Source organism: Vigna angularis, chromosome 2 (assembly GCF_016808095.1).
Source record: "Vigna angularis cultivar LongXiaoDou No.4 chromosome 2, ASM1680809v1, whole genome shotgun sequence".
Classification (NCBI taxonomy): domain Eukaryota; kingdom Viridiplantae; phylum Streptophyta; class Magnoliopsida; order Fabales; family Fabaceae; genus Vigna; species Vigna angularis.
In genome coordinates, this window is record NC_068971.1 from 20,672,544 (window position 1) to 20,744,632 (window position 72,089).

Below are 72,089 nucleotides of genomic sequence, written 5' to 3' on the forward strand. Positions count from 1 at the left end.
TTTAAGGTAAATTAGAAAGTGGCATTAACATTAATGAAGAAGATGAATTAATAAATACATGAGTGGATAGGATAAGTCAGAAACTCCAACAACATAATCATTCCATATTTTATATCAATCACCTTTGCATCTTTCAATCCAATTGATCAACACTTGCATTCATATTTATTTTCCGCAATATAAACACAATGATTTCGTTTACAAGTCCTAATTAATCAAGAAACCATATGAATGTTTAGGCCATGAGTCTCTAGGAAAACGATACTTGGTCTTACAAATTAGTATTACTTGATACGATTTGGTACACTTGTCGAAGTGTTAACAATGATCTTGTGCTCCTAGTACAGATTTTGAGATTTTATCCTGTAGACTCTAAAGAACATTGCACTAGAGTACCCAATTATCCCAAAAAAAAAAAATCAAATCAAAAATAAAAATTAAAAACAAAAAAATTAAAGATAAAGTCTAACTAGTTAAGAATCACACAAAAGTATAGTTTATACCATGAGTCCCCAGCAACGGCGCCAAAAACTTGTTAACACATTGGCAAGTGTACCAAATCGTATTAAGTAATATAAAATGGTAAGACCAAGTATCGTATCCTAGAAGACTCACGGCACTAGACAGTCATGTAATACCTTAACTAATTAAGTTTTAAGAACAATTTCATTGGTTTAGAATGCAAAATGCAGAAAAAGTAAATATGAATGCAATTTGATCAATTGGGGAAAACACAAAAAGTGAATGGATGATTTTGATAATATGAGATGAGTATGTTGTTGGGGTTTAGATTTCACCATCCTTACTCTCATGCATATAAGAATTCATCTTCTTCATTCAATTGTTAACGTCACTATCTAAATTACTTAAAACCCGATCCATCGGCGAAGAAAGTTTATCCTTAATTATTATACCACAATCCCTTGCATCCCTAATAATTAATTTTGCATTACGAACAAAAGCTTAAGACAACCAAACCTCCTATCCCCATTGTTGGGCAATATTTCTTTTGGGAGAAATTATTCAGATCATGGTTTCTAGGTATTTCCCAATTACAAAGAAGACCATAAAATCATGCCATGAATGATTAAAACATAACAAACATAGAGCAAAGGAGAAAATCCCTAACAATTAATGAAAGAAGCATATAATAATTCAGAACAAATTTAAATACATGAGAGTTTAAAGGTTACATCTTCCCTAACAACAAATAAGATTAGTTCTCCATCGTCATGATGAAACTAGGTGTACAATGGAATGAAAGAGATAGAACAACCCTAGAAACTGAAGAGGAGAACTCCCGCATCCCCAAATAAGCCTCCAAAGGGGCAAAACGTGTGTTTCTGTGCTCAAGCCATCAAGAGACACCAACCCTAGGGCGTGCAAGTTCTTAAATAGAGCAAAAGTAAAGTCCAAGCCCAATAACGCTGGTGCTCAGTGCCCCTACTTAGGGCAACCGGGTGAGCTTGCGAGAGAACTGACGCTCAGGGCCCCTCAGAGGGTGCCTAGGCAATGTGCGGCACAAAGAAGCTAGCGCTCAGCGCCCTTAATGGGGCGCCCAGGCGGTGATGCGTGACATCCTGCGCTGAGGGCCCTTTAAAGGGGCAATCAGGCGCCCTACGACCTTCTTCAAACTTCTTCTCTAGTACTTTAGTTGTCCCTCTTGAGTCCAACTCCTTGATACTTTTGTTCTTCTTCCAAATCATACCAATAACTTACAAAATTCAGAGAATTTAGTGATAAAATCATTAATTATACCCTCTACTCACTTATTCCCAAAACTAAACTAAAAACATGAGTTCAAGCAACCTTCTAAGTCAAAAAGGGTTGATTTAATATCAAAATTGCATCACAAATAACGGTATTTTTAACCGTTATCACTCTCCAAGCCAACCAAGGTGACTCTTTTAGGTTAAATTTTTTGCCCATTTTGAGACACCTTAGCCTATAAATAGAGGTGTTCTCCATCATGTAATCACCTTTGATTTAGAGCAAAGTTATGCTACCATTTTTGTGCCATACTTCTCTTTTAAGGTCACCCTAGGCTAGAGCAACCCAAGTGGCCTCCTCTAGCCACCTTCCTCCAAGAGTTGGCCCAAACTCTCTTAGAGAACCCTTAAACACATCTTCCCTCACCATACAACTCACCAAAACCATGATCTATCAACACCTTTCACCACCACCAAATTCTGCAACCTTCATCCATGAACTTATGGCTTGATTTGCTTATAGATTTGGCTTGTCCTAGCTAGAGCATTGCCATCATCATTCTATAGGAAGTGACCCAATCCTAAATATGGACACCTCTTTTCTAGATAATATAGTGTTTTACGATCATTACCAATTGACTCAATCTTCTCCACAGGTTCAACTTGACTCTTTAGAGGTACCTTTTGATCCTATCTCTAATAATACTAATTTAGATGAAATTGATCATGGAATTGATTCTTGTCTGTGTGAGACCACTATCACACCAAACACTGAGTCTACTACTATTCAATATAATCTTCCACCTCGTTTTAACCACGGTCAACCTCCAACTAAATATGAACTAGACCTCCAAGCCAAAGTTAAACATCCCATTAGTAAATATGTGTCATCTCACATGTTATCCCAGTCATATGCATCATTTATATCTCAATTATCTTCAATTTCTATTCCTAGTAATATATAGGAAGCTTTGGCAGATTCTAGATGGACCAAAGCAATCGTTGACGAGATGACATCTTTAGAAAAAAACAACAATTGGGATTTTGTGTCCTTACCAAGAGGAAAGAAAAATGTGGGCTACAAATCGGTATTTACAATTAAGCATAAAGATGATGAAACTATTGAGAGGTATAAAGCATGACTTGTGGCTAAAGGTTACACTCAATCTTATGGTGTAGATTACCAAGAGACATTCGCACTGGTAGTCAAGCTTAACACTGTGAGTATACTTTTATCGCTAACAGCAAACCAAGATTGGCCTCTTCTATAATTTGATGTGAAAAATGTTTTCCTACATGGAGAAATTTTAGAATAAATTTATATGGATTCTCCATCAGGCATGATAGATTCAATTGGAATGAAGGTTTGCAAATTAAAGAAGGCTCTATATGGATTAAAACAATCCCCAAGAGCATGGTTTAGAAGGTTTACCAAGTCTATGAAGGCTTTTGGCTATAGAGCAAGTAACTTTGATCACACCTTATTTTTGAAGAGAGGAAAAGGAAAAATTACAGCTTTGATTATATATGTAGATGACATGATTGTTATAGGAAATGATCAAGATGAGATTTCTAGTTTACAAGAATACCTTGCATCTGAATTTAAGATGAAACAACTTGGAAACCTTAAATATTTTTTGGGTATTGAAGTAGCTAGATCAAAACATGGTATTTTTCTATGTCAAAGAAAATATATTATTGACTTACTATCGGAAACTAGGCTGCTTGGGAGTAAACCAGTTCATACACTAATTGAATAAAATCATAAACTCTTTCATTACTCAAATTCACCAAGCATAGCCAAAGGGAGATACCAAAGACTGGTAGGAAATTTAATTTATTTGTGTCATACATGTCCACATATCACCTATGTAGTGAATGTTGTTAGTCAATTCATGCATGACCCACGAAAGCTTCATATGGATGCTTGATAACAGTTGAAAAACTGTTATTTTCATGCTTAAAATTGATACCAAAAGCAACCTTTAACACTTAGAAACTAGCTTGAAATCATGCTTTTGATCATATTTTTAGAAATAAGAGAGCTGGACAGGTTTATGCTTGATTTCAGTGTTTTATGCAGGTTTTAAGGTGAATTTGGTGAAAGAAGTGAAGAAGGATAGAAATGGAATCAGAAAAGACATCAAAAAGTGCAAAAAGGAGAAGCCGCAACCACCGCTGAGCGGCACTCAGAAACTCACATTGGCTCCGCTGAGGGGTGAAAAGGCCGCTGAGGGGAGGAAACCAACTCACGCACTTACCGCTGAGCGGCATTATTTTGGGCTTGGGCCTAATTTTCTGTATTATTACAAACAGTATATAAGCTTTAGGTGTTCCTAGGGTTTGTATCATTGGTTGGGACGAAGCAAACACTCTCTTTTCCACCCCTTTGAAGGAAGATCTTGGATGCTCAGGCTACCTTTTCACCTTTCTAGGGTTTTATCTTCCATTCTTTCATTATTGTTCACCTAGTTTCACCATGAATATGGTGAACTAAACCTTGTATTGTTGTTGGGGAATCAATGTAGTCTTGTGAAACTCTCATATATGGAATTTGTTTTAACATCTTACTTTAAGACTTATGCTTTCTTTCATCACTAGTTAGGGTTTTTCCTCTTTGCTTAATGATTGCTTTGTTTAACTCATTCATTGCCATGATCATTGATTTTGTCAATATGGGAACGTACGGGGAAATCTAGATCCGGGGAATTTCTCCCAATAGCATATTGGTTGCCTTTAAGCTTCTACACTTAAGAATTAATTACTAGGAATGCTAGGAATTGTATGAACTCGTAATTAAGGATAGGCCTTCTTGACAAGGTAATTTAGAGAGTGGCATTAACATTGATGAAAAGATTGATGAATTCCTAAGGTATATGAGAGTGGATAAGATGAAATTGATAACCCCAACAACATACTCATCCATATAATTCATTACGTGTTTGTTTTACTCTTTTTGCCATTGATCACATTCATGCATACATGTTTAATTATTGTCTTTTGCATTAAAAACCTACAATCAATCGTTCACAAGTCTTAAATAATCAACAAATCAAATAACTAACTAGGTCGTGAGTCCTTTGGGAAAATGATACTTGGTCTTACCTAGTTTTATTACTTGATACGATTCGGTCACACTTGCCGAGGGTTAAACAAGTTTGTGGCGCCGTTTTTCGGTGTTCATAAATTTGTCATCAATGTTGTTGAAAGGATTTTGAGATATTTGAAGTTTGCTCTTGGAAAAAGAATTTTGTTCTCAAATCATGGAAACTTAAAGGTAGAAGGATACACTGATGCAGATTGGGCAAATTCAAAAGATGATAGAAGATCTATCTCTGGATACTGTACAATTGTAGGAGGGAATCTTGTAACTTGGAGGAGTAAAAAACAACCTATAGTAGCAAGATCTAGTGCTAAAGCAGAATTTAGAGGCATGACACTAGGTGTATGTGAACTTCTTGTGGATTAAAAATGTGCTATCAGATTTGGGCTTTAAACCAAATGAAGCTATGAGTTTGTATTGTGACAATACTTAAGCTATAGCAATTACTCACAATCATGTGCAACACGATAGAACAAAACATGTGGAGATTGATAGACATTTCATCAAAGAGAAGCTTGAAGCTGGAATAATTTCTTTTTCTTTTATAAGATCAGAATTGCAGTTGGCTGATGTTCTCACCAATGGAGTGTCAAGAAGATTGTTTAATGAGTCTTTATTCAAGTTGGGAATGTGTGATATCCATGCACCAACTTGAGTGGGGGTGTTAAGATATGTCAAATATTCTATTAACGGATATTAGGCAATCAAATATTGTGTTAGTTATAATTTAGATGTTATTATAATTTGTGCAGATTTGTGCACCTATCATCCATTTAATAGATGAAGAATTATAAGATCCGTGTGTGTATATATATATATATGGTACTCTATTCTTTAAAATAATACATCATAATTATTCTTTAAACCTTTTAATATGGTATCAGAGTCAAGTTACAGCCTATCCTAGCGATATGTTGTTTGTTGGGCATGTTGTTTCATCCGCTATCGGGTCGTTATCGGATCACACATTAATGTCTAGTCTCATGCTCGAGATGATGTCAACACCTCAGAGTGAGGGGGTGTGTTGGAAGTCTCACATCGACTAAAGATAAGACCAATTTATAATAGATAAGTGAGTATAACCCTCACCTTACAAGTCGGTTTTATCGGATTGAGTTAGGCTTAAAGTCTACTTCTTAGCATGTGAATTAAAACTAAAGAAAATAACGATATCAATAATTATGTCACCAAATGACACCCTCATCAAACTTTAGTTTTTCTTTTAGATTAACAATATTTGCAAGCGCAATAATAATAATAATAATCATTCAAAAAAATATCATTAACCAGGATTAAGCCTTTTCTTTCTTCATAAATTAAATAAAACTAGCCAGTCAGTACATCAAAATCGATTTTGAAAGCATAAGCCAATTACTATACTATCAACATCCTTCCAATCCTCCACCTAGCCAAACTTCAAATAAAAACCTGCTACGATTTTATATAATGGAATTTGACAAACAGAAGAAAAGAAAATTCTTTCCACAAAAATGCAGTCTCTGCAAAAAGAAATAATCCTTTTATTTCCACTAATAAACTAATACTTTTTCTTTAAATATGAAATAATTTCGAATGAATATATAGTAGGAAAGTGAAATGTATTTTTTTTATCAGGTATTAAAAAGGCATATGAAATTTGAGAGATGTACATAAATATTTTTTCAGGCAACTTATATCAACATCAGCATTATATGCAATATAAAATCAAGTTGGAAGGATTTCAAATTTATTAGAATAAATATTATTGATCTATCTTAAAACAAAATTTAGAAGAAAAATAATAAATATTTCAGATTTAAAGAAATTAAAATAAAAAATATATTTTATAAGTGTTAAATTTATAAATACTAATGACTAAAAGTAATCAATAACCAACTATAAATACTTTCTTTTTTGTCTTTGGTTTGTGAATGGTGATGTCATTTGTAAGTAATCAATAACCAATTATAAATATTTATTTTAATTATCTTTCCAAGTGTCCAAGAGTCTATAAATAGAAAATTATAAATATTTATTTTAATTATTTTTCCAGCTTTTCTTAAAGTGTTCCAAAGTCTATAAATACAAAATCATTCCAGATGGAATACTCATTTAATTTTCATACTCACTCTTATACTCATAAGTTTATTATGCTTTTACTTTTAAGAATCTTTTCCATATGGGTTTTTCCCAGTGATTGGATTTCAGTATCCTTGGAGACGTTCCCTCGCTCCACCTCTAGAGATCTACGTTTTTATTTCGATAAGAACAAAGACATATCTCTCTTTAGAAAATTCAACAAGAATACTTATTACTTTAGATTTTGTTAATTTTGACACTTATAATAATTGAATTAAGAGTAAACAAACTGAAAATTCTAAAAAGAGGTTAAAAGCAATTCATTCTCTTAGAGTGAACCTTTGACTAATCAATAAAACGAATTGTTGTTTAGAGATTCACTTTAGAGAATAAATTGACTACAAGGAGATTTTATTGTGTCTAAAAGGATTCTCTTAAAGTAATTACGACCCTAGTTTTTTTTTTATTTTGAGTTACATCAAATGGATGGAAAAACAATTCTTAGTAATGGTGATTTAGAAGAAGAGTTTACATAAATAAATTTGAATGATTCTTTTCTAATAATGACGAGAGCTTAAAATTGGTACATGAATTAAAACAAGCCTTCAAACAATGATTTTTAAAACATATGTTGATTAAAACTAACATTGTGATATATACAATAATTCATTATGCTCTCTTTATTTGGTGTTGAAGATGACATCATGAATTAATATATATGTATATATATAAATATATATATATATATATATATGTATATATATATATATAATTGTGAAAGGTAATAAAAAATATGTGTAGAAGGTTGTTAAGAAGTGAACTTTAAGTCAGCGGTCCGATAGTGGGTGGAATAATATGCACAACAAAACCTGACTCTGATACCATGTTAAGAAGTAGACTTTAAACCTAACTCATCCCCACAAAATCAGCTTGTAAGGTGTTGCACCCACTTATATACTATGAATTGGCCTTATCTCTAGTCGATGTGGGACTTCTAACAAAGATAACTCTCATTGTGAAAGGTAATAAAAATATGTGAAGAAGGTAAGGACACAACTTCAAGGAATAAATAATTTCATCTCTTTATACAAAGAGATTGTTAATTTGGAAGTAATATGCTTTTCTCATAATTCATTGTACGGATACGAGAAAATCTATATTTAGTTATGTTTTTATATTAATCTAAATTTAGTTATGTTTTTATGTTAATCTACATTTAGTTATGTTTTTATGTTAGCTTGTGTAATTGTATTTTAAAAGGAAAATGATACTTTAACAACAACATTTGACAACATTTTAACATAGGACACGTGTCAAAATGTGAGTGGTGCACGTGGAAAATAATTTTTAAAGATGAGAATGACGTGGCAACAAAATTGAGGGCATGGTTTCAAGTTTTGGGTTCATTTTCTATTTTCAGATTTCGAATCTGAGGAAGCTTTGAGAGAGAACCGAGAGTGCGAAACCTAGAGATAGTCTCATCTTCCCTCCACCCAGCCACCTATTGTCGCCGGAGTGTCGCTGTAGTGTCGCCGTTCGTAGAGAGAGTGGCGCTTCCTCCCACCCACCCATTGTCGTCGGAGTGTCGTCAGAGTGCGTTGTTCCTAGAGAGAGTGTCGCTTCCTCCCACCCACCTATTTTCATTGTCATCATTTTTTCCACTTATAAGTAATGTGGAACCAATTTTTATACAATTTATGAAGAAATACGTGGCAAAGGAACCATATTTAATAAAAGTCATGGTGCAGGAACAGAACTGGTACCAAAGGCAAAATAAGTGGATACTTCAGGTGAAGGTTTTGCACAGGTAGGTCAACTATGAACATGAAACTTATTTAGGAGTGCTTAATTTCTTTGTCATCATTTTTTCTACTTATAAGTAATGTGGAACCATACAATTTATGAAAAAATGCTTGGTAAAGAAACCATATTTAGTAAAAGTCATGGTGCAGGAACAGAACTGGTACCAAAGACAAAATAAGTGGGCACTTCAGGTGAAAGTTTTGCACACGAAGGTACTGCAGTACTTTGAAACGGAGACTGGTGGGAATAATATGAATTTTGTAAAAGTACTACAGGTAAAAGTACTGTAGGTGAAAGTATTGTAGGTGAAAGTACTGCAGGTGAAAGTACTGCAACATGACTTTTACTAAATATGGTTTCAAAGTACTACAGTACCTTTTTGTGCAAAACTTTCACTTGAAGTACCCACTTATTTTGCCTTTGATACCAGCTTTGTTCCTGCACCATGACTTTTACTAAATATGGTTTCTTTGCCAAGTATTTCTTCATAGATTGTATAAATATTGGTTCCACATTACTTATAAGTGGAAAAAATGATGACAAAGAAATTAGACACTCCTAAATGAGTTTCATGTTCATAGTTGACCTGCGTGTGCAAAACCTTCACCTGAAGTACTCACTTATTTTGCCTTTGGTACCAGTTCTATTCCTACACCATGACTTTTATTAAACATGGTTCCTTTGCCACGTATTTCTTCATAAATAGTATAAAAATTGGTTCCACATTACTTATAAGTGAAAAAAAATGATGATAGAAATTAAGCACTCCAAAATGAGTTTCATGTTCATAGTTGACCTTCGTGTGCAAAACTTTCACCTGAAGTACTCACTTATTTTGCCTTTGGTACCAGTTTTGTTCCTACAGCATGACTTTTACTAAACATAGTTTCTTTGCCAAGTATTTCTTCATAAATTGTATACAAATTGGTTTCACATTACTTATAAGTGGAAAAAATGATGACAACAAAAATGGGTGGGTGGGAGGAAGTGACACTCTCTAGAAACGATGGCACTCCAACGGCACTCCGACGACAATGAGTGGGTGAGAGGAAGCGCCACTCTCTCTACGAACAGCGACATTACGGCGACACTCCGATGACAATAGGTGGCTGGGTGGAGGGAAGAGGAGACTATCTCTAATTTTCGCACTCTTTGTTCTCTCTCGAAGCTTCCTCAAATTCAAAATCTGAAAAGAGAAAAGGAACTCAACTTGAAACCCCCCAATTTTGTTGTCACGTCATTCTCATATTTACAAATTATTTTTAACGTGCACCACTCACCTCCGTGTCAAAATATTGTTAAAGTATCATTTTCCATTTTAAAATAACAAAATGTAGACCTTGACTACTTTATTCACCATGGAAGATGAAATTTAAAGTTATGGATTCATTATCCATCCACCAGCTTATCCTGCCCTACATGGTTATTCAAATGCTATGCCTCTCTGATCATGAATTTGTTCTATGTAAGGAACCAAACAAAATATTATATACAACATTAACACCAAGAAAAAATAATTTACAGGTTCTACAAACTTTAAACTAATAATAGGGGCTGCGCGAACGCAAGCCCCTCTACCATAAATTATGATGTAGGCTCCACCACTAGGGTAGACCTTAGAACAAGACTCCCTTCTTGGTGCAATGAAGGTCACTGGTCTAGGCTATGAGTCTTCATGATCACTCATTAACCCCATCCAGGTAAGTATGTTATTCAAGGTCAGAAGTATTTATTTTATAGCTCATATTCTTTAATACTCTGTTGGATGTATCCATGTGGGACTTAATTCAAAACAAATCAGCATATAAGGTCAATTTGTGGAATTATAAAAAGTTAAATATTTTGAGAAAAAGACATTATTTTATTGTGAAACTAATTTAGATGTATAGTAAGATGTTTGGATTGCCGAATAAAACTACATGTATTGTAAAATCTGCATCAAACAGTCCTATAATGACCTGTTTGGTCCAAAATATGACCAAAACAAACATGCAGCTTAACACATTGTACACTGACTTGTTTATTAACCCTTAGAGTTCTTCTAAAATATTTGAAATGAACGAATTAAATTGAATGGTACAAAAAGATTACAAATTATTTAAAAAGAAAATATATACTAAATTATTTTATTACTTTGAATTTTAGGAAGTAGGGTACTTGTCTGGATAAAACATTTTAAGATAATTATTATTTGTTTAAGAATTTGAAATGTTTTATAATAAAATATGTTATTTTGGTAAAAGAAATTGAAATAAATTGAAATTATAGAATTTCTTTACATTTTTTATTCTTAATTTTTTTTGTACTTAACTCTTCCAAAACAGACACAATTTATGTTTGTTTTACTTGAATCTAACTCAACTTGAACACGAACAAAACTATACTTAACTAAATTTGACTCGACATAGACATAGTCTCTTGGATAAACATAATCTTATTGTCTTTGCTTGATTTGAGTCCAAGTAAACTTGGCTCAATCTTGACTCAGATTAATTTGGCTTGACATGGATCTGGGTCGATTGGGGTTAATCTAACTTTGCTCAATCGAGTTCAAGCCAAATTGGCTTGACCTAGATCAAGATAGACTCGGCTTGACCTAGGTTGGAGTTGACTCGGATCAATCCAAGAGTTGATGTTGACTCGGCTCGACCCAAGCTTAATCGAACTAGACTTGATCTTGTTTTAATTGGACTATAACTCATATGAGTCTAGTCCAACTTGGTTGAACGTCGCAAATCTCAACTTTAATGAAAGTTCACATGCTCTAAATCAGCTTAACTTAGATCTTGATTAACTTGGACCCAAACTAACTTGACTTGACTTAATTCACTTGAACCGGCTCAACTCAAATATGTTCAAACTGACTCAACTCGATTAATTCTGAGTTGATTATACTCGGAGCTGACTCAACTCCATCCAACGAACCCTTTGTGCTGTAAGGAAAATAGAAAATTAAGACTATATTATTCATAAAACCATGTATTACATAGATGTGTCTATAGAAATATAAAGGAAAAGAAAAAAAATCAAAAAAGAACCTAGAGAAAACAGATCCCTATATAATACTGACATTCCCTCTTAAACTTATTTATGAACTATCATAAGTTTACGTCTAATATTAAGAAAGAGGATCTAGAGAAAGGCTTTGAAAGCTAGGTTACATTGTTTCATTTTATCACGAATTTGGATTTGGAATGCACGACAGGATAAGCGGCAAAGAAGAACATCAACAAGATTATAAAAGTAAATCTTTGGAACAGCAAGATTATCACACTCTTTTCTACAACAACACATCAAAATGGTTGTTCATACAAAACTCATCAGCTGAAAAGATTAATTTACATATGGTTGTCCATACAAAACTCATCAGCTGAAAAGATTAATTTACAGGTTCATAAACAGTTAATAGATGTCACTAATAATAGGGGCTGCGCGGACGCAAACCCCTCTAGCACAAATTATGATGTAGGCTCCACCTCTAGGGTAGACCTTAGAACAGCACCCCTTCTTGGTGCAATGAAGGTCACTGATCTAGGCCATGAGTCTTTATGATCACTCATTGACCCCATCCAGGTAAGTAAGTTGTTCAGCGCTACTAGTATTTATTTTATAGCTCATACTCTTTCATATGGTATTGTATATAACAATGTGGGACTACATGTTTAGATTAGTTTAACTGTGGACTGCAAATTCTTTTAAGGAAACAGAATAAGACACAAAAAAGTAAATTTTTTAATCCAAAAGATTTCGACTTGAATTGCCATAGAAACATTATTGCTCATTTAAAACAAATCAGCACACAAGTTGAATTTGTGATTCTAAATTCAGTTAAATATTTTGAGGAAAAAAGAAGATATCAGTTCACTGTGAAACTAATTCAAATGTCTGACAAAAGATGTTTGGATTGGCGAACAAAAACTGCATCTTTCATAAAATCCGAATCAAGTTCAAAAATATGTGAAGCTATAATGACTAGTTTGCCTTAATATATAATCAAAATAAATATGCAGCTAATACAGCCTTAAGAGAGAATTATGTAAGAAAATATAAGGTGGAGATCTTTATGTTAATAAAATTCTTGAGCAGAATATCAACCTACTTCTAGAATATTGATTCTCAGCAACATATAAAAGTAGCTTTTGACTGTCATAATTTCCTGTTTGGACATACTTGTTAACCATTTATTCACAATTGACCGATTTTGCAACTTAGAAAACATATTAGTTTTTTTCTTCAACTGTATAAAATTCTCAACAATTAAGTTAAACATCTTTTGAGAGAAAGTAAACTACCAAAAGTCCTTTCGAGTTTTTTGTAATAAATGTGAAAATCAAAATTCTATCAATTGGAAAATTTATCAATTAACAATAATCGAACAAATTTTATCAATTGAAAAGTTTATCAATTAGCTATATTTGATCCCAAAATACATTCTTTAACCTTTATGTAACAAAGTTAGGAATTATCTTTAACTGTTCATACCATTTACTCTTTCAGCTAAATTTGTCAAGGAAGTAAGCTAGGTGACTAATGACATGGCTAGGTAAGAACTCCAATATGTAACTGTTTTTTATTACTTTTCTAGCAAACAACATCTTTGTTTCATACGTTTAATCACCATTTCAATTTTTTGTTTTTTCAATACTTTTTTCCTTCATTTCTAAAGTCTCTTACCTTTTTTTTTTGGCAAACATATTTTTTGTTTGAGGTTCAATCACCTATTTCTAAAGTTTTTACTTTTTTGACCAACACCATTTTTACTTTTTATGACCTTATGTGGGATAATGGAGGGAAGAAATTGCAAAAATGTGGTAGGAACATAAGTTTCCAGTCGAGATCTAAGAGTAATAGTTTTGTTATGGTTTTATCCTTAAAAAACGTATTGGAGGATGAAAGAAGGAAAGAGTATTTAAATTGTTTTACGCCTCGAATCTTAAATGATGTTAGACTATTGGGCATTTAGGAACTAAGGGTAGTAAAATGGGCCAACCAAGTCCATTTAGGCTTGCCCTAACACTAGTCCACCAAAAAAGGGTTCTACCAACTGGCCTGCCAATAGAAAATAGGTTGAACTTTACAATATGGCGCATCTCATTGTCAGGCTGACCCTCTTGTTTTTTTCTTTATGTCATTGGAAATATTAATATCACATGGAAACTAGTTGAAATGTTTTCTTTTTTACATGAAAACTTGATGATTTCGGGTTAAAAAGTTTCAGTTCAAACTATTTCAAATTTTGGTCGAGCTATATCAAACCTCGACCAAATTATTGAATTGTTAATGTGAAGTGTTGCGATGCGGGTTCCATTTTTTTTTTAATGAAGCCAGACTAGTGGGTTGACTCGATTGACGGTTGACTTGTTAGATTACCGAGCTTGGTGGGCCAAGTTGGTTAAGACTCTCGGATTAAAAATGTTGTTTCGGCCATCTTTTTGGCTTAGTTGGTGGGCTATCTCGTCGATTGACTCTTTTTGTCGTCCTAATAGGAACAATATATTTTTATGCTTTACTTATATTCTATGACTTAATGGTACTATTTCTATGTTTTATTTATTTTATATGCTTTTTTTATTTGAAGTTTTAACAAATAATTTACATAAGAATTTGCAAATACAATGATTACTTATTTTTAAATTTAAAAAAATGTATTTGAAAATTAGAGTTTAATTTTTAAGTAAACTATGTAACGTCCAAATTTCAAGGTGTCATGTGTTATTCAAAAATTGATAAAATTCAAAACTTTATCATAGCGCGGAAACTTATTTTCAAAACTCTTAACCTTTAAACGACATAATATATTCAAAACATAATAGTTCCAAAAACATTTGTTCAATAGAAATAACGAAGGAAATTAAACAACTTCAATTACATTGTCTTAAAATTCAAATGTAATAACTTTGAGTAAAACCCCAAGTTTGTCCCCCGTCATCTCTCAAATTTATCATGCCTCAGCATCATTTGCAACATCATTTTCTCATGTATAACGCATTATACGATCATCGCTAATAATTTCATTCACAAACACAACACAAACACGTATGGGGTAAGCTACCGATAAAACAATCATAATAATAAGATATAACATATTGATTATATTAACAATAATCCAAAACCCCATACATAGTAGTAATAACAAAGGATCTCCTAATCCTCTAACATAGCAGTTCAATCACCGCGAATTACTCAATCGTCGATCCTCGATCCTTAATCCTTGATCTTTAACCATTAATGTCATCAGTAACATCAAACACATATAGCTTGGTTTATCCACTCCTTAGCACTTATGCTAACTACTTACTATAACTATTATAGTAACACCGATATCACATAGCATCATATGGAGTATCTCAAATGTCATAATTACCATCATAGATACACCACCATCATGATTATCCCAACCATGAATCACACCATGAGCATTACCAAACCATGAACTCCATCATGAAAAGACTTAGTCACATTCCTGTACCCTATCTCAACCAACTGTAGTCACTCCTACATCCTCATCTGTAGCTTCCCTATACAGATACACTCAAGTCATCCTTCTTTTGGCTGCAGACCTGTTCTCCTATCACACAAGGTAGAAGATTTATCCCCCTCACCAAGGAAGATTCAACACTCGAACATCATTATCTTTTCTACAACTATTTGTCAAAGAGAACAACACTCTCTTTTCAACAACCAATGCCGAACAGAGTCACCCCCTTTTCAACAACAAATGTTATTGGAAATCTCTCCCTTTTCAATAATCAATGCCAAAGGGAGTACCTATCGGCAAATAGAACCAAGAATTACTAGGTACAACAAGTAGACTAATCTCTCATGCCTCATGCTCATTAACCATACACACTCTTGTGCATTCCATCTTCCACTCATGCTCATTAACCATACACACTCTTGTGCATTCCATCTTCCACTCATGCTCCAATCTCATCCATAAGTCAAAACTGACCCTAAACATAACCAATAACCTCAATTTATGATTATCATGACCATAACCCCCAATTCAACAGATAAAACTCATCACACAACTCATTCAACCAAGCAAATCATAGTACCATCATACAATTAGTCATTTCAACATTTCTAAAATTTAGGAATAGTGTAATTAGTTTCCCTTTTGTGTGACCTAGCTTAAATAGTTGTAAAAACACCAAAATTCCTTTAACTTTACCATATGCTCTGTCTATACATAAAAACATCATTAAAATGATTAGGACATATTCTTGTGATCATTAATCAGTAAAGACTTATAGATGACTTAAACAACACATGTAAACAAAAGAACGACTGCATGTAACAATAAAACGTATTGGACCGAGAAAAAAAGGGAAAAAAACACTAACTTACGCGAATGGAGAAATTGATCAGTCTAACCTGAAGAGCTCGATGTGAGGATCATTATAGCATTCTCAAATATTCAAACATATAAATAGGGAGAAAGAACTCTTACGGATAAGTCAACTCTAAAAGAGTGGATTTTAGGGAGATTACGTATTTTAAAATGATAAAATTAATAAAACTATTTATACTAAATTTTTTTAATATTAAAATAATTGAGTCTCATTATTTTTAAATCATTATTTTCCATACTTTTATATTGTATTTAGGATGGAAACTGTAACATCCCAATATATAGTGTAAACTATAATAAAGAGAAGCAACATGCATGATAAAGTAGTACAGTTATCCATCTAAAACATAAAGTGATATCTTTACAGTCATCCAAAAACAACTATAAATTTAAAACTTTATATACATACTGAAAACTATTCCAAAACTATATACAAGGCTCTAACTAACAAAACCAACTACTCAGCAGCAACATCACCTCCATCCAATGCTTGCTCCAGGGAAACATCTTCTTCCGCTGCTCACATCCAAAGGATGGTCATCGCAGAAGAAAACAGCCGAATCATACAAAACACAAGCATACAACAGGGTAAGCTAGTTTAAACAAAGACTAATCATACAACAATCAATAGAATTCATACAAGCATATTATTCATCTTCATCACTTAAACCCTTCACACATAACACACACTGACTTTGACTGTCCGGACTTAGAATGATTGTCGAGCTATGGCGGGTCGTGCACTCGTGGTGGCTTCTACTGCTTTGCAAAGCCATTGCCAATGGGTTTCACCCTACCACACTCACGAGGTTAGTCCGTTATCACTCACCTTGGGCCATACTGGAAGCACCCAAGACTAGGACCTCCTGCTACTCCTCACGACATGGATCAATCCTCTCTACTTGAGAATGAAAGACCATTAGAGTTTCAGGATAACCCCCAAGACTAAGCTCCTGCATCCATTCTAAACTTACTTGAATCTCAACTAGAGATTCCACTTGAATCACAACATAGGGCACCACCATGTCTCCTCTCCTTGAGGATCATGGAATTACGTCCATAAACCACACTTGAACTTTACACTTTTGATTACAACATACCACAATCACCACAGATATTACATGATACAACTTCAACTTACTTCATACAACACTTATTGATGCATATCCAACAACTTAAGAACACACAAGACTTGAACTAGAACGTACCTCTCGCACAGCGCACACCTTCGCATAGCGAGACCATAAGTTTCTCGCTCAGCGACCTAACTCGCCTTGTGAAAGCCCTAGACAGAGACCAACTATTCTAGATCTCCCGCATAGCGACTAAACTTGCTATGCGAATAAAATTGTAAAATACAACAGACCCCAACCCCTCGCATAGCGACCCAATTCGCTACGCAAGAGCCTCATCCAGAGACTTGACCCCTAAACACTCGCAGAGCGAGACCCACTCGCTGATCGAATAAAATGAATAATGGTTCCAGACCCCAACCAGTCGCATAGCGATTAAACTCGCTATGCGGATTGACAAACAGAGAGCAACCCTCTCAATTCACTCGCATAGCGCACCCATTCGCTATGCGGGTACATTGGCAGAGAGCACCTCGCCAAGGTAACTCGCTATGCGAATCCATTCGCACAACGAGTCTGCATAATCTGCAGAACGAAATTCTGCAGAATTACACAACTCAACCACTCCTTACCAATTCTACTCAACTTGGCCAACTTCTAACACTCCTAATTCGATGTATATACTAAATTAGACTTGACTAAAGGATTCTAAACATTCCTAACACCAACCTAAAGTGTTTATGCACCAAACTCTACTCTAAAACCTCCACTTCATCAACTTAGAGACTCCAAAACCAATTCTACCACTTGGAACCTGTTTTTGACCATTTTGATGACTCAAACCAGTCACATATGACCTATCTACACTATCCCAGCAGTCACCAACAGCCCTTGACCACTAATCCTCAATTTCACTACCTCACTTCCTCTATAATACACTAAACCAGCCCAAATCACTTTACACTTTTACTTCCTCATCACAACAACAGATCTCACACAACAACAATCTCAAATTTACACAATCACAGCACATAGACTCATTCAAACCAGTTCATCAACAACATTTCATAGTTTCCACCATTTTAAAGTTAAGAACATACATTCACAAGTTGAAATTCTAACTACACATCACTTAATCACAGAATTCATTACATACAGCACCAATTGATAATTAAAACACAACCTAGCTTCCCTTACCTCAGAGATACACAGCCCCAAACACAGAAACGTTCTAGTCGTACCTTGCACAACAAGGAAACTCAACAGAAACCAGCTGAAGAACGAGAAATTGATCGGTCAAGATTGAAGCTCTCAACGCCAGGATTGCCTAGGCACTTCCTGATCGTCGAACAGAAATCTCAGCAGAGAGAATTTGTAGAGAGAAGTCAAAGAACTCTGAGGAATAGAGTTCTAGAGAGGTGAAGTGTTCTTAGAATAATGAGAAGTGTTTATAAAATTTCATTTTATATTATCAGATTATTTTAAAGTAAAATAATCTATCTCATTATTCTAATACACCAATTTGCTCTATAACACTATTTTTCAGGTCTTTACAGAAACAAAATCTAAAAGATGAAGAATTAAAAAAATTTAATGGAAATATGTGAGTAATGAAAAATAATAATAGTAAAAATTAAAATATGATATAAAATAATGAATAAATAATTGAATACGGACATCATTAACAAACTAAAAATAAACTAAATAATAAAATATTAAAAAGAATACTTGATTTAAAATTGTAATACACTTATGTTAAATTTAAGGTTTAATCATTCACTAAGTCCCTATTTTCGCATGGAATCTCAATTTCGTCCCTTTCTTTCTGAAAATATCAATTGGGTCCCAATTTTATGAAAATTGCAACAAATGGATCCTTTCCGTTAATTTGGCTGGACGACGTTAAAAAAATTGAAGAGTGAATGCTGAGATGACGAACGAGCGCTCGTCCACCAGCGAACGAGCGCTCGTCCACCAGCGAACGAGCGCTCGACACCAGAGAACGGACGCTCGACCACCGAACGAACGGTCGTCCAGTGTGGACAACCGTTCGTTCCACACTGGACGACCGTTCGTTCGGTGGTCGAGCGCTCGTTCGCTGCTGGACGAGCGCTCGTTCGTCATCTCAGCATTCACTCATCAATTTTTTTAACGCCGTTTGACACTATTTAACGGAAAGGATCGATTTGTTGCAATTTTCATAAAATTGGGACCCAATTGATATTTTCAGAAAGAAAGGGACGAAATTGAGATTCCATGCGAAAATAGGGACTTAGTGAATGATTAAACCTAAATTTAAACAATAATTTAAAAAATATTTTCAATAGCTATATTTTTTAAAAGTACAAATTATAAATTCTTTAAACTTATAAAGATATAAAAAGAACTAACATTTTAATTTCAATATTTTTTTTAAAAAAATGATATTCATATTGTCAAATTTGAAATTTTAAATATATAGAAACAAAGATTGAGTTTAAAATTTGAAAATGAAAAAAAAATACATAGCAAAGGTTTGAATTTAAAATTTAAAATCTAAAAATATTATAAAAAGTTAATGTTTTTTAATAGACTTTTTTAAAATTTAATATAACATTTCAAACCTATCAAAAGAGTTCATAATATTTAAGATAGAAACAAAATCAAGAAAATGATGAATTCAAAAAATTTAATGAAAATGTGTAAATAATGACAAATAATAATAATAATAATAATAATAATAATTAAAATATGATATAAAATAATAAATAAATAGTTAATAATGAATCAATAATAAACTAAATGATAAAATATTGAAAACAACGATTCATTAAAATTTGTAAAACGTTAAATTTAAATAATAATCGAAAGAAGTTTACAATACAAAAGAATTTAAGAGATTTGTCTGCTCTTAAAAATATGATAATATATTATAATAAATAATGTTAGAGCCCAGAAATTACGTGTTATGGGGACCGATGTCTCAAAATAAAGACACCAAGTGTTTCATGAGCATATAAATAGAAAATTTATAACAAAGATGGTCTCATTATTTTCAGACTCTGTATCTCTCTAAAACAGAATTTTCTACCCTTCCTCTCCCTTCTCTCTCTCAAATTTCTCACTTGTGTTTCATCTGATCGAAGATCAAGAGCTCCCTAGGTGATTCTGACTTCAAGAGTTTCCTTTTGCACCAATCAAACTTGTGTTTTGAACGAGTAAGTTTCGTTTCTTGAGTTTTTGTGAAAATCTGGAAAATTCTGTCACATGCAAGGTAGCCCTGCTGGTTGCATGTGTTCTTCAACCTTCTCTTCTCCTTTCTAACTTCATTTTGGTCCGTTGGGTGGTCTTTTCTCACCAACCGGTGAACTATAGGTGTTCCTAGGATTTTCTGGTGCGAAAGCAATTTCTGGTAAAGATAAACGTTGTTCTGTTCGGTCAAAGAGGTAAGGGAAGCTAGTTAATTTAATTATGATTTACTATGTATGAAAATATTGTTTGATGATTATGCATGTATGTAAAATTGAATGATTTGGTATTTAGCATTGTTGGTGTGTGTTGTGTTCATGTTAAATGCTTTTCTGCATAATTATGGTTCATGGTCGAGTGAATTGTGAGGAAGTGTGGCAGTAAAAATGGGAAATTGGTGTTAGGTGTGAGTGTGGTATGTATTGAGACTCCAGTTAAGTTGTTTAAGACTTGTTAGAACCCTTAAGTCACTTTAAAATGTATAAAAAGTAAGAAATCTGATTTTCGGCCCTCGAGTTGTTGATTATGCAGATTTTGGAGTGAAATCTAGTATGAGACTCTTTGGAATGATGTTAGAAAGATTTAGGTAACCTTGGATAGGTGTAGAGGTGTATATGATTCATGTTTTGAGGATTAGAAGTTGGGGAATTGTTTAGTTTTGGTAAAATCTAGCTTGTTCATAATTCTGCAGAACTTTTGTAGAATTATGTAGAAAATTGAGCGTTCGCTGTTGACCGCTCGGTCATGTTCAGGTACTTGGTCATGAATTGGGTTTGGTCTCTTTAGTCTTACCCGTTCACGACCGTTCGGTCTTAGGTGGTAGTGCTCGGTCTTGTATTAGCACTCGTTCTTGATAGTGCTCGGTTTTGTACTAGCGCTCGTTCTTGGTAGTGCTCGGTATTGTACTAGTGCTCGTTCTGGATAGTGCTCGGTCTCGTACTAGCGCTTGTTCTTGGTAGTGCTCGGTCTTATACTAGCAGTTATGCTAGTGTTAGCGTTCGGTCTTATATTAGCATTTAGTTTAGTCTTGGGATTCAACCTAGTTTTAGTACTCAACTTTAATATAGTGTTAGACTTTCCCTAGTAGTCGGCCTTCGCCAGTATTTGGTCAATTGTTAGGTCTTGTCTGTTATAGACCGTTCGGTTCTGTCCTGGGGTGGTGAGAAATTGTTCGGTCTCCAACATTCACAGGGTGTTCAGTATTGTTTATATGTGTTTGGTGATTTTTGTTCGGCCTATAATTATATTTATTTAAGTTGCTTTGATGGCTTAAGTATGCATTATCATAATGGTGTCAAACTGAGAGTATGATATGATATTTGTAATATGAATGTGAAAGAGTATTCCAAGGAGGAATGTCTCGTGGATGGCTATTGAATTTTTCAGTATGAATGTGGGTATCGTGCTAAGTTGGCATTCATCCTGACATTCTAATGGTCACCGAGTCTCAAGTAGAGAATGGTGAGGCATGTGGTAAGAATAGCAGGAGGCCTGGTCTCGTGATAGCTTGGGTTTCCAGCTAACGGACTACACGCATGTGGTAGCTTGGGTTTCCAGCTACAATGAGGGATGAAGGGCTAACCTCGTGTGGCAGCTTGGGTTTCCAGTTATGGTAATCGTGAGGTTTCCAGGTTACCTCCCACGAGTACATGAACGACCATAGCTACATATTCATACTTGTCCGGACGGTCAGAGTAAAGTGGTCGGTCATAACATGCTTATAAGATATTTGTATGTGTATAATTGTATTATATGTTTGTCTGAATTGCATGTTAACATGATTAATTAAATTACACTAGCTTACCCTTCTTTTCTGTCTTGTCTTGTTTGTCTGTTCGGTTTTCCTTTGCAATGATCACCCTATGGGTGTGAGCAGAATGTGAAGAGTGTTCTCTGGCGCCGGTCCTGAGCGAGGAGCCTCCAACCTCCTAGTTTATGACCGTTCAGTTTATACATCGCTTGTATGACCGTTCGGTTTGTTCATATGTTTTGTATCAGAATTAATTATATTTTGTAGAGTTTTAAATTTATAGATATTTTAGGATAACTATAAGTAACTTTTATTTTTCCAATAACTTTTTTATATATTATGTGATGTCTCATTAATGTAGTTTCATACTATAATTTTTGATAATATATTATAATAATAGTTGACATATAATAATAATAATATAATATTACTAATACAGTAATAAAAATATTTAAAGTATTATATAAAATAATAAATAAATAATAATTAAATATTGACATCGTTAATAAACTAAAAGTAAAGTAAATAGTTAAATATTTAACTTAATACTTCATTCAATATAGTTTGTCAAATTTAAATAATATTTTAAAAATCAATTTCTATATAAGTGTATTATTAAAAAATAAAAATTATCAATTTTTTATATTTTTAAAAATATAAAAATAAGTAATGATTTCAACATCAATTTTAGAATACATGGTAACAAAAATTGAATTTAAAATTCAAAATTCAGAAAAATCATAATTATTTTTAGTGAACAATTTGAATGTCTTGCAATAATTTTCACATACTTTTAACATTTGAGAATAATTTGCATTTGAGATGAAAACAAAATCTGATATTAATACACTGAAAGTAAACTAAATAATAATAAATGGATATAACAAGAAAGAGAAAAAGAAGAAAACTGGAAAAGGATATTATAGTTAAAACTATGGTAGAACGAATATATGGTATATAAAGAGACGAAGCCAGCAACTTAAAAGTATTGGTTTGCCAGTTTTGATAGTTATATTATATTATAGAATAGACAAATAGAACTGAATTACACTGTACTATTAAATTTTGTACTAAATTACTATTAAAATCTGTATTGAACTAAAAACTAATTTGTCTAAACTGAACTGAGCCTGTAAAACAGTTCAGACAAACTGAACTGAAGTGTTTTTTGTTTTATCAAACTGATTTTAACTGAATTATACTAAATTGTACTAAACTACAATATAAACTAAACTGAGCTACTAACTATACTAATTTTAAATTGAATTGTACTAATTTTAAACTGAATAGTATAACAATACATGTTCTTTTTAATTGAAATTTATTTTAATATTTATTTTATTTTATTCATAACTGTCTTACAAATTAACTTTTTAATTATTTGATATTATTATTTTTTATTTTATTTATATTTCTTATATTATTATATGTGTATGGAAATTATTTCATTATTTATTTATTTTATTTATTTATATTTATTTTGTCATGAATATTATTTTACTTTTATATTTATTTTTTTAATTTTTTATTTATATTTTTTTGTTTTATATGTGTATATAATTTATTTTATCTTTTTATCTACTTATTTTATTTTAAAATAATATTTTATTTATATTTATTTTGTTGCCTCATAAAATTGTTTTATTAATCAATTATTTATTATTTATATTTTATTATGTAAAAATTAAACTAATATTTATTAATTCTTATAATATAATAAAAGATGATACTAGAAAAGTTACTCTTAATAAACGTTTGTTAATTTTTTTGTCATTTGATATTTCTATAATATTAATTATTTTTGCTATATTACTATTTTTTTTATGATATTTCATTATATAGTCATTTAATAAAATTTAACGTTAAAAAATATATTTTAGTTTTAGTCTGTAAAATACTATCATTTAAAAATAATAATATTGATATTTATTTTAAAGTAAGTTAATTTTTAAAATAAATAGTTATTTTAGTGTGTGCTTACACACATTTTAATATCATTAAAATTTTTTTTAACATATTTTTACATATTTAATAATATGTTAAAGAATATAATATATTTAAAATATTATTTTTTTTATATAGTCTTTTTTTCTTTATGATTTCTATTACTTAATCTTTTAATAAAATTAAATTTAAAAAAAATATTTTACTTTTATTACTTAAAATAATATTATTTAAAAAGTAATGTATGTTTATTGATAAAAAAATAAAAAAAATTGTGATAAAAAAATTTTGTTTTAAAACATTCATTATTAATTTTTATGTGAACGGTTTCTTTTATTAATATTTTATTATTAGATAACATTTTCTTGACAAGACGAAGCAGAGAAGAGAAAAGAGTAGATACAATTTTCACAGTTAATTGAACTGAAACTGTTATAAGTTCAGTTTTTAAAAACTAAACCATAAAATAGTAGACTGAATTTTTAGTAAAAGTGGATTAATTTTTTTAAGTATAATATAGTATAGTTAAATATAGTACAATACAAATAAGTTATTTTTCCCAACCCTACTACACCACCTAATATTGTTTACATCATCAGCGCCCTTTAAACTTATAATGTTTTGTTTTGGAAACACCATAAGTTTATCAAAGAAAAGATTTGTAGAGTCACCAGACTTAGGCTAGTTAGAACATCTGTAATTTGAAGCTTTCGAGGTTGATGCAAAAGTTGAATGAAGTTTTTCTAAACATTATCAGAACAAAATGGATGTCAAGCTCAGAGTGTTTAGATCTAAAATGAAGAATAGGATTTGCAGCCAAATAGATGAGGATGTGAACTTGGTAAAAAGAGAATGATCACTTGTGATAGCAGAGAAACCAAGAAGAATAAGAGTTTGACTTAGCTTGTGAAACCAGAGCTTGTTTAAGTCTGCAAATGGCCTTGTCAGTTTGCAAACCTATTGAGGATTTGAAGAGATAAAACCTGGAGGTTGTTGTATATACACGGTTTCTTGCATGAGTGATGTCTATTTGTCTTATGGATCACCTGCAAGAAATAGCATGAGTGAGTATTATTCGAATGGTACCAGGGCTAAAGGTTTTATTGTAGTCTAGATTAGGAGTTTGATGAAACCCTTTAGCAAGAAAATGCTGGAAAGTTCCATTAGCATTTTATTTGTTTCTATAAACCCACTTGCAACAATAAAATTGGCACCATTAGGTAAATTAGTGACAGTCGAAGTGTTATTTGCAATTAAAGCATTATATTCATTTTTCATTTCATTAACCCAAGCAAGATCAGCGAGAGCTTCTTTAAGCTTGGTTGGTTCAATATTATTTTTAAGGATAATGATATTTTGACAACATCTTTTTGACAATATTTTAACATCATTTACGTGTCATTATGTGATTGGTCCAAAATTACTCCACGATCAATAATAATAATCATAAACACTGACATGGACCAATCACAGATAAACATGGTAGATGATATTAAAATATTGTAAAAAAAATGTTGTCAAAGTATCATTATCTTATTTTTAATGAGGACAATACCATAGGCCTCTGGAGATTCGAGATACCTGATTTTGCATGAGTAACAATGGAACGAGTATTGACAGGATTAGGGCTGGGCATGATTAACTAAATTATACTAAACTATGGATTATCTATACTATTTTGTACTATAAAAACTAAACTACTTTTTATAAAAACTGAATTATACTTATTTGTAGTTCAGTTCAAAAACTCTGAACTTCTTTTATTAACAGTTTAGTTAACTATTTCAAACTATGTACTTTATTTTACTTTTACTTGTTTAATTGTTTTGCTCTTCTTTTATTTCCAGCAACACAAACATAAAAAATAAAGGCACGGGTATATATATATATATATATATATATATATAATTTAGATTTTATTAATTTTGTTTTATGTGACGACATGAGACAATTTTTTTTACGTCACTTTTATATATATATATATATATATATATATATATATATATAGATAAATAAATAAATATTTTGTTTCAAGTCTCTTAAAAAGTTAACTATTATTATAATAATTATTAAAATAAAATGATATTATTAAATTTATACTAAAATAATTATATATTTTAAAAAAAACTAAATTTTATTATATTGTAATTATATTTCAAAAATTGGTAATTATTTTTATAACTTAATAAAATTAACTATAATTGTAAAAATAAAAAGATAAAAGTACTTATGTAAATAATTATAAAATATAATATTATATATATATATATATATATGAGAATTCAGAAAAAGGTGAGAAGAGAAGAAAGATGAGAGTTTTTATATTAAACTAGATAATTGTCAAAATAAAAATATTTCGAATAACGCAAAACAGAGATAAACAGAAATATTTTTTTAGAGATTAAGTTTTTAATCTATATAAAATAATATATAAACAAATTTATATTATTAAATTAAACTATATTTAATATGAGAATCAAATTTTAGACATTTTATATTTTTAAATTAATAATAAATAGTAATGATAAATAATTATAGTTATTAATTTAATTTTAATAATATGATAAAATAGTACCAATAATATTTCATTAATTTTTTAAAATTTTTTATTATAATTATTTACTAATTCTAATTATATAGATTTATAATTTAATTTTTTTAAATGCTGTGATGTTATTGAATATTAATTTATTTGTTTGTAATTATTAAAAAAAATCAAATTGAATTAATTCTTTTAACTCTATCGATGATTAGCCATTGACAGTTGTACTAGTGTAAAACCACATTTATTTATTAGAAAAAGGTGCATTGTAGTTAACTGAATTGTTTTGTAGTTAACTGAACTAAAAAATAGTTTAGTTCAGTTTTTTTGAACTATTTTCTAGTACAGTTCAGTTTTTTTAAACTATTTTATAGTTAATTGTAATAGATTTATAGTACAGTACAAATAGTGCAGTTTGCCCACTCCTAGACAGGATGAAGAACAGGATTGATTTGAGTAATAGTATTGTCAGCATCATGAGATACGGGTAAATCACTTGTCGAGTCATTATTAGAAATATCACGCATAATAGGAGAGTATTATTACTACCAGTAGTAGTGTTATGTTCAGCAGATAAATGCAGGGTTTATACAAAGGAAAATATATTTTTAACAATTTTTTTTTAACTTTTATTACCATCCGTCGATGGATCTATTTCAAATATACAAACCAATAAAATAATAACACATAATTTATTTATTGAAAAAAAATTATTAAAAGAAATTTGTTAACTTAACATGATCCCGTATAAAAACCATTATTGCAGTAGTACGAGAGATGTTGTCAATAGGGTTAAGGGGAGAATTACCATTTGTAGTACCTGTGACACGAACAGTGGAAAAGACAGATTGGAAGGTATATAACAGTTAAGGAAATAGGAGAAAGTAAGAAAGTATCATTTTTTTTTAAGTAGAGGGCATGAAAAGATGTGCAAGTTTTTCAAAAGGAAAAAAACAATTCATGGAAAATCACATGTCCTAATAGTTGTCCTTGTACTTCTTGGAAAATCACATTTACGATTTATCCTGTTACCGGAACACTTATATCAGTTTTCTTTGATGGTTAGTGATGACATTATAGACATAACTATCAATTTGATCCATGATATATGAGTTAATTTTAATCTTCTCTTTAAATAATTTTCTTTTTAAGGAGAAACTAAATGAGGAAGTAAAAAAAAGTCCTAATTCTCAAAATCTCTTTCAAGTAGGTTAGGATCAATGTCAAGTTCTAATACAAAAACTTTTAAAAACAATATTTTTAACCTAAGTCAAAGATTGTGTAAGTTGTCTCGCACCGAAAGGTCGAAATAAGCCAACTCAAACAAAATGTCGAGTCGATACATTTTAGACTTAAATTTGATGAGTCATTCTGAGCCGAAGTCAATATGACCTGGTTTGGACTACGAGTCGAGATGGTCGCGCTAAGTCCAAGATCAAAACGGACAGACCCTAGTCGAGGATTAAGATGTCAATACAGGCTAGGTTGAGCCGAAAGTTAAGACAAGCAAGTACCAGTCGAAGGTCGAGACTAGCCGGTCTTGACAGTTGAGATTGACCCAAGAGAAAGGTTGAAACTAGTCAGGTTAGATCAAGGTTAAGACAAGTTGACTTGGATTGAAGGTTGAAACAAACTAGTTCGAGTCAAAGGTCGAGACAAGTGAGCCTAGTTCAAAATTTGAAACAGGCGTGCCGAGTCAAAGGCCAACTTGGGTAGGCCCAACCCAAGATGAGTCGGCTCAGACTAAAGATTGAGACGGATCAACCTGGATTGAAGATTGATACGGGTCGGTTTAGGCCGCTAGTTGAGACATGCCAATCAAGGCCGAAGGTCAATCTGAGTCTGCCTCGGTCGAGCTGAGTCAACCAAGACTTACATCAATTCAAGTCAGCCTAAGCTTAAGAATCAGACTGATTCAACTTAAGTTGAAGAGTCGAGCCGAGTAAACACAACTCATATCTAATTAACCTAATAACCAAGTATACTAGACTGATCTTATTAACTTTAATTTCATTAACAAAATGGATTAAATCTATTTTTAATCCAATTTAATTTGGACTATAAAAAACCAAATCTAGTTGATCTAGTTAAAAATTTTAAATCAGGTCCATTTTAATTATATAAACTAAATTTGGATTTTATATCTATCCATTTTATTTGATCTAGATTGGATATTGAAAAATTCAATACATGTTGAGTGTTGCATATATATATATATATCCAATTCTATATTTAAAAATAATATTTGTCATGTTTAAATATTTGACTGTGGAAACTTTTCTAACGCGTAATCATTTGGTTTTGTAGATTTATAGTCCCATCCCGTATAGGTCAGGATTAAGACATGTTGAATGAGCCAAATTTACATTTCTAATCATATATAAGAAGTTACTCAGTTTTGCGATGGTGTTAGAATAAAAAGTTTATATTTGTATGTAATATTTTGTTTTGGACATTACAATTGCTTTCTATTTACTATTTGTTTGTACTGGATCTTGTATATGGACTCTAATTTTAACATACTTATTGGATGATTTTTATAGTGTTTGATAACATGAATTCAAAATCCATAATATATATGTCTTTGTTATATACCTTTGAATTCAAAATTTGAATCAGTTTTTTTAAAATGAAAATTTTATCCATTTGTAGTTGAAGGTTTCGATAAAATATCAAAGTAATTTTGGTGTTAGACAGTTGAAAGTCCTGAAAAGATATATGGTAAGAAGATATCTTCAAGAAACCACTAACAAGTAATCTTATCCGGAAGAGTATGTGTATGTCTTAAGTATGGAAAATTATAATTTTGCCTTCCCATACGCAATAGTATTAAGATACTCAATTTTCTTTCACAATACACTCCAACAATATGTTTGAAGTATGGAAAAATATAGTCAGGTTAACCACAGTAAACTAAATAACTTTGGAGGAAGAACTATGTCAAGAACCAAACAATAACTGTCAATAACTGTCACTAAATGTCAGACACCACCACTCAATTAAAATAAAGGTAACTGCTCATATGGTTGACTATCACAACCTTTTCACAGTTGACACTCTTTACTGCAATGAAGAAAAAAAGTTCCAAATGGTTGTTCATTGAAAACATATCAGCAGAAGAGATTAATTCAATAAATGTCCAGTATGGAACAATATATCATGAATCAAAATGGTTGTTCATGCAAAACACATAAGCAGAAAAGATTAATTTACATAATTATAAACACAGTTAATAAATGTCTAATATGGAACACTATAGCATAAAGTATTCCATGAACTAAGGCTATAAATAAATACTTTAAAAGCTATATTTGTAAACTAAATAGGAGGGGTTTGCTCTACCAATGTAGGACACCGCTAGGATAGACCTTAGAAAGAACAACACACAGACAAGGTCAATTTGTGAGATTTAAATTCAAATTAAATATTTTGAGGAAGAGAACTATTTTAGATGTGATAAGTATACTAAATTACTAACTAACTATATTCTCTACAATAGAAGCAAATAAATATTTAAAACTAAATAATAGGGGCTGCGCGAACGCAAGCCCCTCTGCCACAAATCATGATGTAGGCTCCACCACTAGGGTAGACCTTAGAACAGCACCCCTTCAATGTGCAATGAAGGTTACTGGTCTAAGCTATGAGTCTTCATGATCACTCATTAACCCCATCCAGGTAAGTATGTTGTCCTAGGCCACAAGTATTTCTTTTATAGTTCATATTCTATAATATACTCTGTTGGATGTACCAATGTGGAACTTCATAATGTTTACATTAGCTATCTGTGTCACTGCAAGTTATTTTAAGAAGAAATGCATGTTTTTTTTTAAATCTAAAAGAGTTTCAACTCGAACTAGTTACTCATTCAAAAACAAATCAGCAGACAGGTCAATTTGTGGGATTTAAATTCAAATTAAATATTGTGAGGAAGAGAATTATTTTAAGAGAATTATTTTATTGTGAAACTAATTCTAATGTAGAGTAAGATGTTTGGCATGACTTACAAAAACTGCATCTATCCTAAAATCTGTATCAGAAAAACAGAATTCAAAATATGTGAAGCGACTTGTTTCATTAGCGCAGTTGAATTAGTTAAAATTAAAAAATTTAAAATTCACCTAAAAAGAAAGTAAGAATTTGATATTTTTCTTATTCTCAAATTCATATTTTGATTTCTATAATTTGGATGAATCTAATTTCGGATCAATTCAATTCAACTCAACTTAGTATCTTGGCCAAACTCGAATCTTTTAAAACTGACACAATTTCTGTCAATTCCGTCTAACTTGGACTTAGATTAAGTTAAATCCAACTAAACTTACTCAACATGAACATAGTCTCTAGACTAAACATAATTTTATTGTCTTGGCTTGACTTGAATCCAAGTAAACTTCATTCGAGTTTACTTGACTTGACATGGGTATGGTCGACTATGATTGAAATTGCAATTTTTTTATAATTTGCATTATCATTATTATGTGACTATTTGTTTTATGGTCAGAGGTATTTTCATACGAGAGTATTTAGTTTAACTTGCATGAAATTGAATATTCTAGGCCAAGAGGGTTTGTTTTTCCCTTCAGCCTCTTGTATTTTCCATCGTTTATGATGCACTTCCACCTGTCAAAGGTAAAAATTTAAAACTATTATTAATTATTATTGGTTTATAAGGTATATATATTTGTTCTATGTGTGTTATTGTGTTAATATCTGTGAACAGGGATTCATACTATTGGATTGGGCATTTTAGAAATTGAGACAAGATATGGTATTTTGACTTTGATATCGATAGGAACAGAAAATGACAGGATTGTGTCGTTTGGCGGGGTAACTATGATTGAGTTTTATGAGTTGAAGGATCCATGCCACCTGCATTTAAATTAGGAGGGAAACATTTCTATTTAGGATGTTTTCTTTTGAAGGCATGCAAATGACTTAGGAGAATGGCAATAACCTGCTAGCTCTGTTGATAATAACTCCTCTTATTCTTGGGAAATGTAATTGGTAGTTTGATTTTTCGTTAAGTTTTTTCAGTATATTTTAATGCTGGACTCAATTTTTGTTGCTAAATGTTTGGAGAAGAGACATAATGCTGTAAAACGGTCGTTAAAAATATTGGTTGTGCACCATCAGAAGGATTAGAAGAAGCAAAACTGAATGTTATCTGACTTGTGGCTGGAAAAGATTTTGCAAGGACAACATGTTAGCAGCTGGAGATCTAATTAGCAGACCATAAACAGAACAGCTTCATTAATGTTGTCAAAGTTTAGACTTCTAATGATTTAGTAAATAGGTAGGAACAGCTTCATTAGCATTTTGATGCCTTTTATATTTGGATGTTAATGTTATTTTGATGATGTTAATAACGGTTTAGGTTTTGTGACTGCGGGATATGGATGTATTTCATACCAGAAATGGATTTGAAGATTTTATTTTGTTAATTGTTATTAATTGTTATTATTACCATGTTAAGAATACCGAGTTTTTGTAATTTGGTTACATATAGAAGGAAATTGTTTAATGATGAAGAAAGAATTAGGTAATAAAAAGCATTTGAAATAAATCTGTATTACTAGCGGCCAATCATGTTATGCATACTCGTTCCAAACACTTTGAGTTTGATATCCACTTTGTTCGTGACCATCTACATCAGAAACATATATAGCTCATTCATCTTCCATCTCGTTTTCAAGTAGCAGACATATTCTCTCCTTCTCTTTGTCTGATCGTTTCTATCAAAAACTTAAGGTAGTCACCAAATCTACCACAAGTTTTAGGGGGAATATTACATAACTAACATAACCATCTATTCTTGCATGGCCTCTGCATATCTTCTGTAACCTTTATATATTCGTCACTCCTTTGTAAATCAGTCTGTATCTTTTCTTTTCATATCAATAATACAAGCATATGCATTCCTTCATTCTCTCCTTTTATCTTACAAGTGGATTTGGGAATATATTCATACTGGTTACTTGATCAGAATGAGAATGAGAAAAAAAGTAGTTATAGGACAGTGTAGGGATAAATTTTTATTTTGAACATGAGGATCTAATAATAAACATTTCAAAATATACTCACAAGTCACAATTTCATGATGCTTGGTCTCCTGTACTTTTTACCAGCTAATATAACTTTTAACTTACTTATAAGTGCTCGATCTAACATATTCGGTATAATTATGAATGGTCACACTTCAAATAATATTTTGATTATTTAAAAAGAGTACGATCAAAGTATAAAATGTAATCATCTTGTATTGGTATAGCGATAATAATTTATTGTAGTCTTATTAAGAAATCAAATCAACATAAAAATATCAAACACAAATTTTTCTTTATTCTCAAAACCTTTACATATTATTGAAGTCTCATCTTATTTTAAAAGAGGAGAGTCTTTTGAACCATAATTACAATGTATCCACTTAAAAGTGCATCTAATAGTGTTAATTTGATCTTGTGGAAACTTTAAAAGGGTCAAAAAATATAACAACTTAGCAAAGAGTAATAACCAAGTGGAAAATCAATCCCCCCTTCTTGCAAGAATTTGTGAGGAGCACCAAACAAATAGAAAAAAAACATAATTCAAAGCACAAAGAGATACCAACAATTTTTAACGAGAAAAATCCCTCAATGCAAGGGTAGAAACCACGAGTCGCCAAAACCAATGAAAAATTCACTTTGATCAATAATAGGATACAAAAGAGTTTCCAATAACAACACCAAATGGTGTTTTCAATCAACCAATTTAATTAAGCACAAATGCTTACAAATGGGAACAAAGAAGATGAAAATTCTTCAAAACAAGGTTGTTGATGCAAGACTAATTTCTCCCAAACTATACCTCTGATTAACGATCCGAGCAGTCAGAATGAAGAACCGTACGTCTGGAACCCACTGTCCAAATATCAGCCCGATCCAACGATACATGACTTCACAACAACGAAAACACCAGTGCAGTTTTAGGGTTATGCGGGAAAGATTTCTCTCTCCCTTTTTGTCTCTCTTGGTTTTTTCCTCTCTTCAAATGACTCTAATGTGCCCTACTAATTTTTCCCATCTCCACTAAACCTAGTGAGACATAACGGTCCATATTATTTGGGCCTATTCTCCACATAGGAAGGGAGTCCAATAACCCAACAAATCCTCCAAACCAGTGATCTCACAACAAACTTCAAACTTTTCTTTTAGCAATGCTTGGTCATCATATTAGCACCATTATCATTTGTATGAACTTTAGTTAAATCCAACAGCTTAGCATCCAAAACATCACGTATCCAATGATACCACACATCAATATGTTTGGATTTAGAATGAAAAATTAAATTATTACTGTTAACACTTCGGCAAGTGTACCAAATCGTATCAAGTAATAATAATTGGTAAGATCAAGTATCGTTTCCCTAGAGACTCACGGCCTAAACATTCATATGGTTTCTTGATTAATTAGGACTTGTAAACGAAATCATTGTGTTTGTATTGCGGAAAATAAATATGCATGCAAGTTTTGATCAATTGGATTGAAAGATGCAAAGGTGATTGATATAAAATAATGAATGATTATGTTGTTGGGGTTTCCGACTTATCCTATCCACTCTCATGTATTTATGAATTCATCTTCTTCATTAATGTTAATGTCTTTTTCTAATTTACCTTAAACCTGATGTCTCGGTGAAGAAAGCCTACTCCTAATTACTAGTTCACAATGTCTTGTCTCCCTAGCAATTAATCATGCATTACATTTGCACAGAAGCTTAAAGACAACCAAACCTCCTATCCCCATGTATAGATAATATTGCTTTTGGGAGAATTTCCCCAGTGCTAGATTTTCTCATGTGTCCATAGTGACAAAATCAATAATCATGCAATTGAATGAGTTAAACAAAGCATGGATAGAGTATAGAGGAAAAACCCTAACAATTAATGAAGTAAAACATTTTATAATAAGAATCAATTCAATAGATGAGAGTTTCAAAAGATTACATCATTTCCCCAACAATAATGGAGGTTTAGTTCACCATAGACATGGTGAAACTAGATGAAAATAATGAAAGATAGAACCCTAAAAGTTGAAGATCAGAGCTTCCACATCCAAAATCCGCCTTCGAGGGGTGAAAGGAGTGTATTTTCTCCTCTTTTTGTCCAAAGATATGAACCCTAGAACGTCCAAAACCTTAAATAGTTCATTAAAAATACAGAAAAATAACCCAAGCCCAAGTTGTCAGTGCTCAGCGACCCAAAATGGCGCTCAACGGTAGCTGCGACACTCAAATGACCCTCAGCGGTGGCGCCCAAGCGTGAAACGGTGCTTTCAAAACCAAACTAGCACTCAATGGTGGCGCTCAACGCAACTTTTTCTGCACTATAGTTGACTTTTCTGCACTCTGGTTGACTTTTCTGCATTCTTGTTGACTTTTATGCATTCCAACCATTCGGTACTTTAACTCTTCTTTCAAATCATTCCAATACCCTACAAAATCAAGGGAATCTAGCACAAAACCATTAAATTCACCTTCAACCCTCTTATTCACAAAACTAAAGCAAAAACATGAGTTAAAGCAAGTTTCTAAGTCAAAAAGGATTGATTTTATTATCAAAATTAAGTATAAAAATAACGGTATTTCAACCGTTATCACTTACTAAGATGAATAGAACTTTGATTGTCACAATACAACAAGTATTTACCTTGCACAAAACCAAGCTCCTGTAAGAATTTCTTCACCGATAACAACTCCTTACATGCTTCGGTAAGTGCAATGAATTTTCCCTCAGTAGCAAACAACTCTACACACTTTTTCAACTTTGATTGCCAAGCCATGGCTCCCATGCAAACTAAATCAAATAGCATGAAGTGGACTTTCTGGAATCAATGTCTCCAAATATATCTAAATCTGAGTAACCCACCAAAGTAGGCTTATCACCTCCAAAACAAAGCCTCAAACTACTAGTATCGCGAAGATACCTCAAAATCCATTTTACAACATTCCAATGCTCTCTACCTGGATTTGACAGAAATCTACTAATTTTACCAACAACATGTGCAATATCAAGCCTTGTACATACCATTGCATATATCAAACTACCCACTACAAAAACATAAGGAACTTTTCTCATATATATCTTCTGAACTTCATTTGAAGGACTTTGTTTAACACTCAACTTAAAATGAGTAGCAAGAGGAATAGTTACAACTTTAGAATTTTCCATTTGGAATCTTTGCAACGCCTTCTGAATGTAGTGCTCTTGTGACAACTAAGTTTCTTTTCTTTTCTATCATGAGTGATACTTATACTAAGAATCTTCTTAGTAGCTCCCATGTCTTTCATGGTAAATGACTCTCCTAGTTGCTTCTTCAACCTGTCAATTTTGGATACATCTTTCCCAACAATAAGCATGTCATCAACATATAACATGATAATGAAATCATTCCAAAAAATTTCCTGACAAAAACACAATGGTCAGAAGTGGTCTTCTTGTAGCCTTGCTCACACATAACAGACTCAAACTTCTTATACCACTACCTTGGAACCGGCTTCAAACCATATAGGCTTTTTCGTAGCCTACACACATAGTCTTCCTTGCTTTCAACAAGAAAACCATCATGTTCCTTCATGTAAATCTCTTCCTCCAAATCACCATGAAGGAAAGTTGTCTTCACATCCATCTGCTAACCTCCAAATCCAAAGTAGCAGCTAAACTTAACATAGTTTTGATGGATGTCATCCTCACCACAAGTGAGAAAATCTCATTGAAGTCAACACCTTTTCTTTGTTTGAATCATTTCACCACTAATCTGCCTTTGTATCTGGTAGATGTAGAATTGCTCTCTTGCTTCACCCTGAAAATTCACTTGTTCTCGAAGGCTCTCCTACCCTTAGGCAACTTCACCAAGTCATAAGTGTGATTATCATGCAAAGATTTCATCTCATCCTGCATTGCATCCAACCATTTTTTCTTTTCTTCACTCACAATGGACTACTCATCATAACATTTAGGTTCTCCCTCATCAGTCAACATCACATAATCATTGGTAGATAACTTCTTAGAATGTTGTGTTGGTCAGTCAGATCTTCTGGGTTGAGCTTGAGGTAGCTAAGGTACATCACTATTACTCTCATCTTGTGACACCTCATGTTCCTCTTCATCAACATTATCAATAGGAACATCCAAGTCATCTCTAACCTGCTGATTATCAATATCACCATGTTGCTCATGATCATCAATATCCAAATCATTAGTAAACAATCGAATTGGATCAACATCAGCCATATTACCATCTTCCTTAGGTGTAAACTTCTTCACCTTATCAGTATCTTCAATGGTTTGATTTTCCATGAATTACACATCACAGCTTCTAACAAATTTCTTTTCAATGGGGTCATATAACTTGTAGCCAAATTCATCCTGGCCAAAATCAATGAAGATGCATTGCCTTGTCTTCACATCCAACTTGGATCTTTCATCCTTTGGAACATGAACAAATGCTTTTCAATCGAAGACACACAAATGATCATAAGTAACATTCTTTCCAAACCAAATCTTGTTTGGCACCTCAAAGTTCAAAACAACTGCAGGACTTAGATTAATAACATGCACTTCTGTAAGCAATGCCTCACCCTAGAAATGCTTAGGCAATTTTGCTTCAGAAAGCATACACTTAACTCTTTCAATCAATGTCATGTTCATCCTCTCAACTAAATCATTCAGCTTTTTGGGAGGAGTATTCTTATGTGCAATACTATATTGTCTACAATAAACATTAAATGGTCCACAATATTCACCATCATTGTTAGTACGAATGCACTTTAGCTTCTTGCGTGACTGCCTCTCAACCAAAGCATGAAATTTTTTAAACCTGTCCAACACTTGGTCCTTTCTATGTAGTGCATAGACCCAAAGCTTCCTAGAATAATCATCAATAAAAGTAACAAAGTAAAGTGCACTACTAAAAGACTTTACCTTCAATGGGCCACGATCAATTATCCACATGCTCTCATGATATACAAGATTATTAGTGTCATAATCATGAAGACAAACAAGGTCACCGCATGTAGTAGTAGTAACACAATCACCATCATCATTATCCTTTTCTCTTTGTTTACCCTTTTTGTCTTTGCTCTCTTTCTTCCACACACAAAAAGTAGTTCTTTATATGCCCTGTTTTGTGACAATAGTGATACTCCACATTTGTGTATTGAGACTTATACTTGCTCTTGCTTTTATCTCTACCACTATTTTGTTCTTTCTTTTGGCTTCTCCCCCTATTTTCTGTAATAAAAAATTCTGAATAAGATGAAGTACCTTGTATCTTCCTTCTCATCTCCTCATTAAATGCACCACTCTTTGCCATTTGCAAAGAAATATCACCATTAGGGGTAGCCCTTATCATGGAAACCTGAAATGTCTCCCACGAATTCGGTAAAGAGTTTAATAGGAATAATTCCAATAGATCATCATCAAATTTTATACCCACTCCTGTTAATTGATCATAGCGTCCTTGAAACTCACTCAAGTGATTTGAAACAGAAGTTCCTTCCTTGTACTTCAACTCCACAAAATTTTTCAACAAGTACAATTTATTAGTCCTTAACTTAGAACGTACAAGGACTCAAGTTTATCTCATAGGCTTCTCGCATGCGTCTCATTCGCAACAAAATTATAAACATTATCATCAACAAACAGCTTGATAAATCCACACACCTATTGATGTTCAAAATTCCATTCTTCATCTGACTTGGATTCCGACTTATTGGAAGTAAAAATATAAAGATGCAAATTTTTCACAAATAGCAAGTCCTTCATCTTGTATTTCCATAGGTGATAATTTTCTCCATTCAAAGGAATCAATTTTATATGTGTCTTCATCATTCATGCAAACTAAACATTCCCTTAACCAAAGAGCTCTTATGCCACTTTGATGGGTAAATGGCCAAAAAATATAAAAAACTTAGCAAAGAGTAATAATGAAGCAAAAATGCAATCCCCCTTCTTGCGAGAATCTGTGAGGAGCACCAAACAAATAGAACAAAAACAGAATTCAAAGCATAAAGAGACACCAACAATTTTTAACGTGGAAAACCCCTCAATGCAAGAGTAAAAACTACGAGTCGTCAAGACCAAAGAAAAATCCACTATGATCAATAATAGGATAGAAAAGAGTCTCCAATAACAACACCAAATGGTGTTTTTAATCAGCCAATTTAACTAAGCACAAATGCTTATAAATGTGAACAAAGAAGATGAAAATTCTCCAAAACAGGATTGTTGATGCGGGACCGATTTCTCCCAAACTATACCTTCGATTAACGATCCGAATGGTTAGAATGAAGAACCCTACGTCTGAAACCCACTGTCCAAAAATCACCTCGATCTAACAGTGAACAACTTCACAATGAGGAAAACACCAGTGTAGGTTTAAGGTTATGCGAGAAAGAGTTTCTCTCTTCCTTTTTCTCTCACTTGGTTTTTTCCTCTCTTCAAATGACTCTAGTATGCCCTACTAATCTGGCCCATGTCCACTAAACCTAGTGAGATATAATGGTCCACATTATTTGGGCATATTCTCCATATAGGAAGGGAGCCCAATAACCCAATACTTTTTACCATTTATTATAACTTTTAACTTACTTATAAGGGCTCGATTTAACATATTAAGTGCTCAAACCAGGATAAAACATTTTGTGTGATTTTCTCTATCTCTACACTTTTAGTTTACCAACTATTTGATAAAAGTTCTAACAGAAAATCACAATTTTTAAAAGAACTAATTCACCCCTCCCCTCTTGGCTTTTGACCGTTTCACACTCTTTAAAACATTTTCGCTGCGCGATACCAGTTTACAACATTAATTTTATCTTATGGAAACTTTAAAAGAAAATTATAATAGACAACATAAGTATGTCCTTTTCCTGGTGTATCATTGGAATGTATTTAATTAATTTTAAAATTGAAAATTAAGAAAAAAAAATATCATTTATTTATGGTTAGTAACTTGACATACCTTCATAGTCTAGTAGGTAGATTAATAACAATTTTGGAAAATGATATGTTAACATGATTTTTAAACATTTTGACACAGTTGACGGGTAATTTTCCAACTGTTTCGTTAATTATTTTAGAAGTTGTTGATGTGAAAATGTTTGGATGAAAAATTGCACAAATGTAATGGCGTGATACTTCCTTTCTTCTTCTTTTCGAGTTTAAGCCCAGAAAACCTAAGTTACTTGTCGAGCATTCGTTTTCTAATTTCTCTTCTTCCTTCTTAGGCGCCAGTTGTTTTTTGTTTTGTTCTTTCTGTTTGTTCTTAGCCACTTTTGAGACTGTGTTGTTTGTTCATTGTTGTGCCAAGCTTGCCTTCTCGTTTGCCCCATTTAGAGGCAAGTTCGTTGTGGTTAGGGAGTTTCTTAGGCACAATGTTTTCCTTCTTAGACGTAAGTTCTTCATTCGTTCTACATTGCGAGTTTAGAGTGGAAAACCTAGCTTGTTCTATTTTGATCTATTTTCTCCTTGCTTTATGTTTCATTGTTTTTTAATGAAATGAATAAAGGTAAAGATCGTGAAGTTGGTCAATGTAGTTATTTCAGCAAGGTATGTGCATTTATATGGTAATGCGAAGAAGTTTAGTGATTTATATATGAGCTATAATGAATTTTGTATTTGTAGCTTTATTTTCATCATTCGTGCAAATCAAAGTATGTTGGTGTTGTGAATGAAAGGTTAAGTGTGGAATAGGAAGCATTTATTGAAGGCACACCGTTTAGGGGTTGACGGTCTTGAACAATCATGTGAAGATTAGTAGGAATGTTTTATCTGAGTTATGTAGTATGTGGGTTGTGTCGAAACAATCGAAACAATCGGTATCGATATAGAGTCACACAGCGGAATAAAATAAGATAGCGGAAAGCGTGTAACGATCACAACACAAGTTAAAATAATCGGTTTCAAAAAATTGATTTTCTTAGCGAACTTTTATCGAACAGTTGATGTGCTAAGAGTTTAGGGATCAAGAAAATCAACACATAATTTTTATCCTGGTTCGAATCAAAAGATTCTACGTCCAGTCGTTAATCACTATAAATAGTGATTAACCTTTTTCACTAAAAATATAGTTGTACATATTATAAGATAATGAAATGAGCAAAGAATAGAAAACACCTTCCTTCGACAAACGAACCAGAAGAGTGCAACAAGTAACTTCCTTCGACAAACGAACCGGAAGAGCTTCCTTCGACGCACGAACCGGAAGCAACAACTCTGCCAACTTGAAGAGAAATGCTCTGACCTTTGACACACAAAGCGCGAGCTTCTCCTATTCACAAGACCAGACAAGAGCACTCTATCACTTTGAGAACTGCCTTAGACAAACTGTATTCTCAAAATGGCATAGATCCTTTTCACTCACAGAGAGCTTCCCTTAGGCACAAAGCTCTAATACTCTCAATTGAAAAGTTTTTTTCTAAGAGCTGTGAAGACCTCTATTTATAAGCCTAGTTTCGTGCAGGGTCAAAAACTGAAAAGACATCTCCCAACTGCCACTGATAATCGATTATCAAAAGTGATAATCGATTATTTGTGTCCGTTATGGGGTTTTAAAAAAAGTGATAATCGATTATCCTGAGCAATAATCGATTATTCCAGAGACTTTGACAGAATTAAATGAAACAATGATAATCGATTATTCTGTGTAATAATCGATTATTTGTGCAAGCAACTCTCTTTTAAACTGGCTCGTGATAATCGATTATTCCTCTTGATAATCGATTATTTGTGCAATGACTCACTAAATACGAAAACTTCTAAGAGTTTTTACATCATTACATTTTATCCTATACATTTGTTTCTACAAAATGCGTTTAACAAAGATGCATTTAGAGTCTTCAATTCTTCAGCTTTTATCATCATCAAAATTTCACAGTAGCTTCAAGATACCAATGCTCCTCATTGGTAACAGGTTGAAAGGAGGGGTCATTTTTCCTTTGGTGACAAAGTAGTTGAATTTAATTTTTATATGTATGTTTAGGATTAGGATTGAGTGTTGTGGGAGAACACATTGATTTAAATTAGGTTGGTATACATAGTGAATGTATGAAGTATTTTAGTGCTGGAAAAGTTGATGTTAATGTGATATATGATTTTTTGTTGGAAAAACATCAAATGTACCTATAGAATTTTTTGCAGCGCTTATATTTTGTTAGGCATATCTAAGTTTTTGCTACCAAATCAAAATGGAATAGTTTTTCCATACTTTTTAATATTCTAAACGGCTTAGAGAGTGTGGGAAAATATGATCGGGTTAGTTTGGTTTATGAGTATCTGGTGGGGATTTTGTGCAATGCTTCATTGATATTTAAGAATGAAAAAATAGTAAAAGTCACTTCCATGTTGTTGGATATGTTTACTTGTTACAGGTAAACCATCTGTATGTAGTTGTGTTTGGAATGGACTTTGTTTATATTGTATAATGATGTATGACTAGTTTTGTTGTTGTTACTGTTTTAGTTATGGTTTTTTTGATCATTTTGTCAATTGCAACCCAAAGTTCAATTATGGAATAACAAAATTTTCTTATTATTGCATTGGACAAATGTCAAAGTAAGTGACACTGTTATTAGAAGTGCTTTCAATAAGGTTGTGGTTAGTATTTTGATTGGTTATTTGTTGTATATAAGTTTTTTGTTTTATTCCCTTAATGAATTATTGTTATTTTACTGGTTGTTAGTGATATTGGTGGGTCAAAAGAAGAGTTATGTTATCATGTTGGTCATTGTGAACACAAACTGTATCAATACACTCATTTTTTTCAAACAAAAATTGTCAAACCACACATAGAAAATAAGTGGGTAGTAATGACCAAATAAGTGGGTAATTGTGTTGGACTTTCTGTACATGTTTTCTTACATTTAATTCGTTCAAGGTTGATATACTACCTATCTACCAATAAGGTCATCATAATTAGAAACTATGAACACAAATTGCATCAATACACTCACTTTTTCCAAACAAAAATTATCAAACCACACATAAAAAATAAGTGGGGAGCAATGACTAAATAAGTGGGTAGTTGTGTAGGATTTTTTGTACAAGTTTATTACCATTACATAGATTTCGAAGACATTAACAAATTTTGTAAAACTTCAAACCAATTTATTAAACGTTAAGTACAACTCCTTACAACATAAATTTACATGTTTTACCTTGTACAGTAGTATGTTCCAATAAATAACAATTTACATTGATAATTCGAACAAATAAATTGAAGTTTTCAAGCACTTTTTCCCTTCAAATATTGTCTTTATCTAGTATCCAATCACACATGTATTTTTTCCTAATGTGTTGTAGTTGCTCTTGCACAAACAAATATTATTGAGTCATACGAGGTTCCTGTTAACTAACATAACACAAAAGCATAATATCAAAGTATGTAACAAATATTGACATTATTAAACATTGTTCTACTTACATCGATTTATTCAAGATTGTTTTTCCATCGTATTTAAAAACATTATTCCACAACTCAATCATTTTAATAACAATAACTCCACGATTATATCTAAAACAATCATAACACCATGTAAACAAATTATCATAGTAAACCTTAATAAAATGTATATATATTCAATGGGATAATACTTTGGTGAAAAACAATAAGCCAAACCACTTACATATTTGGTTGAATAGGAATAGCGACGTACTGTTCTTCAAATATTGACTTTGTGTCTTGAATAGAATTTTACAACATAGAAAGTATGAGTTTCATATTATAGACTAGCACATAAATAAGAGTAAATAAGAGAATGTGTAATTTTTCATCCAAATATTTCCATGTCAGTAGCTTGTAAAATAATTATCAAAATAATTAAAAAATAACACATTTGCTTTATTTCTTTGTTGTCGTTACAAGGATCAACATGGCCAGAAGAGATAGGAGCAGCGAAAATGGTTTGACCAATGATCATTGAGCCTCCACACCACATGTATCGTCCTCTCATGTGGATAAGCCACACCAACTCAAACAAAACTCCAAAACTCAAACCCCATCATGTTCCCTTCCTTCCATTCTCTTCTCTCCACTTTCAAACACCACTCATAGACACACAATCACCCTTTTTTCTCATTCAAAAACTCACCATACCATGTCCGTTCAGGCACGACGGCTTGCCGTTTTCTGCGCCCATCTTAACCCGACCCGATTACCTCCGGATCCTCCCGCTCTATTTCTTTCGCCTTCCCTCTGTGCTCCTCATTCCGAAGCCGAAAACCGCACTCTGCAAGACGATTGCGTTTTCTGCAACATTATTCGTGGCCAATTACCATCTTTGAAGGTACACACTTTTTATTTTTGGAAACTGTGGTCAACGATCAAACCCTCGTTCAATGTTTTTCAGAATCTACACAGTTAATGGCATCAATTTTGTTCCGAATGATAATGTTTGCGGGATTGCAAATTTCCAAACTCCAAAGTTACTGATTGATTTTAGTTCGTGACATGAATATTTTTTACGGAGCAATTTGTTGTTGTGAATCTTAAAAGGCTGGGGCACGGGTTGTATGATTCATGTACAATGAGTTTTCCAAATTCATTGATGTGGTGATTTTTTTTCTGCCACGTGTTATAAATAATTCTGCATTTTGTAAAGCTGCTAAGCCAATTGCCTCGGTGAATCACTGTGTGTTGGTTAAACATACATGAACATTATTCAATGTGTTTACTGGTTCATTTTGTTGCCAAAACATGGATAAATAGAGTTTGAGAAGCTCTATGTTTCTGAAAAGAAAAATCTAACAGCTAAGCCTTATGGTGAAAGCTTTATATGTGCTAAGAAATCATAAATGCCTTAGTTGATGCAGTGAAATATTGTGTTTATAAATTGGACACACGAAACATTTTGTGTTTATTTAGTAGGGGCCATGGTTATGTTTCATATTTTGTTGATTGGAGTTTGATACTGAACCTGTGATAATCAGAGACAGAGATGGGGAGAGGGGAGAGTTTTATTAATAATTGAAACCTAGCTTCAAGAACCTGAAAATTTTACCACTATTGAAAAGTATTGATAGATGGAATTTCTTAGTTTAAATTTATGAATAATTGAAATACTGATATTTATTCTAGCAAAAGTTTGTGAACGCTTCACCTAATCGACTAGAGTTTTCCATTGTTGGTTTTGATGCTTTGGGCCTTAAAATAAAGGGAGCCTCGTTACCATGTGACCTAGAACTTAACCTCTAGGTTACCCTCTTGCAAACCTAATCGAGGTTCAAATTCTGGAAGTGACCTCATGCAAATGCAAGCTAAGGTTGCAAACTACAGACGTGGACAATGGTTTAACCCTTCCTTGGATCTTTTGCATAGTGGTAGCATTATCGGACAAGGTTACCTTAGCTTTCAATGCTTACACATCAGGAACTATTTAAAATTGTTAATTTTCTTTTTTTAGTTCTTCCAAACATGTTTATTTTTACATTTTCAATCCAAGTACTTATTTGTTGTCATTGCTCTTTTGTTATAATTAATATACTCTTCAACCATGTTTTTCATAACTTTGACCTTACTTTTCTTAATATTTTGTCAAACCAACAGCTTTATGAAGATGACACGTGCCTATGCATACTGGATACAAGTCCGCTGAGTCATGGGTAAGGTGTCATGTCTCAAGGTGCAATTCCGTATAGGTATATCATAAGGCATTGTATTTTTGTTATTTCACTATTTTATGGACATATATATAGACATCACAACTTGAGTAAATAAGAGGCATGTCTTTTGAGTTTTATATTTGAGTTGTGACATTGAATATCAAAATTGCTTCATTTAGTCAATATTTAATGTCTTCAATCCTTTTCCATTGCATTTCCTTTATGTCATAATGCAATTTTGAAGTCATTCTGGTGCACAATCTAAGTTAACACGAAAACTGCTTGTCCTGGTGAGCCAATCTTTCATAATACATTAAGCAAAATAATATCCCAAAACAAATTGTGTTTTAGATTTTTCTGAAAATTTAAATATCTTCCCTTCTAATATTAGCATTCATAAATGATAGCACTTGGTAACATACACAGACTCACAACATGTCAACAACCACCAACGAACAATAAGAAGAAACAACAAAAGTATAACGTTTGTAGTATTAAAAGATCTAGAATAACCCCAGATAATTTCCAAAAAATTAATCTCCTACAGATGCAGTGTCAGCTTTCCAACAAAACAGGAGACCTACCCAAAGTTAACGGGGAGAACTACAGGTCCCACTAACATTGTAATCAACTATCTTGTAATCTGATTAAAAAAAATAGAAGTGGTCTGTCATTCAGACTCAGAGGGAATCATAACAACCAAAGTGAAGTTAATTGGAAAGGAAACACCAGCAAGGTACTAGTGGTTCCTTTTAAGAATCGAATAAGACACATCTAGTGCAACGAAGGTGAATAATATAAACAAAATAAATAAAATGTGCACATGTATAAGAAGTTAGGAAATAAATGTTAAGATGATTTTGTTTACTGAGAAAGCATAAAATAATATGTAAAGGTGATGATGAAATATAACCATTTCCATAAAGGAAAGTTGTAGGGTTTTTTCAATATTCCACTGTTCACACTTGTGACAACCAAACTTGAAAGTTTTCATCTCATTGATGGCCATTCCCTCCGATGTTGATGCATCCCTAGGGCGATATAATCTAATGGATAATTCTTTACTCAATCACATAATATGATCTCATGCTGTGGGGCAGGGCTTCATCTCATTGATAACCCTTTCTAGATACAGGATGATTCGTGAAACGAATAGCTCTTTTTCTCTTGGAAATTGGAATAAAATATACTTATGCATAACTAGATTTGCTTAGACTGTTATCTGCACTAATGCCTACGGGATTCTAACATGGGCTCCCCATAAATATTTAAATATTAATATCCACTTGCTTTATACCAAAGGAATAACATGAGATCAAGTTAGCCACTAATAGATACATTTTGCTCAATTCCCTGTTTTCAACCTCAAGTCTAAAAAAAAAAACACGGGGGTTGCAATGACTACTTGGGATGTTTTCTGTGAGGATAAAATGAGAGTAAGAAGAATTAGAGGACGAGAAACAAAGATTTAAAGCATTAGGTTAAGTGGGCATGTCATACAAGTATAGAATCTGTGGACAACAATTTGAAGAACAGAGTAGGAATGGAGTCTTTGGCTGAGGGGAAAGAAATAATAGAAAACATGGGTAGCTGCATAACAGGGATCATAGGAAGAAAAAAGGGAAGAAAAGTAAACAAGTGGGAGGTTTTTATTTCAAGCTAATTACAGAATTGTCATGCAGCCTTTTTCTTTTTCTGGTGATGCATTTCAAAACAAAAATATTCTAAACAGTGCAAGTCAATTTGGAAGAAAAGTGATGTAAACTTTTGTTTTTAATTCTGAAACAATATTTAAATACCATGGTTAAATTTACAATTGTTGGATAATTTCTTTGTTTGTCAATGGCATAGTGTTTGATTTGGTAATCATCTTTGCCTAAAAGTTTACAATCCGAGTCCTTTTACTTTTTCAGCTATACTGCATGGTGTTTTTTATTTATCTACTTCTCACTTCTACGTTGTGTTTTCTAGGCACTCCCTCATTATCCCAAAATCTCATTTTCCTTCTCTGGATGCTACTCCTCCATCAGTAAGTAATTTTCAATAGGTACACAAGAAGATTTGCTTTATTTTTTTGTAACTTCTTTAATGACTTACTCTATAATTTTAAGTCAATAATAAATTCTTTCTTCAAGAGGAAAGTCCTTCTGTGAAGGTTCTTGGGATGGATGTTAGTGGTGTATCAATAATGAAATTAAATATATTCATTATTGTTTAAAGTTAACATATGCATGCATAGTGATATATCTCTACTTAATCAGTGAAATGACTTGTTTAATTCTTAATCCTAAACCCTAGGATAATGACTGTAAAGTGAGGAGATTTTTCTTTTGAAATGATTGTCAACCTTGTTGTATCCTAGTTGACACAGCAAAGGGATAAATAGTGCATGATGGCGAGAGTGAACATATAAACCAAATAATGGAGATTTTGAGTGTTTCAGCATTTTTCTTTTCAATTTCCTCAAGCTCGTAAACTCTGCTAAATTTGTTGCTCTGTAAAGTGCAATAGAGACAAAATTCTCCTGTTTATTTACCCAAAATGCTCCACATTACTAATATGAATTTGTATCATCCCTATCTCCAAACTTGGTTGGTTGTTATCTTTTGATAGGTTATCTCTCTCTAGTTATTAATTGAAAGGTGTTGGTCCTGATTGATTATTTGTTTTTGTCAAACGTGTTTCAAAGCTCTTATTTAGCTAGCCTGATTGGCTATTATGCAGGTGGTAGCTGCAATGTTTTCAAAAGTTCCCTTCATTAGCAATGCAATCATGAAGGCTACTGGCTGCAGTATGTACTTCAATACCTGTACATTTATTTGAACTCTACTATGTGCTGTTCTCTTATATGGCATAGATTTAAAAAATTCAATTGAAACCGTGCTGGTAGATATTGAATGAGCTTGTGTAAGCTTAAAAATAAATTGCTTTAAGAAAACGTGATGAAAGTAAGTTATTCTTACGAAAACAGAAATTACTTATGCTTGGATATAATTATAAAAAATCTTTTTTTATCATTAAACATGTCTTTCCGTTTTTGAAAACAGATTCTGCACTAGCTTATTCTTGATTTCTGCTTTTTTAACCAAGTTTAAACAAACATCTAAAAAGATATATTAAATGTATTTTGTATCAAATTTTTTTTTCTCAAAATAAAAGTCAAACAAACTCGCCCATTGTATGGATTCCTCACCTTGGTTATTTATAGCAACAGTGACGGAAAAATTATTAACTTCTGTGTATGCTTGTTTTGTAATGCGGTTCTATGAATCTTTAGGAGTGTACCCACTTTTATTGAAAGATATCAAATTTTTTGTTGTTTGTTTGGGGAAAAATTACAATTACATGTTTTTTTCAGATCGGTTGATCATCTACTCTTTTGATAGTTCTATTATATAATCTCACGCCATGTAGTTTCATAGTATGTTTTGTATTCCTTCAGGTTCATTCAACCTGTTGGTCAACAATGGGGCAGCTGCTGGCCAAGTAATATACCATGTAAGATTTTAGATCTTCTATAATGTCACTTGCACTTTTATGGAATCATACATTTACTTGGATCACCAAAATTTGCAAGTTTTGAAATGTGGTTAATTTTGCTATAAAACGTGCTTTTCAGACACATGTTCACATAATTCCCCGTAAAGCATACGATTGTTTATGGGCTTCTGAGGTAAAATTTCATTTCCTTTTGATACGATATGGATATATGGTATTATAACGATATAACGATGTTATGGGAGTACTAATCAATAACACAATTCTTTAACTTTAGAGTTTGCTAAGGCGACGCGTTAATTTAGATGATGAGAAAGTTTCTCAGCTTGCAGCTCGTATTCAGAAGCAGTTATTGCCATCTGACATGAGCCAGGAAAGCAAGAATGAAAATTTTTGTTCATGTAAAAGTTAGTTGGATTATTCATCTGTTGTAACTTAAAAGTTTATATTTTCATTCAGAAGAATGATGCATACGCATAACTATTATCCAATGTAACACTCAACTTCAAAAATTGGGTAGTTGAGATTTTTGAACCATTGTTAAACCCAAGCCAAAAAAACTCAACTACTTATCTCTCGTCTATCCAGTATGAGGGTTATGTCAGATATTTTTTTGTACATGCATTATTTTCCTTTTATTTATGTTCCTATGTACAGTCGAATTTTTAATTTATCTGTTATATATTTATAAGAAGGATTTACTAGAAGAGGACATCTATAAATTTTTATGCTAATATTCTGAAGCTCAAAATTGTGATATCAAAGACTCCAGGCTTTTCTCTGCATAAACCCAAGTATCAATAATCTTCATTCCCTTTCAGCATCTTTAATTGGAGTTAATTTGCTCATATGAGTATTTTATTAATAAAAGTAATATTTTAATTTTATGAATATTTTAACATGGTTTCTGGATTTATATATTTGAAGAACTTTTCAATACTTGAGGAATTATGTAGCATTATCCTAATGTTTTTTATAATTATATGTATGACTTCACTGGTTTAAGGACTATTTAAAAAACAATTTACACTTCAAGTACTAATTTCATGATTTTTTCCTTTTTTTTGGAAAAACCATATTGACTTATCTGAGGTTGCCATGCAAAGAGAAAAAACAATCATAAAAACTGTTCGGGGAGCATTAAAAAATGTCTTTAATTACCTTTTCTTTTTCTTTTTTTATTCTATTTGATATTTTATTGATAAATTTTTTAATCAAATCTCTCAAATTTTAAAAAAATACAACAATGTGATAATTTCTTATACAATTATTAGTATTATCGTTAAGATAAAGTATTGACTATTTTAATTTAGATGTTATATAATTTATAATAAGCATGTGGTTAAAATTTATATAACTAATTATATAATTTCAAACATATACAATCATTACATTGTTAAGTTTTTTTAATTTAAAAAACTTGATTTAACATTAAAATAATCATATTGCTACCAATCTAAAATTGGGGAGTTCAGTGGAATATTTTATTAATAGAGAGACTTCATTAAACTGTTTACTAATTGTTTGGGTTTAAGCTCTCGATGTTAAGTGTATTGTTCATAACGGTCTCTAAACTTCAGGTTTGGGTCAAGATTTTCCCTGCACTTCACATTAGTTGTCGATTGGTCGAATCAGAATATTACTTACAAAAGACACTTTTATGCTAATGTCACTGAATGTGCAACAATGTTAACAATAAATGTGCAATGTAACCAACTACCTGAATATCACAAACCTGTATTTATAGATTTCAAGATGAGTTTCTGATTAATTATGACCTAATTAAGTCAAATGGTAATGGTTTAGCTTAGGATTAATTAACGTTAACTCTACTTTTAGTTTGACCGTTTGATTTCCAGATCGACTCCTATGGGACTCTAAATTGATCAATCGTCCAGTTCTTGAGCTGATTAGACAATCATACTATACAATAACCATTGGTTTCAAATTCTTAATATACAAAACAATCATTACTTTTTTTTTCATCACTAAACCATAGCTCTAAATGTGAAATATTAGTTAAAACTAATTAAAAACACTGTAAATTGACATAATAAACATCATTACAAAACATTGTCATTATTCATATCTCAAAACGATCAACCATACACTAGAAATTAAATTTTTTATTTTTTTATTTTTTCCATTATTTTTAAAAATCTTATGATACCAAAGAAATTGAAAAAATGGTTTAAACTATGGAATTTGAACATTTAGTACTTAAATCTTTTAGTTTTGATAAGTGAATTCTTTTACCTTATCTAAAGAAGACTTAGGGTAAAATAAGTAAGTTTATTGGGAAATTTCTATAGAAGGCACTTAGGATAAGATATTAATCTTTGGCCTCGCAACCCGAATGAGCTGTGATTGCCTCTTTAAGCTCAAGGCGCAACTTGTCAACCAATTTTTTTGCCTCAAATAATTGAGATTGTAGCCTAGCAGTTACGCCCTTATCTGAGGCATGACGTACGATGCTATACCCCTAACCATGGTCTAGCACATTCATGAAGAGTTGGAGTCATCTATGGAAGATGTGCCTAGACTTTTTCTCTTGGATCATCTTAAGTTATCATGAAGATTCAAGGTCCAATGTTGATCAATGTTATACGTCTTTTGGCATGGAGTTGACCAATGGGTCAAAACTTTTTGCCAAGCTTGGAGGACAAGGAGAATTTTCGTCTTAGACATGTATAGACACCTTATTGGAGAGTTTTTCCTTCTCTTAATTAGTTTTGTTGTGTCTTTTGAGGATTCAAATTTAGAAGCGACCATATTCTTTCTTGGATACGATCTTATCATCTAGTATCTAGAGAAAGGTTCTAGTTTGAATATTCTATTTTATCTTATTTTGTGTCATATTAAAACAAAAACCTAAAAATTCCTGAATTTTTGTGTTTTATGTTATGTTTTGAAATTTTATTTAGTTCATTATTCTAAGAATTTTATAAGGAATAAAAGCCCTAATATTTTATCCAATTCCATTGATTTTTAGTTTTTCGTATTCTTCATTTAAATTGTACATTTTTATATTTGATTTGTAGAAATTGTCTATTTTTTTTTTCTGTTAATTGTAGTTCAAATTAATTGTTTACCTTAATCTTGCATGAGTTTTGGTGTTTCAAGGACAATCTATTTAGCTTTCTTTGTTTATGAGTTGAACGGTAAAATTGAAAAATAAAATAGTTAATTTAAGTCAAAAGGAAACAAATATATATTGAAAGAAAAGAAAAAAAAAAGAGAAAGCAAGGATTCAGGAGTAAAAAACTTGTAGTTGAACACAATTATTATGTTGTTTATGATTGTTAATCCATTATATTCAGTCTTTTCTTAAGAGTCTTGGCATTGTCTCATTTAACTCTTTTCTGTAGTCCTGTTTATTTCTAATTTTATTGTTTTATATCTTTTAAAATTCCTTTAAGTTTTGTCTAGAGTCTTATTTTCTTTTACCTCTTCAATCAAGATTTAGATCTCGCAACTTTTTCATATTGATTTATCACTCTCTATTTAAACTACTAGAATTTTTTGCTAAGCGATAAAGGGAATTTTAGTGAGAAAAGAAAAAAAAAAGATTATTTAAAAAAAAAAGTTTATTTAAAAAAAAAAAAAGAGAGGAAGGAGTGTGATACACGAGTGGATTGTTTAGTAGAACAATTATAAGAGTGACAAGGTTTTTAAAATATTACTTTATTTTTTCTTTCTAACCTTTCTTGTAGAATTTAGCAACATTGAGCAATACAACATATTTCAACAAAGACATCTTTTAGGAAGTGGTTTCACGTATGGTTTAACCTATCTTTTTACTCACCGAGATCATTTGGTTAGTTGAAATGAAAGTACTAAGAGAGTTGCACGAAGAGATACATCTAGTGCTTGTGTGACATAGAGAGGAGGAAGTCAATAAAATCGTGTCACACAAAGTATACCTAAATTGAAAAATAAGAAATCTTAGAGGAAGGCACAAGCATGACAAAATCTTTGCCAACATATAGGACAAGTGTTCTAAGATGCACTAAATGTGAAGGCTACATTTGGTAAGATAAATTCATTACTTTTTCTACCGACTGTGATCGTGGTTAATTAGGTTTCCTACTCAGGAACCTAACATTACTTGTATGGATCCTCATCAGCCAAGCCATGAAACTTTGGCAGCAGCTGGATCAGTTTTGGGTTCAATTCAAAGTTGGCAGCCCCTTCAGCATGTGGAATCTGGATATACAGAGGTTGGTAGCCTACATCCTGGTTTGCCAGCTCCTTCAAGGTTCTCTCACGTTGCAGGTCCATGTCTCTCAATTGACTGTTTCTGGTTCAACAGGCTTGATAGTTTGGTCAATGGATTCTGAATCAAACTGGTCAGCTTCTCCTTCTAGCCCCTCAATTTCAGGGTCAAATTTGTGTATTGAATCTGATCTGCACCTGATGATGATACACTTACAGCAAACACAGTGACAGAAATAGGGCAATGAACACAGCCAAAAACAGTATGTAACAGTAGCAGAAAAATCTAAACAACTCCTACCTAGAATGATCAAACTAAAAGTAAAAAAACATGATAAACTACATACAAATGGCTACTAAATCATTGTTCCCTGGCAACGGGCGCCATTGTGCTAGAGGCCTTAGTCGCCATTTTAAAGATTTTTTCAGGTTAAAAACTCTCCAAAGACAGTGTGTTCCTCTTATTTCTTTAGTTTTGCATCCACACCAAAACAATAGTCAATTAGAAGTTGCAACATTTCTGGCAAAATGTAGCAGGAGATACCTGGGTTGCACAGCAGAACCCACAAGCACAGCATCATTACCATGAAGGAATCAAGGCTTTTATAGGCCCTGCTAGGGTGACAAATAGTTTCAAGTAGGCCTACAAAATGTCCAGGGACTAGTTAGTTGAGTTAAGTGAAAGGAACGCAAAGAATCATTCCTACAGTTACATTTCAGAAATTTGATAACAGCAAACAACCTGATAAAATTGTCCTATAGTAGTTAAGGTTTGTAGCTCTTCAGAGGAACAGCTGAAAAATTTACCAAATCTTGATCAATTTTCCCCAGAGTATCCATATTGAAGTCTTTATATGAACATAATGTAGTTGGAAATTTTGGTAGCTTGGAAGTGTTTCCATCATGCTCCTTAGTGCCATAAGCATCACACCCAATAATCACCAGTCACTTAATGACTGTCATATTAACAAGCACCAAAATCATGGGATAATTTTAAACCCAAAATCCAATCAGTGAAGCTATCTGACTTTGCAATTCCACCTGCAAGTTATACAAGCAACAAAACCATTATACCCATAGGCACATAGTAATAATCATTGACAACTTAAAGCGTATGTTCATGGAAAATTGACTACTGCAGATAAGAATAGCAATCCTAAAAGAATAAGATCAGAATCCTGATATTCTAACCATATGTTTACTATTATTTCACCTGCGTTATGCACCATAGAAACTCTCCAGGCAATATTAAACCATATCAGTTTTGCGCAAGTTTTTGATCATTATGTATATGGCCCCCGAGTGCAGAAGTCACTTCAACATAGAAATTGGCCACAAAATGCGATACAAATGCCAAGCTGTGTTTCCTTGCATATTTATGCATCTGAATTATGAAAGTACATGCAATTGATCATAACATTATAGTTGTATCAATATATTTTGACATTTCTTAAGATAACTGTGCATCTAGCATCATCCAGAACAATCATTGTCCTGATACATATGAATCTAGTCTTCAGATGTCAAACTCACCATTCTTTTACCATTTGTTTATGTCAGGAATTCAACATATCAGATTAGTAGCTACTAATAGTCACCAATCATGACATCATATTCATAGTTTTTCACAAAAGGCTCCAACCAGGCTCCTTCTTCATCCCTTTTCCCTTCAATGAGTTTCTAATCTTTGTGACTTCTTCCCACTGTCCTACATCTGCACAGATATTTGAAAATGACACATAAACTCCAGCATCACTTGGCCCCAATTCCAATATCTTTTTGGCTGCTAACTTGCCAAGCTCAAAATCACCATGGACCTTGCAAGCAGCAAGCAAAATTCCCCATATTAAAGCATCAGGCTCAACAAGCATCTTGTTGATGAAACTTTCAGCCTCCCTCAGTCTACCTGATCGACCAAGAAGATCAATAAGACAAGCATAATGACGATAACCTGGCTTAATGTTGTAATCTTGACACATCGAATTGAGATAAAAGAAGGCTTCTTCAACCAGCCCACTATGACTACATGCCAATAGGATCCCAACAAAAGTTACGGCATCAGGCTGGACTCCTTGTTTTCTCATAAGTTCATAAGCAGCTAAAGCCTCTGCACCCTTACCATGCTGAGCATAGCTCACTATGATGGATGTCCAACCTATCAGATCAGGCTTCTTAACATCATCAAATGCTTTCTGACAATCCTCGATACTCCCACATTTTGAGTACATTGTCACTAGTGAACTACCAATAGATACATCTGCTCGAACGCCCAATTTTTCAGTGTAGGCATGCAGTTGTGCTCCAATGTCTGGCCGATACAAAACTGCAGCACCCCCAAGAATGGATGAAATTGTGAAGGCATCAACTGTCATATCAGTTCGGCACATTTCACAAAATAACAAAAGTGACTCGTCAATTAGACCCTTTTGAGCATAACCTGAGACCAAGGAAGAAAGAGCAAACGCATCCTTTTGTGGCAGCATATCAAACACTGTCCTTGCTATGTTCAAGCCTCCACATTTTGAATACATGTTTACAAGTGCACCGCCAACAACTATGTTTGTTCCTATTCCTAAACGGAGAGCATAACCATGAATTTCTTTGCCAGTCTTTAAGACACAAAGATCAGAACATGCAGCTAAAGTAGAGGTTAAGGTAATGTTATCAGGTTCAATTTCTTGATATAGCATTTCTTTAAATAGCTGAAGAGATCGATATGCATACCCATGCTCTACAAAACCAGAAATCATGGAGGACCATGAAACACAGTCTTTGGCTGGAATTTGCTGAAAAACTTTATAAGATTCTTCTAAACAACCACACTTTGAATACATTGTTAAAAGTGAGCAGCCAACAGAAACGTCAGCAACTAACCCAGACTTCAAAGTGTAACCATTTATCTGTGATCCTAGAAATAAGCAGTTCATAATGCTTAACACACTACTAATACAATATTCATCAGGTTTCACACCTTCTCCGAACATTAAAAGGAACAACTCAACTGCCCTTCTAGAATTTTGGTTCTGTGCAAAAGAAGACAACATGGCTGCCCATGTGCACTGATCCTTTTTATTTTTAATCTCACTAAAGGCTAACTCGGATAGTCCAAGTTCTCCTATTTTTGCATACATATGGATCAAAGCAGTTCCAACCTTAGGATCCACATTGAACCCTAATTTTAATACCAAGGAATGAATTTCACCAGCCTCCTTAATCATCCCGGGTTTTGCACATGCAGAAAGTACACTAGTAAGAGTATAGTTATTTGTTTCCTGCCCTATTGCTCTCATATTTTTGAAAAGCTTTAGTGCAAAAATGATATCATCCTCTTGCACAAATCCACAAATGATTGCAGTCCAGGAAAACACATTGTGAACTTGCATTTGGGAAAATTGTCTAAAAGCTTCATTCATACCTCCAAATTTTGCATAGAAATCAACAATAGAAGTCTCCACAAAGACATCTGTCGCACCGCATTTGATTGCCCGCCCATGAACTCCTCTCCCAATATGCAACTCTTTAAGAGCACCACATGCTGTTAAGAGGCTGGGAAATGTATAACTATTTGGCATTACAGATGCATGGTGCATTTGGCGAAACAGATTCAAAGCAACCGAGCTTTCTCCACTTTTAACTGCCACGGAAATAATAGCATTCCAACATGCCACATTATCACGCGAAGCATCATAGAAAAACCTTAAAGCCTCCTTAAAGTTACAATTTTTTGAAAACAAATCCACCATTCGAGTCTGAACATAACCACTGGAAAGAAAGCCATTCTTCGTTACAAGTGCATAAACTTGCTTGCCAAATATTGGTGCTTGCAGAGCACTACAGGCTGAAAGAACACTTCCATAACTAAACTCGTCAGGCTCAACACCACGAAAATGCATTCTGCGAAACATCTCCAGGGACTTCTCAAACATTGAATTATGGTCACAACCGGATATCATGATGTTCCAAGAAACAAGATTAGGAAGAGCAATTGTATCAAACAGCTTGTAGGCAATAACCATGTCAGCAGATTTGCAATACCAATCGAGCAAAGTGTTCATGGAGAAGATATCAGATTGTAAATCACATGTTTTAAGCAAATGGGCATGCAAGATTTCCGTGTTCCTAACATTCTTCCCTGAAAACTTGTAATCACGTAAGAAACTAAGTGGGTTGGAAAATGTGGACTTTTCTTCATGTTTTGCACATGAACCAAATGGGTTTTCCACAAAAGCGAGGGAAGAGGAGAATCTGTTAGCAAGTTGCGAACTTTTCCAGTTGAACTTTTTATTGATTAGATAATTCATAAGGATCATACGGAAGGGGGATAACATCATCACCATATCTACCAAACACTGAATCAGCAATTCAAATCCAAAACTCAAAAACATGAGACAGTTAACCAATCCATTGACAAATCTAAAAGCTAGCAATAGGATTAGAATAAATCTTTATTTGTAATCTATACAAATTCATCAAAGCTCCCAAAGGTGTATTTCCCGCTCAAATTTTAGCTTCCCCAAAGTTTTCTAAGGTTTGGGCTTATCGACTAGGGTTTTTAATAGTTGGATTTATTTTTTCTTACTTAACATACATACATGATTGACATAAAATCTAATAAACCAATAATCCCACTAAATTAGGTGTCTAGATTTACTAATATTTTTATTATTTTAACTACAATTATATAATAACAAATATAATAAATAATTAGGATTTATTGCATACCATTCTTAGTACTTCATTCACAGTTTATAATTAAAGTATTAAATGCTAAAAATTTAAATGGGCCTGTCCATTAGTTTTTCTTTATACAACTCATTTTTTTTCTAATCACAAATTTTATAACTTATAACCATTTCTAGATATTTTTTAGAAAAAAAATAGAATTTTTACTATTATTTTTGAGTTTCATCTTCAAAATTTTAATTAATTTCAGATTTTATTTAACAAAGAAGGTATAATCTCAAAATCTTATAAAACTTTAATAATAATAAATGCAACTTAATCAGAGTATTTTTATAAGTTATTTTTATCAACAAATATTACTTATTTGTATTTTAGGGGAGTTGAACCCCAAACATTTTTCACTCTCATTTTCGGTTTTACTTCTAAATCACCTTATAACTTTTAAAAACTTTTTATAAATAAATTTAATTATACACTTAACATTTATAATGAAGAGATTTTTTACATTACAATTAACTTCTTTTCATTTGTAAAATCAATTATATTACTTCTTTTCATCTAATATTCTAATCAACTTATACTTATTAATTATTTTTTTATTTCAAAAATTTATTCTTAAAAAGAAAATTATGAAAATAAATAAATAAATTATGATATCTATAAGCAAAAATTATGTTATACGAGTTCATTTATAAATATTCTTCTATATATAATTCCTTTAATTTTTTACGTTTAACTAATTCATAATATATTTTAACCTATAAAAATGTCAAGCATTTTTCTTTTTTTTTTCATTTGCCGAAAATCTTTAAGAAAGTCCAAGTCCACACTATTATAAAAAAAAAAAGGTTTATAAGCTTTGATACATTGTACAGAATAATTAGTAAAAGGAGATGTGGATTTAATTTTTTATAATCTCGTAGACTTAATTTAAATAAATTTCATCAAAATCTCTATTTTAAAAATCATATTATATTAAACCAAGCAAGTGACACGTTGAAAAAATCCGACTTAAAGAAAAACCAGGAAAAGTACCGAAAAACCCACAATAAACTAGATTAGTTAAAAAGTATTTAGTAGTGTATTAGCTTAACTTTATTCAAAATAAAATAATAATTGGCCTAAAATATTTATCAGCTTTTTTATTCTACAGGTAAATTTGTTATTAGGTTGTATTATGTTATTCGTTTCAGTTTTTGTATTAAATTTTTTATGGGTTTTAATTTGATTTTTATTTTGAAAATTTGGATCAAATTAGGTTTTTCTTTATTAATAATGTACATACAACGATAAATAAGTATTATGAGTTAGTTTGTATTTTTTTTAATATTTTTTTAATTATTTAAAAGAAATCAAAAAATAACAAATTTTAATGTGAAAAACTAACGTTATATCACGTAATCGTGTGACGTGGTTGTCATAGTGTTACGTAATCTCAATGCCTATTTTTATTTTATCTCGATTTAATCATAATTTTTTTTAAATGATGCATTTTCTCTCTTTCCAAATTCAACGAAATTTAATTTTTATACAAGAGTGATATCAATATTTATTTTAAAATTGATATTTTTATTGAATATTAAGTTTATTTATATTTATATTTTACATTAAATTTTATTTAAATTTGATTTAAATTTTTTATAGAAAGTAATATTAATAAAAAAATTCAAAATTAATTTCAACCAAAAATATGCTAAACTTATTTATCAATTGTCTTTTATAAAATAAAATAAATTTATCAACTTTTTCAAATCTTTTAAATAATTGTATGTTCTAAAAGTTTTCAATATTTTTTTTATAAATGTTTGAACTGAGTCTAAAAATAATAATTTTATAAATTCTAATAAAAAATTTAAAATAATTTTAAAAAAATAAATTTTAAATTTGAAAAAAATTTTAAATAAAGTTTAAATAAAGTTTAATTAAAATATAAATATAAATAAATTAATATTATTAAAAATATTTAATAAAAATATCATTTTTAATAAAAATATTTATTGATTAAAGTTCGTTTTAATTTGAAAAGACACGAAATTGTATAATTTAAAAAATAATACATTGGAGTTCAAATAAAATAAAAATACAATTACCAATTTGAAACTAAGTCAATCGTATTTTGCATGACAGTGACATATAATATTGTTAATGCTATGTGACTCAACATCAATTTAACACGTGACAGTTTTTTACTTTTAAAAAATATTAAAAAAATCAGGAACATGTGTGATAAGCTTTCGTTGAAGTTATCAAATTAATATTACTTTTCAAGGCAACTTCAGTATTGCCAAGTAGTATTCAAGAAAGTAGATAGGGTAGAAGTAACCCTGAGTCGTCTCCCAACGAACACGGAATTGCTTTTGAATATCTGTGACTCTTACAAATGCTATGCAATGCTTATGCATAAAAGTAATGGTTGAAGAGTGTTTAAAGAACAAATAAGAAACTTAAAACAATTATGATTAAATAGGCTAATTCCACTGCTTTTCCAAGATAGATTCATCATCGGTTATTCACGGATAATTGTTCAATTGATTATTGTTTAAGTTTCAAATTAATTAAAGTACATTCTTAATTAATTCGAGAGCAATCATGCATTTAACCAAAGTAAATTTTCAATCAAATGTAAAACCTTTCTAGATTATTCACAATAAATTCAACCAAAGTACATTCTCAATCAAATTCTATTGTGTTTAATCATGTCTACTCTTAAATCTCCTAACCAAATTAAAAGCTAATCAATCAAAGTAAATTCTCAATTGATTATAGTTGAAATTATTACTAAACAATCAAAGTACATTCTCAATTGATAGTAAAAACCATTTAATCATATGAAAGTTCCTAAATTAAATCAAAGTAGATTCTCAATTAAACCTAGAAACCCTAGAACTCATATAATCAATATGCATGTAGATTCAAACACATTATGATGCAAAAATCTTTGCTTTTAACAAGATAGAGAGATGAAAGACATAGAGAGAGAACAACTTAAATCAATAACCAAAGTAAACAATTGCATTAACTCAATCTAACCTCAGAATCCATAATGGAATTAGAGCAGAATAGCCCTAGATGCTTAGCTCTCCATGAATGGAGTTGAATACAAGATGAAATAAGAGAGAGAAGTATGAGAGAATCAATTCCTTAAGTGAAGTCCTCTGGGTCTCTTTATATAGGGCTTGATTGGGCTTGGACTCTGAGTATTCAGTTGACAAAATCTTTTACTTATATCTTCCAAATAACTAAAAGATTTAGATAATTATAACATTATTTGGAAGATATTTTCTGTTGATATTCCCAAATCAAATTAATTCAACAACTGAATTTTATCTCTTAGCTTTTTCTGACTTTCCAAAATTGCACAAATGCCCTGAAATTGTCTCTATCTGCACCTTAGCCCCTTCAGAAATCTCCCAAATTGCACAAAGGTCCTTGTTTGACCAGCTTTGATCAGAGGAAACTTGTTGACTAGCTTTGACTGAGGGGGAGACGCGGCCAATGAGGTGCTTCCACGTGTCTGCTTCCTTTCCACCCAAAATTAGGGTTCTGCAGATTGGGGGAAAGGAGCTCTGTGCCGCCGCGAAAGAGAGAACGCATTGTTCTCTACGCGAGACCATGGAGGCTTGTGTTTCTGGTTTTCCTGAGTGCAGGTTTGAAGATGAACGGAGCTTGGATGGCAACGGCGTGATGGTGATGAGCGTGGTGCGCGACGGAGAGGTTGGAGTGCGCGACCTAGGAATCGCATTTGATGGTGGTGCGGCTGGGTTCCGAGAATGGAGAAGATGAAGATGGTCGTTCCTGCGGCGGCTTTGAGTGTGCGCGAGGCTGATGGATCTGGTTAGGGTTCTTGCAGGTTTCGAAATTGAAGGCGAGCATTGGTGAAGGAGATGACGGCCATGCAAGGAGGTTCTCTCGATGGTGATGTTTCGCGATATTGGCTTTCGCGATTCTGGGTGGCTGATGTGATTCTGGATCTGTATTTCTTTGTAGGTACTGATGCGGTGATGGAGGAAAGGTTCACGGCATGGTGGTGGCACGGTAGTGACAGCAGCTCTTGATGGTTGCGTCAATGGTGCGCGAGAAGCGTGGATGATTTCGGAGGAGTGCGCGGCGGCTTCATGGCGGCGAGACTTGTTGTTTGGATCTGCGGCGTGGTGGCAAGAACTCGCGGCGGCTAGCAGTGCGATGGTCGTGAAGGACTCGCGATGATGGCGGCTTCACGGTGGTGGCCTGACTGGTATCTGCGGCGGCTAGGGTTGATGATGGTGGCTACCGACGACGCTAGGAAAAAGATTAGGGTTGACGTGGCCAGAGGCATGAGGTGGCATGTTTTGGTTGGTTAGATCTGTGTTGGGAGGATTTGGACACGTGGCCTGATCTGGTGGAGTCTAGCTTAGGAGGGGTGTGTATAGGAAACTTAGGGAGGTGTAGTAGAAATGGCTTCGTGTTTGGGCTTGGTCTTTGGCCTGTTTCAGAAATAGGAGTGTATTTAGGGATTTTAGGGGGTGCAAGGGTAAAGTCTGCCTGTTTGGCCCATCTGTACATTATTTTCCAAATAAAACCTGATTTTTGGCCTTGAATTGCCAATTGGACCAATAGAATTTATAATCTCAGCTGCACAAATAAACATTAGAACATCCAAGATAATTTATGCGCTAAAACTCACTTTTTACGTCTCTTTAATTCCCAAACCCAACAATTCCAATCATCACAAATTCACTTAAAATCAACCATTTAAACACAATTATCCCATCAAAATTTTAATTTTCAAACATAAATGTGGACATAAATATGCACTCATCACACCCCCACACTTACCCTTTTGCACTCCTGGGCAAAATTGATTAATTTCAAGACTTTGTTCTTAGTCATTTTATTCTATATTTGCATTTGGATCAAAAGAATGAACAACACCGGACATATATCAATCATTTAGGCAAGGACATGCAAATGAAATCACTCTATTTTTCACACATGAGTTAACCTTTTTGAATTTCTAAGAAAATCAAATATGAAAGACAACACTCAAGTTAACATGTATCTATTTCTCTCCAATTCTCTCAAGTGTTTTTGACTTGTGTTTATACTCAAAATACCCATGTAAGTAGACACCATTGATATTTAGCAAGACTCTAACATTCACACACTTCAGAAAACATGCAATTACTGATCATGCGGACTTTTGAAAGGTTGTATTGGGGCCAAGGCAAAGGTATGAAATTTTCTTGGGATTTCTGAGCTTTTGAAATTGACATAGAAAGAGTAATGATATTTGATTTCAAAAACAAATCTATTTCTTGCTCTTTTAAGGAAGATTTACTTTTCTTTCTTCTTCTTTTCCCTTTTTTTTTAAACTTCAATTTTTCATCTTCCTTTTTACTCTTTTTATTGTTTTGTGGGTGAGGTACTCACCCACACACTTATTCATCACTTTACTTCTAACAGAATCCATTACTCCTTCTTTTTTCCTAAGATAAGGAACATATGATTTTTCTTTTTTTCTCATTTGGCAATGACTGGAAACAAGAAAAGTAGGCTTAAGGCTCAAAAGGGGTTCCAATGGATTAATGTTAGAATAAGTTTATTTGGCCAAGTAGCTAAAACAAGCACTGCCTCAATCATATCAAATCATGCATATTCACCTTAGTTGCACAACACAGAATCAAGCTAATTATTAGAGTATCAACAAAACATGGACAATTCACTCAAGAAAAATAGGTATGGCACATGGTGGTCCATCCTTAACATTAAGTTCAAAACTCGCATGGTTCAAATTTCTTTCACAAAAGATTTAATCAGGAAATTCTCAAGTCAACTCAATCAGCAAATCATAGAAGCAATTTACTCATATCAACATGACTCATCATTTTTTAAAATTCATGATCATTCCAGTTACTGATTCAAACTCTCAAATCCAATGCAAATATTTATTAAAAACAAACAAAATAGACAAACAAAAGAGGGAACAAAATTAATTGTTTCCCCACACCCCCACACTTAAACTATGCATTGTCCTCAATGTATGCCTTATATATAAAATGCAAAGAAAAAGTATGAGGGAACTTACCTCCTTCATGGTAGAAGGAATGCTAGTAGGACTTCATTGGAAAAGTCATCCTGGATAAGAATGTTATCTTTTCCCTTTTCAATCCTACTAAGATGGTCAACTACTACATTTTGTGACCCACCTCTGTCTTGAATAGGAGTCAACTTGTCCTTCTCGTTCTTGACCATTGTGATTCCATATTTCTCGGGAACCACATGTATAGGGCCTACCCAAGTGCTGTTAGAATTTGAATATATAAGACCTGTTTGTAGCAACTTGGTGTCCTTTTTCTTTACAACCCCCATCAGTTGAGGATTCAGTCTTCCTTGAGGTTGTCTCACTGGTTTAGCATCCTCCTCCAAAAGTATTCTATGCATGCAAAAAGAAGGGCTAATACCAGGAATATCTGCTAAAGTCCAGCCTATTGCTTTCTTGTGGTCTCTGATAACCTGTAATAGTTGTTTTTCCTGCTCATCAGTAAGCAATGCAGATATAATAACAGGGAGTTTACCATCCCTCTGAAGATAAACATATTTCAAATGGGATGGTAAGGGTTTCAACTCCAAAATGGGTGGTTGTACCACATATGGCAAAATTTTACTGCCTAAGGTAATCTCAGCCACCTCAACATCACACTCGAACGCCACAAAAGTATCATCTATTAATACCGCGTCCTCAATATCACCTGCTTTACAGTTTCCTTTTTCGTCCAAAATTAGGCACGACATATTTGAAAAAGAAAAATTGTTTACAACATCACTTGATAAGTCAATACAAAACAAAGAATGATCTTGAATCTGGTGTTTCCCAGCTTCCAACACGTTGAACCGCACCTTCTCGTCTCCTATCTCCATTGTCAATGATCCTGCATGTACATCTATCTTGGTTCGTGTTGTCATCATGAAAGGTCTTCCCAAGATAATAGTTTTTGGACTGATTCCTTCATCATCCTTCATGTCCAAGATATAGAAATCTGCAGGAAAAATTAACTTGTCTACTCGGACAAGGACGTCCTCAAGCACACCTGCAGGGTTAACTGTGCTACGGTTGGCTAGTTGAATGACCACACCAGTAGTCTTAAGAGGTCCTAGAGATAGAGAAGTAAACACTGATAAAGGCATTACATTTATGGAAGCCCTTAAATCTAGCATGGCATTGTCAAACTTTGAATTTCCAATAACACAAGGAACAGAAAACATACCTGGATCCTTGCATTTTCGCGGTATTTCAATATGTTTCTGAATCAAGCTTGACATATTTCTTCCCAAATTCACAACCTCATTATCCCTAAAACGCCTTCTATTTGTGCAAATTTCTTTTAAAAACTTGGCGTATTTAGGAATTTGCTTAACAGCATCTAACAAAGGAATATTAATCTCCACCTTCTTGAAAATATTTAAAATCTCTTGGTCTAATTCCTCCATTTTTTTTTGTTTCTCGGTTTCAACCGATTTGGATATGGAGGAGGTGGAGAATAAGATGTAGAAGAATTTTTAGAAGAAGAGTTAGAGGATACTAACCTGGATTTATCAGTGGTAGTCTCAAGTGATGGTTCACGTGATCCTCCATTGTCATCAATTTGCGCTCCTTCTTTCTCCTTATCTTCATCCTCTTGGGCTCCTTCAGGGCCTTCTACCTGCTTACCTATTCTCAAAGTAATAGCACTTACATTTTGCGGGTTGATCACTGTTTGTGCAGGTAATTTATTTGACTCCTTAGTCTCTAATTTTTCCACCCTCTGAGTCAACTCTACAATTGATTTCTTGATTTCTGAATTTTGCTCAAGTATTGTTTTCATGAAATCTTGTAGTGACATTTCAGGTTGAGGTTGTTGCCTTTGTTGAGGTGGAACATAAGGTTGTTTGTTTTGCTGATACCTATTGGAGGTTAAGTCATGATGATTCTAGTATGGTCTATTTCCTCCAATCATGTTTGCAGCAAAAACTTGAGATGGGTTTTCCACAGTGGTTTCCACCAAGCTAGGACATTCATCAGTATAATGGTTAGTTGAAATGCAAATTCCACACTTCTTAGCAATTTGTGGAGTTGAGGTTTTAAACAAACTTGCAATCTCGTCGAGTTTGCTTTCTAGCTTATTCAATCTTTCATCTATCCTCTTTCCATCAACTGCACCATTATCAATTTCATGCACTCCCTTCAACAAAGTCACTGAATTTTCTCTTGTGCCATACTGTTGATTGTCTACTGCCTTTCGTTCTATTAGATCTATACCATCTTCTGGTGACCTGTCTAAGAAAGATCCTCCGCTTGCAGCATCTGCCCATGACCTATCAGTAGGACTTAAGCCTTCATAAAAGCTTAGAATAAAATCTTCCATTTGGAGTTGAGGGCATGAAGAACATAATTTCTTGAATCTTTCCCAATATTCACTAAGATTCTCTCTATCTCTCTGTCTTATATCTTGAATTTCTCTACGGATAGCTAATAATCTAGATGCAGGAAAATACTTCTCAAGAAAGAGTCTTTCAATAGTTTCCCAATTTGTAATACGTGCAGAGAGATAATACCACAATCTTGAGCTACTCCTTGAAGAGTAAATGGAAAAGCTCTCATTTTAAGGCTCTCTATTGTGATCCTAGGAGATCTAAAGTTTTCACACAACCTGTGAAATTGTCTCAAGTGCTTGTGTGGATTCTCCTTTGATAACCCATTGAACTTTGGTAAGGCATTTAACAGGTCAGGTCTCAACTCCCACTCCTCATTAGGGTATTCAATGTTACTTCGGATAATTGTATTCTGGGAGGTGGCTAACTGTCTGATGGTTCTTTGTGCCATATTGTTTGGGTTAGAATCAGGTAAAAGATTTGATGGTATGTTTGTGATGGGAGATAATGAAGGTGGTATGACTTCAGATGTAGGAAGTGCTCCCTCAGTAGAACACCCAAATTTCAATCTTCTTCGCAGCTTGCGCAAATTCCTTTCGACTTCCGAGTTAATTTGATAAAATTCTCCCGGGTTAGCTCTGGTCATGCACTACGCAATCTGCTTGAAGTTGTTTCTTTGTCACTTCTCTTTTTCTTTTGTTCTTGCTTTAGAGAAAGATTTCAAATAAGAGATAAGAGAAACTTGTTGGGTCCACTCCCAGGAAAGAGAGGTGCGCCACAATGGACAACTTAAGTACCAAGTCTTTCCTAGCCAGAGTATATTCAAACTAGCCTCAAGTATTTCTCAAGAGAAATTCTAAATTAAATCAAGAACAAAGATTTTTGCTAAAACAATAATGACTAAAGACTACAAAATAACTCAAATTAAATTAAATGTATGTGCGTAAAAAAAAAATAAAGATAAAATAAAAATAAAAAAAATAAAAAAAAAATTAAATATTCAAAATACTAACCGTATTCCCCGGTAGCGGCGCCAAATTTGATAAGCTGTCGTTGAAGCTATCAAATTAATACTACTTTTCAAGGCAACTTCAGTATTGCCAAGTAGTATTCAAGAAAGTAGACAGGGTAGAAGTAACCCTGAGTCGTCTCCCAACGAACACAGAATTGCTTTTGAATATCTGTGACTCTTACGAATGCTATGCAATGCTTATGCATAAAAGTAATGGTTGAAGAGTGTTTAAAGAACAAATAAGAAACTTAAAACAATTATGATTAAATAGGCTAATTCCACTACTTTTCCAAGATAGATTCATCATCGGTTATTCACGGATAATTGTTCAATTGATTATTGTTTAAGTTTCAAATTAATTAAAGTACATTCTTAATTAATTCGAGAGCAATCATGTATTTAACCAAAGTAAATTCTCAATCAAATGCAAAACCTTTCTAGATTATTCACAATAAATTCAACCAAAGTACATTCTCAATCAAATTCTATTGTGTTTAATCATGTCTACTCTTAAATCTCCTAACCAAATTAAAAGCTAATCAATCAAAGTAAATTCTCAATTGATTATAGTTGAAATTATTACTAAACAATCAAAGTACATTCTCAATTGATAGTAAAAACCATTTAATCATATGAAAGTTCCTAAATTAAATCAAAGTAGATTCTCAATTAAACCTAGAAACCCTAGAACTCATATAATCAATATGCATGTAGATTCAAACACATTATGATGCAAAAATCTTTGCTTTTAACAAGATAGAGAGATGAAAGACATAGAGAGAGAACAACTTAAATCAATAACCAAAGTAAACAATTGCATTAACTCAATCTAACCTCAGAATCCATAACGGAATTACAGCAGAATAGCCCTAGATGCTTAACTCTCCATGAATGGAATTGAATACAAGATGAAATAAGAGAGAGAAGTAGGAGAGAATCAATTCCTTAAGTGAAGTCCTCTGGGTCTCTTTATATAGGGCTTGATTGGGCTTGGACTCTGAGTATTCAGTTGACAAAATCTTTTACTTATATCTTCCAAATAACTAAAAGATTTAGATAATTATAACATTATTTGGAAGATATTTTCTGTTGATATTCCCAAATCAAATTAATTCAACAACTGAATTTTATCTTTTAGCTTTTTCTGACTTTCCAAAATTGCACAAATGCCCTGAAATTGTCTCTATCTGCACTTTAGCCCCTTCAGAAATCTCCCAAATTGCACAAAGGTCCCTGTTTGACCAGCTTTGACTAGAGGAAACTTGTTGACTAGCTTTGACTGAGGGGGAGACGCGGCCAATGAGGTGCTTCCACATGTCCGCTTCCTTTCCACCAAAATTAGGGTTCTGCAGATTGGGGGAAAGGAGCTTTGTGCCGCCGCGAAAGAGAGAGCGCATTGTTCTCTACGCGAGACCATGGAGGCTTGTGTTTCTGGTTTTCCTGAGTGCAGGTTTGAAGATGAACGGAGCTTGGATGGCAACGGCGTGGTGGTGATGAGCGTGGTGCGCGATAGAGAGGTTAGAGTGCGCGACCTAGGAATCGCATTTGATGGTGGTGCGGCTGGGTTCCGAGAATGGAGAAGATGAAGATGGTCGTTCCTGCGGCGGCTTTGGGTGTGCGCGAGGCTGATGGATCTGGTTAGGGTTCTTGCAGGTTTCGAAATTGAAGGCGAGCGTTGGTGAAGGAGATGACAGCCATGCGAGGAGGTTCTCTCGATGGTGATGTTTCGCGATATTGGCTTTCGCGATTCTGGGTGGCTGATGTGATTCTGGATCTGTATTTCTTTGTAGGTACTGATGCGGTGATGGAGGAAAGGTTCACGGCGTGGTGGTGGCACGGCAGTGACGGCAGCTGTTGATGGTTGCGTCAATGGTGCGCGAGAAGCGTGGATGATTTCGGAGGAGGAGTGCGCGACGACTTCATGGCGGCGAGACTTGTTGTTTGGATCTGCGGCGTGGTGGCAAGAACTCGCGGCGGCTAGCGGTGCGATGGTCGTGAAGGACTCGCGATGATGGCGGCTTCACGATGGTGGCCTGACTGGTATCTGCGGCGGCTAGGGTTGATGATGGTGGCTACCGGCGGCGCTAGGAAGAAGATGGTGGAAAAAGATTAGGGTTGACGTGGCAAGAGGCATGAGGTGGCATGTTCTGGTTGGCTAGATCTATGTGGGGAGGATTTGGACACGTGGCCTGCTCTGGTGGAGTCTAGCTTAGGAGGGGTGTGTATAGGAAACTTAGGGAGGTGTAGTAGAAATGGCTTAGTGTTTGGGCTTGGTCTTTGACCTGTTTCAGAAATAGGAGTGTATTTAGGGATTTTAGGGGGTGCAAGGGTAAAGTCTGCCTGTTTGGCCCATCTGTACATTATTTTCCAAATAAAACCTGATTTTGGGCCTTGAATTGCCAATTGGACCAATAGAATTTATAATCTCAGCTGCACAAATAAACATTAGAACATCCAAGATAATTTATGCGCTAAAACTCACTTTTTACGTCTCTTTAATTCCCAAACCCAACAATTCCAATCATCACAAATTCACACGTAAAATCAACCATTTAAACACAATTATCCCATCAAAATTTTAAATTTCAAACATAAATGTGGACATAAATATGCACTCATCCATGTGACACATCTTATTGTATTATTATAATACTAATAAAACAACCTAATTGCATCAAATTTCTCAAAATAAAAACCAAATTAAGATACATAAAAAAAGACTCGTGTCATATTTCTTTACAAAATTAGAAACTAATAATATGATTTAACCTTATTATTATTACTAAATGCAAGTATAATACTATATTTTATTTTAATTTTGATATATATTTTGATGTTGGTAACCTAAAAAAGTTATGTTTTATGTTAGTTTTTAACATTATATATTTTTATGTTATTATATATTTTTAATATTATCTCATATTGATGGCAACCTCCTAGCTAGGTTGGGCCAAAACTACAAGGAAAGTCATGGAGATGGGTGAATGGATGATGGGTGCGGAAGCTTTGATGAACAAGGGAGCTAAGCTCACGATTTTGTGATGTTTTATGGTGATGAAAGTGGTGTTTAATGATATCTAAGAGGTTAGGCCAACTTTAAGAGGAAGATGACTAAAGGAGTCTCATGGATTGTTGTAGTCTTGATCTAAGATGAGTAATATGGCAAAAAATGGACAACATAAGATTACTCAACATTGAAGATAATTACAAGAGAGGAGATAATTTCATATATATCAAAAGTGTTTCCTAAAAACCCTAAAAGTATGATCTCTCACCCTTGCACTCATTGGCCAAGAATGAGACCCTTTAAGGAGTGGACAAGTGTCCATAAATCTTCTCCAATGAGGGGAGGACATGTGGCCACTCATAAAGCACAATCATCTTCATTCCTAGAGTGTCATGTGGCCACTACTAAAGTTAAATCTCTTTCAATGAAAGCATGACACATGGCACATACTTTTCACATGGTTTAGATGTTTAACTTAAGAAAAAATCTTATACTAATTAGGCCTTAATACAAGGCTTAAACAAATTTACCTACTTGGTTGAAATACATGGCCTAAAGAAACCTACACCACTTGCCCAAAATACATGGCCTAAAGAAACTATACTACTCCAAGCTATGCTTCATGATCTCCAAAGATGGTCTAAAAGGTAGAGTTTAAACCATCTTCATGATGACTTCAACTCTTCTTGTAGATGCTTGACCATGACTAGGGGGTATGTCATCACATATGGTATTTAATTACCATAATAGTTTAATTAATATCTACATTGAATTATTAATCCTTGAATCGTACCTATTCGATGTTCCTGTTTTAAGAACATTGATAAATAAAAAGTCTCATAAATAACGAGTAATGTATCAATAATGTCTTCTAGTATACAAATACTCACGTATGAAGATCATAACCAATTTTAGTAAATATTTTTAATAATACTTTCGAATAATTAATATAGATATTTTAATTATTTACTTGTTGATAATATAAGTATAAATTAACATAATGAGAAAATAAAAGTTAGCATTATCTTGTGTCATTACATGATTTAGTATAGAACATAGGTTATAGAGATGAGATATATACAAATATAAAATCATAATAATAGTCGTAGTCTTTCACAATTAAGTTTTTACAAAACTTTAGATAAAACATCGTCATTTTTACATAAACAATCACCACCAAACTGAGTTATTCTAAAAACATCTATATTATGTACATTCATCAAACTAAGGAAACAAATACTACTCTGAAACACATCTACTTATATTGGCTATTACCACTAACTCATAAACTCACAAAACATCACAAAGGAAAGAGAAAACAGTTAACCACACACAAAAAAAAGGATAAGTTAATGTTAACATGAACATACATAAGTTTATCACTTAATATCTCAACCAAATCAAAACATAGCATTTAATGATTCATTCATCACATTATTCATACATACCTAAGCAAAATATAATACTAGATTCGATATTCGAATTTATGCATTCACCTGAACTCTAGAAACTTTGCTTTGTCATGTAAAACGAAATTTTCACTGTTACATATTCAGTAATAGTACTTGGTTCATCTCTCTCATTACAAAGTGAGTTCATCTATAACCTAATAGAAATGGAGTCCACAACCCTAAGACCAGTTATAGGAACCTAGATTCCTTCTCTATATAAGTTCAAGGATCTAGCAAATTATAAGGATAAATACCAAAGAGTATCCATAGTAAATGCATAACAATAGTCGTACATGTTATATCATCCCTCCTTAGGAATTAATATAACCATACAATTCAAACACAATATTCAATCCACATATAACATTTCTCAAACATGATAACATTTCCTTGAACCATTCAAATAGCTACATGCATAATCTCCTTATCAAATCACATATCCATTAAGCCTTCATTTTCACAAGTATTCTTTGTATTTCCACATTTACACATTCCATTCAAATAAACTTCATACATTAACTATTATATATATATATATATATATATATATATATATATATATATATATATATATATATATATATTCTTTCTTTCATCACCTTGACATGCTTTACATTTCAATTCAAACACATT

The 72,089-nt window shown here is 32.8% G+C and overlaps 2 protein-coding genes and 3 non-coding genes across 8 annotated transcripts; 1 reads left to right on the forward strand and 4 right to left on the reverse strand.

Annotated features, from left to right (window-relative positions):
* Nucleotides 1-10,220: 10,220 nt before the first annotated feature.
* On the reverse strand, nucleotides 10,221-10,381 carry LOC128195654 (U1 spliceosomal RNA). Its single transcript, XR_008247451.1, has one exon. It is a non-coding gene; the product is annotated as a U1 spliceosomal RNA (small nuclear RNA).
* Nucleotides 10,382-12,095: 1,714 nt separating this feature from the next.
* LOC128195681 (U1 spliceosomal RNA) lies at nucleotides 12,096-12,254 on the reverse strand. The gene has a single exon (XR_008247478.1). It is a non-coding gene; the product is annotated as a U1 spliceosomal RNA (small nuclear RNA).
* Nucleotides 12,255-30,090: 17,836 nt separating this feature from the next.
* Nucleotides 30,091-30,250, reverse strand: LOC128195670 (U1 spliceosomal RNA). Its single transcript, XR_008247467.1, has one exon. It is a non-coding gene; the product is annotated as a U1 spliceosomal RNA (small nuclear RNA).
* Nucleotides 30,251-43,478: 13,228 nt separating this feature from the next.
* Nucleotides 43,479-49,407, forward strand: LOC108327079 (adenylylsulfatase HINT3). The gene is made up of 7 exons (XM_017560786.2): nucleotides 43,479-43,887; nucleotides 45,147-45,202; nucleotides 47,174-47,231; nucleotides 47,927-47,993; nucleotides 48,645-48,700; nucleotides 48,822-48,875; nucleotides 48,978-49,407. The coding sequence occupies exons 1-7, from the start codon at nucleotides 43,699-43,701 to the stop codon at nucleotides 49,110-49,112; spliced, it is 615 nt and encodes a 204-aa protein (XP_017416275.1). The 5' UTR covers nucleotides 43,479-43,698; the 3' UTR covers nucleotides 49,113-49,407.
* Nucleotides 49,408-52,458: 3,051 nt separating this feature from the next.
* LOC108326892 (pentatricopeptide repeat-containing protein At1g74600, chloroplastic) lies at nucleotides 52,459-57,483 on the reverse strand. Of its 4 annotated transcripts, none has more exons than XM_052873816.1 (4): nucleotides 54,449-57,483; nucleotides 54,129-54,299; nucleotides 53,658-53,956; nucleotides 52,460-53,558 (listed from the first exon to the last, which is right to left on the reverse strand). In XM_052873816.1, exon 1 carries the CDS (start codon nucleotides 57,298-57,300, stop codon nucleotides 54,541-54,543), a length of 2,760 nt encoding a protein of 919 aa, XP_052729776.1. In that variant the 5' UTR covers nucleotides 57,301-57,483; the 3' UTR covers nucleotides 52,460-53,558; nucleotides 53,658-53,956; nucleotides 54,129-54,299; nucleotides 54,449-54,540. The 4 variants fall into 4 exon arrangements, with proteins under 4 accessions (XP_052729778.1, XP_052729776.1, XP_052729777.1 ...); XM_052873817.1 differs by having other exon boundaries at nucleotides 52,460-53,113; nucleotides 53,460-53,558; nucleotides 54,129-57,483; XM_052873818.1 differs by lacking the exon at nucleotides 54,129-54,299 and having other exon boundaries at nucleotides 52,459-53,558.
* Between the last annotated feature and the right edge of the window lie 14,606 nt (nucleotides 57,484-72,089).

Excerpts from the sequence above, each read along its gene's own strand:
- LOC108327079 (XM_017560786.2), top strand. The coding sequence starts at position 43,699 with ATGTCCGTTCAGGCACGACGGCTTGCCGTTTTCTGCGCCCATCTTAAC. Across the intron at positions 47,232-47,926 it reads TGGATGCTACTCCTCCATCA|GTGGTAGCTGCAATGTTTTC; the intron begins GTAAGTAATTTT and ends GCTATTATGCAG. Across the intron at positions 48,701-48,821 it reads CTGGCCAAGTAATATACCAT|ACACATGTTCACATAATTCC; the intron begins GTAAGATTTTAG and ends CGTGCTTTTCAG.
- LOC108326892 (XM_052873818.1), bottom strand. The coding sequence starts at position 57,300 with ATGTTTTTGAGTTTTGGATTTGAATTGCTGATTCAGTGTTTGGTAGAT.